This window comes from Mercenaria mercenaria, unplaced genomic scaffold (assembly GCF_021730395.1).
Source record: "Mercenaria mercenaria strain notata unplaced genomic scaffold, MADL_Memer_1 contig_171, whole genome shotgun sequence".
Taxonomy (NCBI): domain Eukaryota; kingdom Metazoa; phylum Mollusca; class Bivalvia; order Venerida; family Veneridae; genus Mercenaria; species Mercenaria mercenaria.
The window spans coordinates 1-67,120 of record NW_026459710.1 but is presented as its reverse complement, the minus strand read 5'-3'; the positions used below and the strand labels follow the sequence as shown (position 1 = coordinate 67,120).

Here is a 67,120-nt window from a genome sequence, read left to right as displayed (position 1 = left end):
ATCTCTTTCGTAGCGACATTTATTTCACCAATTTAGCCACGGTTATATTGCAAAGAAAGATTGCCAGTTAGGGGAGTAATTCTTGATCAATCACTTCGTAGTTCCTACATAGATTCTCTTGTTTAATCTGTTCAACCCCATGATTCTCCTCCTCGAAGGTGTCTAAAAAAAAAAAGAATTATGTCAGTATTATATGCCATATGTCACAGACACTACACATTTTTAAATAGACATGATTGCATTGTGCCCACTATTTCTATGAAATTATGTTCATGATTGAAACCAAAACCCTTCATTGTGTACTATAGTGATGTTGCTTTCAGGCAAAAAGAACTTTTCTATCAAATTTGTTTATAAACAAAATAAAATACTTATCAGTAAAACATACACTTATATAAATATTTGTAACAAAAAATACCTGAATATGTGTTCATTATTTACTTAGAATACAGAGTAATGCTTAACAAGTAACAAATTTTGACCTTTTATGTTTAAAATTACATCAAACCTTGACAATGGTTACAGTGCCTTTGTTACTGATAAATACTTAGTTTAATAATAAAATTACATTAATTCTGTCACAGAACAAGAGGGCCATGAAGGCCCTGTATTGCTCACCTGACCTATTGACCTAAAGATCATCAAGATTAACATTCTGACCAAGTTTCATTAAGATATGGTCATAAATGTGACCTCAAAAGTGGTAACTAGCTATTCCTTTGATTTGACCCCGTGACCTAGTTTTTGACCCGACATGACCCAGATTCGAACTTAACCTAAAGATCATCAAGTTTAACATTCTGACTAAGTCTCATGAAGATACAGTCATAAATATGGCCTCTGGTGTGTTAACAAGCTTTTCCTTTGATTTGACCTGGTGACCTAGTTTCTGAATCCACATGACCCAGATTTGAACTTGACCTGCAGATCATCAATATTATCATTCTGAGCAAGTTTCATGAAGATACATCATAAATGTGGCTTCTAGAGTGTTAAAAAGCTTTTCCTTTGATTTGACCTTATGACCTAGTTTTTAACCCTACATGACCTAGATTAAAACTGGACCTTAAGATCATCAATATTAACATTCTGACAAAGTTTCATGAAGATACAGTCATAAATGTGGCCTCTACAGTGTTAACAAGCTTTTCCTTTGATTTGACCTGGTGACCTAGTTTTTGACCCCAGATGACCCAATATCATATTTGTACAAGATTTTATTGAGGATAACACTCTGAACAAGTTTCATTAAGATTGGGCCAAAATTGTGACCTCTAGAGTGTTAACAATCTTTTCCTCTGATTTGACCTGGTGACCTAGTTTTTGACCCCAGATGATCCAATATCAAACTCGTCCAAGATTTTGTTGAGGGTAACATTCTGACCAAGTTTCATTAAGATTGGGTCAAAAATGTGACCTCTAGAGTGTTAACAAGCTTTTCCTTTGATTTGACCTGGTGACCTAGTTTTTGACCCCAGATGACCCAATATCGAATCGTCCAAGATTTTATTGAGGGTAACATTCTGATCAAGTTTCATTAAGATTGGGCCAAAATTGTGACCTCTAGAGTGTTAACAAGCTTTTCCTTTGATTTGACCTGGTGACCTAGTTTTTGACCCCAGATGACCAAATATCAAACTCGTCCAAGATTTTATTGAGGGTAACATTCTGACCAAGTTCCATTAAGACTGGGCCAAAAATGAGACCTCTAGAGTGTTAACAGTCAAATTGTTGACGACGGACGGACGATGACAGACGACGGACACAGGGCGATCACAAAAGCTCACCTTTGAGCTAAAAATATGTATTGTAATCAAAATGCAATGACAGAACTTTTCTATCAAATCTAGGACAGAATTTGAAAAATAATATTAATACAACATTACATCTCTGTCAACAACTCAAACTGGAAGGAACATTTTTTGTTGTTTTGTTTTTTTTTGTCAGACGTAGACTTAAGCTACCCTTGTAATGGAAATTTGTTATGTGATACTATAGTGTAACAGTTTAAAAATAAGTGTAGAACATTTTTTAATTTCCAAATTGATATACATTCTAGTACTGTCAAGGAGCTACTACAGGGTAAATCTTGTTAATGGATATCACAAAATTAATCCATTTCATGATATTTAGCTATTTTTTCAACAATATATTTAGTTTGTACGCAATAATTATGTAGAGTGCCATTTTATTCATTAAAATTTAAAATAATGCTTATCTTGAGTTTAAAATTTGAGTAACTTTATGCAAAATATACCAGTGGCCTTGTGACAGTGACAACTTGTGTAAGCCATCCTATATGGGACTTTTGTTTGGACCTTTTAGTTGAATCAATTGTAAGGTACATTTATTTTTCTCAGTATTATCAAGTGTAGAACTGATGTGACACTCTATCATATCAGTCTAATATACGAACATGACTGCTTAGGAAACATAGAAAGTGGCTTTTCACAAAATATGCCCTTCAGTCAAGCTAACAAGATCAAATCACAGAGTGTAAAGTAATTATATATTCAAAAGCAGTTACGCAGTTTTAAAGGCACTCGCTACAGTTTTTCCGGACGGGTCGATATTTACCCCAACACCGTACCAATTTGTAATCGATGTAGCTCACTGTAGTGTTGGTGCGGTCTTCTGTGCATGCCCCGAAGTGATTATCTAATGTCGCGTACAGCAAAAATTCGCAAATTATTGTATGTTCGCATGCATTTAATGTACAAAATGTATAATATACTGACTAAAGGTTATGGTAAGTATCATCATGGTTACAAAATGTATAGATTTAAAGTACTTTTAGTTCAAATTGCTTCAATCCGACATATACTGGAGTCTGTTATTTATACCAGCGCTCCAACTCTACATTGTCACAGCTGTTTCTAATCCCGTACTGTACCCGTACCGTACATTGGTAAACTATAGGTTTTGTTTAAAAAAAAAAGGCGGAAACTTTCATCGTTCTATGCCATCAAAATGCTTAAGAAACACCTTAAAATCCATCTATTAAGAAATCTGCAGTTTGATAATTATATATATATATTTCTAAGTCATTTGCTCAAACACTGAAAAGAGTATTTCGTACCAACCTGCGTTGTATAAATGCCCGCCACACCCCACCTCGTCGTAATTTGATTTAAGCGAAATCTAATATGGTGACCTATCAATTTTCTTTTTGTTTTAGATTAGGTAGATATAACCAAAGGTATGTGCAGAGTTTGATCAAATTCTATTATATGAAACTCGATAAAATAGCAGTAGTACCAACATAAAACTGACAAAAATATGCAAAAATAGCCCTTGGGTCTGCTGAACAAGTATTCCTTTCTTTACAAAATCATGTTCTTTTGATTTCTCTGAGCATGTTTCAAATAGATATATTGTTTTCCGTTATAAAAATGCTTAGACAATCAAATTTATGTTGATTATTGTACTTTACTGAAATATATTTTAGGATTACAGAAATTTTGAAAAATGTTTAAAATAGCACCATATCTAGGGGCAAATTAAATTGAAACAAAGCTGGTGACCTAGTATTTTTATTTCATTTTTAGCTCATCTGATTTTTTGAAAAAAAATGATGAGTTATTGTCATCACTTGAGCGGTTGTCGGCGTCGGCGTCGGCATTGCCTGGTTAAGTTTTATGTTTAGGTCAGCTTTTCTCATAAACTATCAAAGCTATTGCTTTGAAACTTGGAGTACTTGTTCACCATCATAAGCTGACCCTGTATAGCAAGAAACATAACTCCATCTTCCTTTTTGCAAGATTTATGGCCCCTTTTGTACTTAGAAAATATCAGATTTCTTGGTTAAGTTTTATGTTTAGGTCAACTTTTCTCCTAAACTATCAAAGCTATTGCTTTGAAACTTGGAATACTTGTTCACCATCATAAGCTGACCCTGTACATCAAAAAAACATAACTCCATCTTGCTTTTTGCAAGATTTATTGCCCCTTTTGGACTTAGAAAATCAGTTTTCTTGGTTAAGTTTTATGTTTAGGTCAGCTTTTATCCTAAACTCTCAAAGCTATTGCTTTAAAACTTGCAACACTTGTTCACCATCATAAGTTGACCCTGTACAGCAAGAAACATAACTCCGTCCTGCTTTTTGCAAGATTTATGGCCCCTTTTGGACTTAGAAAATATCAGATTTCTTGGTTAAGTTTTATGTTTAGGTCAACTTTTTCTCTTAAACTATCAAAGCTATTGCTTTGAAACTTGCAACACTTGTTCACCATCATAAGCTGACCCTGTACAGCAAGCAACATAACTCCATCCTGCTTTTTGCAATAATTATTGCCCCTTTTGGACTTAGAAAATCATTTTCTTGGTTGAGTATTATGTTTAAGTCAACTTTTCTCATTAACTATCAAAGCTATTGCTTTAAAACTTGCAACAGTTTTTCACCATCATAAGTGGACACTGTACATCAAGGAACATAACTCTATCCTGCATTTTGCAAGAATGATGGCCCTTTTTAGACTTAGAAAATCATGGGTAGGACAATATTTCTATTACACAAAAAAAAATCAGATGAGCGTCAGCACCCGCAAGGCGGTGCTCTTGTTCAATACATCATAACATGATCTTTTAATACAAAACATTTCATCAAAATCTATTATTGAGAAATAAAAATATGAAACTGTAGCGAGCGTCCTTAATGAAACAAATATAACAATATTTCAAACATTTGAGTCAGAAACAACTGTCAGTATGATTTTTTTAAAATAATGATCCCATATTATATATACAGTCAAACCTGTGTTAAAGACCACCTCTGAACAGCGACCGCCTGGCTCTAAAGACCACATTTTGTTTCCCATTTTAATGTTTACAGTGTATTTTAACCTGTGAATAAAGACCACCTCCCAGTAAAGACCACATTTTGGCTCTCCCAATGGTGGTCTTTATAGACAGGTTTGACTGTATATTATATATATACACACACACACACACACACGTATACCTTTGGTAATTTAAAGAAATTCACAACTGGTATATGATTTACAATTTGGTATAATGTCACAGCTGATAGAACCTGGGTTCGAGTCCTGGTCTGGTTTCACATTTTTTTCTCACAATGAAGTACTGACTTTATATACATGTATACTCAAGAGTAATGTCTTGCAATGTTGTTTCTCTTGCTGTATAATGGAATTCAAAGACAGAAAAATGGTTTGTTAAGATTCTAAAAGGCTGTTTCACAACTTATGTATGTATATTATTTATTTGCTTCAGTGACTTAGTCTGCCAAGCATAAGAATAGCATTCAGAGACTCCAGACACGAGTCAAAAGTCTTGAAAATGCGCGTATAACTGATAAATAATATTCCATTTGGATATTAAAAATCATTACTGTTCTTTTTTTCTTTTTAACAAAAAAAAAAAATGATATTAAAGACTGTCTTCTTTTAGAATTAAAATACCGTAGTAATAATAATAATGATAATAAATTTTTCTATAGGAAATCAATAAAAATTTAACATGTATAAATTTTATCAGACTGGCAAAAGTCTATAACACAGCCTCTTCTCTACACATGTTGTCTATTAGTCACGCATTTTCCACATATTTAAGCAGCTTTATGCATAGAAATAAAATTCTGGTTCCCTAGCCTATGCACATTACTAAATAGCTATAGAACCGGTTCCAGATGACTAAGTTCTCTGTCTAGGGAACTGATTCCGGTTCTCTAGCTACAGTGCTTTAGGGTATAGAGGATAGCTAACTAATTTTTCCAGCTTTCCAATTTGAACAAGAGCTGTCACAGGAGATGCTGGATATTGGAACTGGGCACATCTGAGAAAACTGGAACTGTCACTGGAGTGTTTATTAACTCCAATGGTGGGTGAAGATATTGCACAATAGCCGGAGTCTGTGTCAAAAATATTAAGTAATAAGAGAAGTACAGATAAAGTGTATCAAAACACTATACAAGTACAGCCTAAGCAAAAAGCCTTTAAGGGGGCATAATTAATTAAATATTGGTGCAAGAGTTATGCATCTTGTATCATATAATGTGGGTGATGAACTGATGATGTGGAACAACTACTTCAAGTTTGAATCAAATGCATTTCATAATAACTGAGATATAGTGAAAATGCATCAAAATTAACTTTTAATTCACATTTTATTTCACATTAAACTAATGTTGTTTTAGAAGGCAGTTCAGGGGTTTTTTTACGACTGGGGGAAGAGGCCCCAGCCTGTCATTGGGGGAAGAAAATAGCGCGCGACGAGCTGTTTTGGGGGATTTTTCACTCAGGGGGGAATTTACAATTATGCATAATAAACACTTTAAACTATGTTTTTATTACATATTCTTGCAACTTTTAGCAACTATACACACTGTCACTTAGCAATAGATGGACTTGCACTAATGTTCACTTATCATTGTAACAAGGTGGGTGGGGAGAGCTGAAATGCTCAAATCATTGAATATTTAAAGGTCACATGCTTTTATTCACAAAAAATGCTTTAAAATAAGAGTTGCTTTTGCAAGAGTCATCATATTATTATTAAATGCATACTTTTGTTGGCTTTTTATTTCAATTGTACTAGAAAATCTTGTAAGAAAGGATAAAAAAGTCCGAAAATCACGATCACGAAAACGTGTGACAAATATGAAAAAACGAAAGCAAACATTAAAAATTCTTGATAAAATACCCGTTTTAAATTTAATCTTTTCACCAGAACTATTCCATACTTATAATATCTGATTACTTAAAACATTTATATTTTATTTTGCTCTAGCAAAATACCTCGGCAAAGATAATAAATTTGCGTAACGGCCGACCGGCTTATTTAATCGAATCATGCACATAAAATAATTACTTTAAAGGCAAAGAAAATCTCCTATATAAGTGACCCCCCCCCCCAATACCAGACTTTTTAATCCCCAATATACAAGATCCTGTCTGGTCCAGTCTGATAAGGGTCCATAAAACCCCTGTAGACTTGACATGTAGCCTAATTATTGTCAGAGAATCATAAATTTTATTGCCTACAGGTAAATTGGTTATTTCCCGAGTTTTGCATTTTATTAATTGAAATGCTGTTGTATTTTTAGTCTTTTTTCAGCATGTACACAAAATTATTTTAATTGATAAGATACTAATTTTGATTGCTCAGTCATGTTGAGTAATGTCCTGGCCAATTAAATTATAACTCTTATAGCAAAGCATTTCTCACTATAAAATAATTATTCAAAACTTAATAAGAGAAATTACAAGTTTGTTATTCAATGATTATGATCTTTTTATCAAAAGTAACAAAATAAAAATGAAAAAAAAAGAAGATAATTGTTGGATTTTATTAGAAATTAAAGAAGCGTTCAGTTGCATTTTTAATAGATAAAGAAGGTATATAGACAGAAGGATGTTATATATTAACAAGAGCACCGCCTTGCGGGTGCTGACGCTCATCTGATTTTTTTTTGTGTAATAGAAATATTGTCCTACCCATGATTTTCTAAGTCTAAAAAGGGCCATCATTCTTGCAAAATGCAGGATAGAGTTATGTTTCTTGATGTACAGTGTCCACTTATGATGGTGAAAAACTGTTGCAAGTTTTAAAGCAATAGCTTTGATAGTTTATGAGAAAAGTTGACTTAAACATAATACTCAACCAAGAAAATGATTTTCTAAGTCCAAAAGGGGCAATAATTATTGCAAAAAGCACGATGGAGTTATGTTGCTTGCTGTACAGGGTCAGCTTATGATGGTGAACAAGTGTTGCAAGTTTCAAAGCAATAGCTTTGATAGTTTAAGAGAAAAAGTTGACCTAAACATAAAACTTAACCAAGAAATCTGATATTTTCTAAGTCCAAAAGGGGCCATAAATCTTGCAAAAAGCAGGACGGAGTTATGTTTCTTGCTGTACAGGGTCAACTTATGATGGTGAACAAGTGTTGCAAGTTTTAAAGCAATAGCTTTGAGAGTTTAGGATAAAAGCTGACCTAAACATAAAACTTAACCAAGAAAACTGATTTTCTAAGTCCAAAAGGGGCAATAAATCTTGCAAAAAGCAAGATGGAGTTATGTTTCTTGATGTACAGGGTCAGCTTATGATGGTGAACAAGTATTCCAAGTTTCAAAGCAATAGCTTTGATAGTTTAGGAGAAAAGTTGACCTAAACATAAAACTTAACCAAGAAATCTGATATTTTCTAAGTACAAAAGGGGCCATAAATCTTGCAAAAAGGAAGATGGAGTTATGTTTCTTGCTATACAGGGTCAGCTTATGATTGTGAACAAGTACTCCAAGTTTCAAAGCAATAGCTTTGATAGTTTAGGAGAAAAGCTGACCTAAACATAAAACTTAACCAGGCAACGCCGACGCAGACGCCGACGCCGACAACCGCTCAAGTGATGACAATAACTCATCATTTTTTTTCAAAAAATCAGATGAGCTAAAAATGCTTAATTTCTCTTGTGTTGTCTAAATAATGTTAACTTTCTTTTATGTATAATAAAATCCAGCAATAAAGATATATCATTGTCCAAAATACACAATAATTTATTACTTCTAAAAGCTATGTGCCTGAATGCATTTTTTATATTTTTGATAATAAAAAACAGCATTAATGAGATGTACTTGTTAAAAAACTTACTTTATTAAAAATATGATAAAACACTGTTGTATCTTATCACTTTGTTTATTTAGCCCTAATTCAATCAAGCTTTCTAAACTCGTTATAAAGGTGAGAACTGATTTGCTATAAAGGTGAGAAATATCACCTTCAATTTATTTACTGCACAGTAGCTATACAGTAGCTTATTATGATAAACAGAAGCAAGTCTACCAATGGTCCTGACTTGTGTATTGGCCCTTATCACCATTACGCAAACCTTATCATCTCCATAGGCCACATACCAGGCATACCAGAATCAGTGTCTTTAAATTAACAACACATATTACACAATACAGCATAAGCTGTTACCGCTAATTAACAAGAGGTACAAACACGATAATCTGACGCTGCATTGTTTATCAGTCATCTATATTACATACTGATGATAACTCGTGTCAGTCGGCGCGTGGCGTGATTGACATCTGTCAGTAGCTAATTAACGTACGACGCTCCGCCTACTGTCATACTTGCGCTGGTGTCGACAAACAGTATGAAGTTCACTGGGATTTTGATTGACAAGGGACAGAGCTTTCGAACTCGTTACGCATCAAAGAGTATTACCGCGAGACAAGCAGACGCCCACAGCATATTATGTGCGGGTCAGATACGAGTTTTTATCGATTTTCGCTGGTCAAAACCGGAACCTCGGGTCCACTGAACGCTCTTCTAACATTTTTCTACTATTTCTAAAGGTTTTCACACCCATTGAAAATTGTGAAAGACCGTCTGCAATTGTGAACGGGTCCGATATTCGCTCGGGAAAATCGCTGGGAATAATCTCCATTGCTTTGTATTCGATTTTGGAGGGGGAAATTTCGGACGTAGGGGAATTTCGACTGCGGTAGGGGAAATCCTTGGCTGTGGGGGAAATCCTCGGCTGGGGGATGAGGCCGATATTCGGCCTCTGCTATAGAATAAAAAAAAAACCCTGGGTTCAAGGTAACATGTAGTTTAAATGTAGTTTTAAAGGTACGAACTGTAACCAGACCTGGGGTCAATTACTTTAAAATGTAATTAATTAAATTACAATTACACTGAGAAATGTCCAATTAAATTACAATTACCATTACATGAAATTTAGCAATGTAATTAAATAAATTACAATTACATTGGAAATTGTAATTACCGTAATTACATTCAATTACAATACCAAATGTGGTGCTTCTTACATGAACACTGCAGCAAAGTTCTTTATTTTGTACTACACAAACATGATAATCCACATGTAAACTGATTTCAGTTATTTCAAAATTGAATTTAAGCTCAAAGTAAAATCTGTGTTTGCGGGAGAACATTACTCTGTCTTTAATTTTATTGCAAAAGGAGCTACAAGTCAGCCCTAATTAATAGTTAATACATCATCTAGCAGAATTCGGTTAGAGAAGATGCATGTAAAGTCAGATATTTCTCTGAGGTCTGAATTTCTCCGAAGTTTATAGGATCATGGTTCTGCAATATGTTTCAAATTTAACTAGTCTATTTCAGTATTTAATCATTTACATTTTAAACATATATTTTAAGTTTTTATCCTTGACACTACAAGTTATCCAAAGGACCACATTGAAAATAAGTTGTAAAACATTCATGAGTCATCCTAGAATAACTATGTCACTAAAACTGTAGAATACTCATAATGTCTACAATAATCATTAAATTTTTTATCTTGTTAGAACTGTGAAATGCTATGTTGTTTATATCATTTAATACAACAAATTTTATCACAGATAAAAAATGATTAAACTAAATGCTAAGCATTTCAATTCTTGCTCCAATAAAAATCTAAATAATAATTATGCAAATAATTTCAAATCCTAATTTGATCATTTTCTCCAAAAACATAGTGACAAACATCATCAAAGATTACCAGTTGGTTCTAATGAAACAAATATCAGAACAAAGGAGCTATGTCCAAGGGGTTAACACCTACCATAATATTCTATTGTTATTTTTCACAGCTATGAAATGCATATTAGCATGTTAAAGTGAAGTGTCACTGGTAATAAACATAAAATAATAATCCAGTTTGTTGAACAAATTATATACTATTTGTTCAACAAACTGGATTAGCATGTGCCATGTAATTGGAAAGTAATTGAAATGTAATTGTCAATTACACCCTAGAACTGTTCTGTAATTAATTAACTTACAATTACATCAGTCAGGGGTGTAACTGTTTTAAGTTATGTAACCTATTTCAGTTACTTTTTCAAGCATTTTATAACCTGTATTAGTTATAAAATATAGTTAACTCAGGTAAGTTATTTATAAAAAGTCTTTTTGCTGTTCTCACAAAGTGACCTTTAAAGTGAAATTAGTAGCAAACTGAGGTTAATCAAATTCTCTTTTAGTCTGAGCATGACCTGATAAGCATAATGGGATAATAATGAGATATTAAGAGTTTTATAGCTTTAAAGCTTTTGCGTAAAACTTTATCAGCCTTGCCTAAAAAATTTTACTGCATACCTGGAAAGATAAAAGGTCAAGGATTCAGGAAATAATTGCATTAGTCTCTTTCAAAATGAGGAATTGGCACAGGAGGGCTTTGTAATATTTTTGATAACTGAAACAAGTTATGGAAGTTTAACCAATAACTCAGATGGGTTATAAATTGCAATAACTTGAAACAGTTACACCCCTGACTGTACATGTAATTGATAAATGACCCAATTACAAATTACATTCAATTACTTGGGAAATGTAACTCCATGCTCACCCATGTTTGTTTTTACTAAGATAATGCCGATTCACGCTCTGACATGAGATCACACGAGATTACAGCCAGTTGTCATTATGTGTATTTTATACTTCTTTCTTTGGGGTGAGGTAGAATTGGTTTAAACTGTTCTTAAAATAGGGTCGCAGAAAAGCTCTATAGAGCCTTTGTTAATTGTTTCACAAAGCGACGGTAAATAAAACTTATCTTTATCCTAGAGTCATTAGTTTTGACGCCTTTAATAGTGTTGTTATAAACTATGGCATGTCTCCCTTTATTTTATTCCTGTTTTGTGAATTTTGTGGGCAAAAAGGTGTCAATATTTATATTATTGCTGACTGACCATCGAGGCATCCATATTTTTAAGGCTCATGAGAAATGACGCCTTTTGATTGGCTGGCTCTCTTAACCAAAACTTCACTTTTCTGGAGCCTATATATGGCCAAAATCATATTTGGCTGGTATAATTCTATGTGAATGCAGTCGAGACCTGAAACTTAAAAGGACAATAAACAAATTACCGGTAATATTAATCTTTTTAAGTGACTTTTTTACTATTTCTTTGTAAAATGTGATCTTTTTTATTCACTTTACATATTGTTAATAGCAGTCATTCATTATCAAAACAGTGAGGACACAAAAATATATAACCCTTTCTAACAGCTCTAACTTTGATACTTTCAGTGAAAACCTATTAAAAACATGACCTTCTTTATTTACAAGATTTGACAAAGCGCAGCAAAACCCTACTGGCACGCGAGTAGTCCCCGGACAGAAATCGCATATATTTCGTCCTCAAAAGCTTAACCGATATCAAGAATAAAAACGATTTACATACATACAAACCTTAGCTCTGGTATTACCAGTTTAGGGTTTTTTCTGTGAAATGACGTCACGTTCAGAGGAGATTAGCGAGGCCCGAAAAGGGGTCTGTAGAACGTCAAATTTTAACATGCTCGATAGTAATGCCCGGACACCAATTTTTCATGAATATATTTATGGGGAACTGCCCATATGATCTGGAATTATGAAAAAGACAAATGATATTTTATACCACTCTAAAAAGATCACAAGTTTGCGTCATATTTATTTGTCCCAGCCACACGTAAATTGCGACAACAGAAAACAGAATAATCATGCTTAAGTTACAGATATCTGGACAATGTAGTGTTATAACACCTCTTTAATATTTTGGCAAATTAGTATTGTTGTCACAAAGAAAATAACTTTTCTTGTTGAAAGTGTATGTATCATCTGCTAGTCGTGAAGTAAAGACATGTAGCCTTAATTTTAAAACCATCCAGAGGGGCCTCTCTTGCGCATGCGCATTAAAAACGGAAGCCCCGCCAGTGAAAATGTAAACAAATAACTTCTGGGTAGGATATCCACGATAATTATACTCAAATGATTACCTGTGAAAAAATGAACTTGATAAACATCTCCAAAATAAGCATCTATATGATTAGGCACATAAACATGTAAGACATATCGCGAAAATAGAGCATTGCAGGCGGGTGTCTGGGGACTACTCGCGTGCCAGTATTCAATTAAATTAGTTTAATGTTTTCAAATGATACAAGGTGTATAGCCTACAGGAGCGTGAAAAATCTAAAATTTATCCAAAATTTCAGTCAAAAACTGTCTTGTGACTTTGAAAAACAGCTGAGAGCAGGAAGGTCTAATACGGGGAGTAGACACTCCGTATAAATCAATACATTTATCTGTATATCAATACATTTATCTGTATTATGCTGTCGTGCATACCTGTAAATATCGACCAGTCGTTAGCGATCAATATTTTGTTTTCGCCACTATCGATTAGCGTATAATTAGCATATTACCTCATGTTGATCATGGAGCTATAACACTTTTTGTTCAAAGGGTTTACCAGTCACATGTTAAGTGGCGATAATTAGATGATCAGAGATTGATATAAAGGGATTCTGAAGGAAAAACAGCATGCGACTGCATGTGGTGACAGGGATCATCCTACAAGGCGATTTGAGCGATATTGTTGCTTTAAAGTCGGCCACTTCGCCTAATTATCGCCTCCAGGCGAAATCCAAATCGTCAAGTTTTTCAGCGAGTTATTATCTGTTTACTTAAAGTTGTAAAACGTGATGCATATTCTAGATTAAATTATCGATAAATCCATAGTCAACCCCGCCTACTCGCCTGTCAAACTTCAGCCAATTGTAGCGTTAATATCCCACAGTGTCAATCAATAATATTGTAAGCCGCCGCCATTTTGAAAATTTTCAATCGGCGTGTAAAAAGCCGATAAACTTAACGAGAGCATGATCTTATGCAACAATTGTATATTATTCTTTCATTTTATTAAATATTACTTCAAAAATTATTTCAATTACCATAATTACGGTCAATTTCTGTAAATGAACGGCTCGGGTACTGTGGATAAAAAATGATTTCGCGGACGTCAAAACTGCCGTACAAAATATTGTAAAAAGATCGCCATTATCTACGAGTTTGATATTATTTTCGAAAAAAAAAAAAAAAAATTAAATGTATAAATCTGAACAAGTTGATGCAAAAATCCGGCATTATAAAAGTACGAGAATCGAAACAGGAATGAAAATTTTCACGGCGTTTTGATCGTGCACCTGTTAAATTTACGAGTTTCGGACATGTAAATTTCGGATAAAAATTTAAAGGCGACTTTTTCATAGCTAAGTTTATACCTTATTTAGAAATTCATGAAAATGATAATGCAAGAATCAATTTCCTTAAATAATGACTGTTTATAAGTTACAGCTAGACCCACAGAAACTGGATATATTTAGGCAAGAAACTGAATGCTATGCCGATCCTTCTCCTTAAATTCCTCAACTTCTCCCTAAATTCTGTGGAGGGAGAAGTCACTTCTCCCTAAAATTTTGACCTAGGATGATCCCTGGGTGATATGCTTAATTATTATGAATTAACTCGAGCTCACTTGCCTAAGAAATATTTTACCACGCAACTTTAAACCTTTATCAAAGGACCGATTTTTTGTTGGATTTGAATAAATAAAAAAACAAAAACAGAAAGCTGACACTTTTCTTAATCTTGTTGAGTCATAATTATAATTATTGTTTACATTATTATTTTTTAAAAAAGGCCAACAATGAAGTTACATTTAGTATTCCGAAGTTTTAGATAAAACTTCAGAAAATCATCTAGGTTTAACACGCATTTAAATGGTGTGAAGAACAAAGCAATATCATAAACAAATATTTTCAGGCAACAGTTTACAGTTTCGACTTGCTATTTTCATTAAAATATGTCCTAATTTTATTGTTCTAAATACTCTGAATCAACAAGGCAAATATCATGTAAAAAACGACATCTTTCTCTCTGGGTAGGACAAGCCTAGATTTAGCCATTTTCACAGGGCGAAAAGTAACATTAATGTAGATATTTTCCATTTAAAAACAGGTGCAGGCAATAATTTCAGAACTTTTGTTTTCAACAAAATATTCAACAAATGCTTTCCCAGATTTTCATTGAAAGGACGAGTTAAACTGTGAGGCGTAAGTGTGTGAGTAATAGCAGAATAACTTATGGCATACGCTTCGACTGGACGACAGCATAAGATAAGATTAGTCTAAATAATGAGACCTCGGGCAGACCGATTTTACATTTTGATATTTTACGTTGTCTACCTCGGAGGCAGATATCGACAAGTCAAAATAATATAACGATATTCAACTCTCGAGTACAATTATTTGGACTAAAGATAAGATAAATGCCGCTTTCCAGTCCCCATATCAGTTGTTCCAGCTGAGAGAAATAGAAAACCAAGATCTGAATTCCTGACCAGTCGCTCCTGTAAGAATAAGGTTTTTAAAGGATTGGAAATTTTTGCATTATTAAAAAGACATAAAATACACCAAAGTATGAAAAAGTAATATAATCTTACTGTAAATCTGTTGAATGCATTATAATGTCTTATTTGAGCATGGTAAAATATTGCCTGCTTTGCAAACGTGTGTAATTTGACATCATAAAAGGTCACTTATACCTAACAGCAAAATAAATAAGGGCGTCAAAACTAATGAGCGTCAAAACAGATGATCGAAGGATACCTTTTTTTGGTTTTAAAACTTTTAAAAATGGCGGGCTGAAAGCTTCCGAAGTTCCGCCTATAATTTTGTGCGACTGAACAACGGCATAAAAAAGTGTTTCTGCGCAGTGGCCGGGTACTGTCGACGGTCGGCTAGACCCGAACCCGCTTTACAATCAAATTACTCTATATTATAGATAATAACTTGACACGTTTCAAAAATGTCCTACTTACAATCTCACATGGTCGCACTTCCGTCACAGACACGGTGTTGCAAATGGTGATTTCTTAACAAAGGGAGGTTAATGGGTGGGTCTTACAATATTCCGCTAAGAACCGCAAAGACCGTTAATGACCACTAATGACTACAAGGAAGGTCTAATACGTATCAGTTGTTCCAGTACTATTTAAAGAGTCGCTAAATATTATAAGTCTTAAAAAATCTTTGTTTCCGGTAACATGTTAAAAATAGGGTAGGCAGGTCGGAAAATGTTTTGTTTTTTTTTGGTTAAAAAAGATGCAAAACATTTAGGGTCGGGACAAACATTTAGGGTCGACTAGGTCGGGATACTGGAAACAAAACCATAGGCCTATTTTTACGCTTAAGGACAACTAAGGGGCACCAAAGAGCTATAAAAAATAATTTTTATACTTCTTTGGGGGCACTTATATAGTGTTTATAATCTCATAATAAGTATTGTAAAAGCAGTGCCAAAACATTGTTAATGTAACGTTTTAGTGCCACACAAATCTCGTCAGTGAAAAGCTAGCTCATCACCAAAGGTGATTTAATGTGCATATATACTGTCATCTTACTCCAATGACAATTGACAGGTTTACAAATTTGCATATCAATGGAATTATTTCCCTTTATGCATTCAGTAATCGTTACATTACTTTCCCCTCCGAGAAATCTCGTCCCGAGATTTGGCCTAGGAAATACAATACATGGGTAAGGCAACTCCAGTCCGGCAGTTGACTTCATCCCACCGCTGCCACCATTTGTAACGTTTTAGTGCCACACAAATCTCGTCAGTGAAAAGCTAGCTCATCACCAAAGGTGATTTAATGTGCATATATACTGTCATCTTACTCCAATGACAATTGACAGGTTTACAAATTTGCATATCAATGGAATTATTTCCCTTTATGCATTCAGTAATCGTTACATTAAAATAAGCTCATCCACTGCCATTTTAAAGACCACTACTGCAGTAAGGAGCCACACTTGAAGCCATGATGCCGCTAAGGACAGGTTTCACTTCGGATATATTAACTGTGTTACTTAATTCTATTTCATACATGTAATATTCAAAGAAGTAAAATATGTTAATTTTTATAACTCTTTGTAATATTTAAGTTGTTACCAGTCTACTAGCTATATGTGGGTTGCATGTTGACCAAAATTATTGACAGAATATTTGAGTTAAATTTGATAAATATACCAAGATAAAATGGATTTAAATTTAAAAATAATGACTGATTAAATAAGGAGCAGTAAGGCCATAGATAATTATCATTAATCTTTGATTTACTTTGCAAAATAGAAATCTGAAATAAGTTCTTGTAATAGACACATATTACCTGATATATTTATGTCTCATGAGTAAACATACATTTAAATTGTAATACATATTACAACACAACAGAAACGTTTAGATTCTAACTTAATTGTTATTGAAAATAAAACTTAACCATTTTTTAAATCCATTGTATCTAAATAAATTCTACAGAACAATAAAGTCACAATAACATTGCTGGTACTGTATAAACAAATGGAACGGTAAAAATATTGCATATGAATATAACTCATTTTAAGCTCGACTTTTCAAAGCCTACTCTAGCTTTTCTAGACTTCTAGTCTCCCGTAAGCATCGGCGCCGGCGTAAGTAAAAGGTTTGCGTGAATGTGACTATCACTTAAATGCATACAGTGTTGAAACTTATTTTTTCTTTTTCTATGTAAATTACCAACCTCTCTAGATTAAGCTCCATTGCTCTGACATGCATTTTGGCTAAATTATGCCCCCATTTGGACTTCAAAAATTCTGGTTCTGCATTCCGGTGTGTGTCTACCTGTAGCAGTGGGCACAGCTCTCAACTTAATAGTGCTGCCTCATGCCGTAGACTCTAGGCATGATATCACACCCAGTCACATTATACTGATACCGGGCTGACAAGTTTTAGTACTATCTTCTTAACGCTGAGCGCAAAGCGAGGAAGATACCAGTACTACATTTCGCGTCTTTGCTATGACGCGGCCAAGGGTCGAACCCACGACCTCCCACTCGCGAATCTTCAGGCCGGTCTTTTGCATGCAAGTACATATAGCTATTACTTACCAGAGTAACCACGGCTTCTAATGTAAATCAATTACATAAATGTATACTTTAATTACTTCAACATTCACACATATTAGGTAAACAATTTTGGTCTATTTGTGTTTTAACATGTTTCTCAACCTTCGTCCTTTTTATTCCGTGAAAGCCGGAATAACTTCAAAATAATAATCAAAATATTGAAACTCATATAATACTAACAACTATTGCTGGAAATAACACATTTTATGTTTCTCTTCGAGTTACTTGCAAAGCACAGCTGGCATGGAATAAAGCAAATCGGTCATGCGTGACTTGCAGAAAGTCATGAATTGTGCGTAAAATAATACCACCCAGCCTACACTGTGTAAGTTGGTTTCAAATAGTGCAATTTTGCCTCTTTATTCAGATGCTACCTGTTCTTTCTTTTCTTTGACAAAACTTGTTGCAGACCTTGTAGCTGTGTTCAATTATGAAAGATTTTCGAAAATATTACGAGGATAGGGTGTTTATTCCATGAAAGTCCTGAATTTCAGCTTTATTCTGCAAGATCAAGGTGAAAGTTCACACATCATTCACAAGGTCACTACGAATGGAAGTAAGAACCTCTTGAATTCTTAAGATATATTTAACAATTTAAATTTATGACAAAAAAAAAAAAAAATAACAATTGTTTTTCACTGCGTAAGGTTCTGCTAAATGAAAAAATTCAAACATCATCCTTAGAACATGGTAAGCCTTTTGTAGTATAAATTATAAATGTACTTTATTTATTTGTACATCTGTACTTGTGGCAAGATACTTTGTTGTAAAAGTTACTAAATACTTAGTATTTTTAATTTCTATCGTTAATGGCATTTCGAGAAATATTTCTATATGGTGCGGGTGGTTTATTTGTATTTGTTGGAGGATGTATGACGGAAAGCTTTACAAACACTTAAAAATACTTTTAAAAATACCATAAACTTGCAAATACCATTACAAAATTCCAATAGGAAAATCCATATTCAAAGAACGCTGTCGCCCATACTGTGACAATGCATTTCACAACACGACTTTACATACAAATGTTATTTATAAATTTTGTAAAATTCTGTCATGGCAAGTTACACATTTCACTTGGGGTTATGACTGTTTGTAGATACACGGCATGTTTGGTGTTCAGCTCCTCTGCATACGGACACTGCGACTTCTTGGCGTGTGCCTATATCGACACGTGACATGCTCCGTGAGAAGTCATTATCATTTAATACAGGTTCACAAAGTTCACTCAAGAGTCAGTGCTGTCTTGGAAGGCAATTGCGAAGCTGTAACGTGTGTTTGATGCAGAAAATAAAACATGGTGAAAAACATTTTTCGTTTTGTAGAACAAAAGGGTACTAAAAAAAATGCTTGTTTTCGGATAAATCATACACAACAGTGATATCGAACAACCAAATAATGGTAGAACCCGTACGTGACTCAATATATATATTTCGAAAACTGTGTATAAGTTTGTAATGCCAACTGAAGGGCCTTGCAAAACTATGTTAGGATAGTCACAGTGACTTTTATATTTCTACCGGAAGGTTTCTAATGTCAACATGTATTGGCAATGTGTCTCCAGTATGTATTTCCATTGCGTTAGTGGCCGTGTTTCTCTTGTTGCTCTTCATTTTAAAAAGCTATTCTGTACATATACACTGTTATTCATGTTTCGTATATACGCATTTTCTACAGTTTAAAACACCTTACCTTTTGTTCGCCGAGATAAACGTAAGAGGGGAAATCCATACATTGTCCTGTAACTCGAGGACATGTTAGGGATTTAGAGAGAGGTTGTTCTGGCAATGGCGTTCCAAGGCGATGCCAGACTGCGTGCTTTCAGAAATGTAAAGGTTCCACACAAAACAATAAAAACACACTTTTTTATGCCGCTTCTCGAAATCTTGTGTCTCCAACTCCTCCCACACTAATAGCCCGATTTGCTTAACCTTTACAGATGAACAAGCTTGATTTTTACTTTGATTAATTTTACTGCAGTTATGGCCCTTTGACAGCTTTTTATACATAGAAGAATGGCACAGTATGTGAGGACATAGTTTTGAAACGAGCTAGACGTGAGATAGAACTTATGTGCTTGAACGATTCTGTTGTATACCGCGTCAAGACAAGTCTCTGCTACGTGACGAGGAGAACTTTAATTAACCCTTACCCTGCTAAATCATCTCTGCTACGTGACGAGGAGAACTTTGATTAACCCTTACCTTGCTAAATCATCTCTGCTACGTTACGAGGAGAACTTTGATTAACCCTTACCCTGCTAAATCATCTCTGCTACGTGACGAGGAGAACTTTAATTAACCCTTACCCTGCTAAATCATTTTAATGAGCTTGTCAGTCTTTCAATTTCTATTAAACTAATATGAAATAAGGCAATGCCTCAATCAGGAATCGTTACAGTTCACCAGCTTGTCCAGAAATATGCATTTGTATCCATGTAAGGGTAGATTTTCGGAATAACAAGAGCTGTCGGAGGACAGCAACGCTCGACTATTCAACAGCCTTGTCAATTGAATGAATACAAAAGTCGAAAAAGGTGCATAGTTTAGTAAAAAAGCAAAACAGGGCTATGGAACCTGCATAGTGCTTATCAGCTCATGACAGTGAACAGGTGTGTAAAGTTCAATCCATTCCCATTAGTGGGTACCGAGATAACAACTTACATATAGGAATTTAACCAAAAACTCCTAAGTTGAAAAAGGGGCATAATTTTGTAAAATGCGAAGTAGAGTTATTGACCCTTTGCACTACATGTCATATCATGACAGTGAACAAGTGTGACGCTAATAACGCAGAAGTAAACACGTATTCTTCCAAACGGCCGAAGTCAGACGCTCTGTGCACGTGCCGGAAGACTGCATTTTTAATTCCTTAATATATTTCATTCGGTATATATCGCACGATACCGTAGGAAATCAGTAGGATCGATTCCCTATTAAGTGGGGGTGTTTACCAATTTGAAAAAGGTACTGTCTGAATGGCAAACAGTGCAGGTCACGCTCAGAATGCACGGATGGACAGAATGATCATGATCTACATTGGTCGCAAAGGCAGAATCAATCGGGTCCAGTATGATAAAGGTTAAAATAGATACAGGTTTCCCTCTAAGGTGACGATATGCATTATTGTCAAATGTTGTCAATCTGTTTCACTTTTTCTACATTTGCATTGTGCTTATAATTCCTTAGCTATATTACCATACTTACATTTTTTTAGCTCACCTGTCACATAGTGACAAGGTGAGCTTTTGTGATCACCCTTCGTCCGTCGTCAGTCCGTGCGTCCGTCCGTGCATCCGTGCGTCAACAATTTCTTGTCTGCACGATAGTGGTTTCATTTATGATTTTATTTTAACCAAACTTGCACACAACTTGTATCACCATAAGATCACGGTTCCTTTCTTGAACTGGCAAGATCCCATTATGGGTTCCAGAGTTATGGCCCCTGAAAGGGCCAAAATTAGTTATTTTGACCTTGTCTGCACAATTGCAGCTTTATTTATGATTTTATTTTAACCAAACTTGCACACAACTTGTGTCACCATAAGATCTTGGTTCCTTTCTTGAACTGGCGAGATTCCATTATGGGTTCCAGAGTGATGGCCCCTGAAAGGGCCAGAATTAGCTATTTTGACCTTGTCTGCACAATAGCAGCTTCATTTATGATTTGAATTTAATCAGACTTGCACAAAACTTGTGTCACCATAAGATCTCGGTTCCTTTCTTGAACCGGCCAGATCCCATAATGGGTTCCAGAGTTATGGCCCCTGAAAGGGCCAAAATTAGCTATTTTGACCTTGTCTGCATAATAACAGCTTCATTTATGATTTGATTTTAACCAAACTTGCACACAACTTGTATCACCACAAGATCTTGCTTCCTTTCTTCAACTGGCCAGATTCCTTCATGGGTTCCAGAGTTATGGCCCCTTTAAATGTCCAAAATTTGCTATTTTGGCTTTTGCAGCCATATAGAGACTTCATTTATGGTTTTATTTGATACAAACTTCCAAAGTATCTTCAACAACAATAAATCTTGGATTCCATGACAAATCAGATCCAATCGTAGGTTCCAGAGTTATTTTATATAGAGTGATTACCTCCCTTGATTGTAATCAAAATGGATTTATATCAGTAAGTACTTATAGGACTTATTTGAAATTACATTATTGTTATTAGTTGGACTGAGACAATCAGGGTAGATAACTATGGACTGATTTTATGTCAAATTACCTCCCTTCATTTCAAATTAAAATGGGTATATCTCCATAACTAGTGAAGATACTGATCTGAAATTTCATTTTTGTCAACGGATTTATTTGGCAGATCCTTCTTTTGTTCACTTACAATATTTTTTTTAATTACTTCCCTTTTACGTTACTATAAATAGCTTATTTTAGTAACTTTTTTATTATTGGCCTTAGGAAAAAACTGAGACCACTTTTTTGTGGTACAACATGGATGATACCTCCAATTTTTAGGTGTATTTTGACATATCTATACCTTGTAAGATTTTTTTTTCTTTTTGGTTAAATTTCTTGCCTTTGTTTTTCCTGTCCTTTGGACTTAGATATTTTTTCTGAGGACCTTCTTGTCCTCAAGTGCAATGATAACAGGTGAGCGATATAGGGCCATGATGGCCCTCTTGTTTAATATAGCAACGAAAAACTGGAAGAATTTTGTTTATTTATTTATTTATTTTGTTGGGTTTAACGTCGCACCGACACAATTTTAGGTCATATGGCGACTTTCCAGCTATAATGGTGGAGGAAGACCTCAGGTGCCCCTCCGTGCACAATTTCATCACGAGCGGGCACCTGGGTAGAACCACCGACCTTCCGTAAGCCAGCTGGATGGCTTCCTCACATGAAGAATTCTACGCCCCAAATGAGGTTTCGAACCCACATCGATGAGGGGCAAATGGTTTGAAGTCAACGACTCTTAACCACTCGGCCACGGAGGCCCCTGTATTTTGTTTAATAATACGCATTCAACCCTGGACTTCGGACGCTAGACAACTGGTAGGTACACCGGGAATAACCGGCCATGTGCATTGAAACACCCTGCGAAACGGACAAAACATCAACTCATTCTCGGGATTTGAAAACTAAACACACTGGATCCGTTTTTAAGTTGAACAAAAGCGACCGGTCGCTCACCTGACCTTGACCATGTATGTTCAATTTTCAACTCCGAAATCATCATGACCGTATCCCAATCCAAGACTCCAGTTACCTCCCCTGACGACCCGCCCACAGTTACGCCAAAAGTGCGACTACGACATTACCCTTTAATCTCCTGTTCAGTGTGTGGACTATAGGCCGAGAAGTTCCTTTATTACTGAGCTGAAATTGCTCGGAGTATTTAACCATTACTCTTACCTAATAATTTCAAAATAAATAGGTAATCTACAGACCAAAGACAATTCCTCTATGAAGTTTAAAGGTTGAAGGCCAAACATTTTCTGTCTTGATGTCAGTGTCCTTGACTTTTGACCTTCTATCTCCCAAAATAACAGGGGCCATTATATTGGCACAGGCATTGTCTCATAAGATCGACGATCGTTTCGGGCACAGTGTCTCACCTTGGTATCAAATAGCACAATTCTTACAGACAGGAATAAAATACAAATGCAGTCGGAAGGTAGTTAGCACAACTAGTTTCAATGCTGGATAGTGAAGAGTGTATCTAATAAAACTAGAGATATCACCGACTTGCAAAAGAACAAAACAGTTCATGTCTGAATTAGACAAGCAGAGTATGATTGCCCTCTTTATCTTCATTCATTACAAGATTTATTTATTTGGGTTTTACGGCACACCAACACAGTATAGGTTATATGGCGCCAAACTGGACTACAAGTTTTGGTTTCACATCTCATTTACATTGAAATAAAAACGAGGTATGGAATCAAAATTTGCATACCTGCTGGAATCACAGAGTTACAGCAAAACTAACACCCTATCAGTCGCCTCTTACAATCATGCAAGGGTAAGGCAGTGGTTCCATTTCTTACACAGATCATCCCAGAACCACATGGGGGCTCATTGGAAGATAAAAAGCCACACACTCAAATCATTACTTCACTGACACTGTCAAATATGCATAAAAACATAACCAGATATTCCAGGTAAAAATGGGATTTAATTCATGAAATTTTGTCAAAGATTAAATGGACATTGTGACATAGAGATTCAAAAATAACCTAACGCGAAATGTGAGACTTTGCTGTTTTGGCAACGTTTGTTTGTGTTGGGTTTAACAACAGTATTTCAGTCCTGTAACGGCGGTCAGTTAACCTAACCAGTGTTCCTGGATTCTGTACCAGTACAAACCCGTTCTCCGAAAGTAACTGCCAACTTTTCCACATGACTCATCAGAGGTGGAGGAAATTGTGTTTTATCAAGATTAAAATCTCAACAAATATACAACAAGCTTTGTGCAAGTTATTACCTCTATGTCATATCATCATACAATGTACATATTTTAAAGGGAAACAATCAAGATGATACACAACATAAGAAGCAAGATATATTATTTTTATTTCCAAAAAGCAATCATGATAATTAACAATGACATTTTACAATTCTAATACAAAACGTGAGCACCCTGATGTAAAGTAATCTGTACTGAAATATATCTGTCAATACAAAAGAAAACATTAATACCTGTAAAATGCGGCAGTGAAACAAAATGTTTTCTCAAGTTATTTTTGAATGTCATCTATTTAATGCAATACAATTTGCTGCTCTATATTAATGCTTTTAATTTAGCTAGTGGATGCATATCAAATTTCACAGAATTATTAACAATTATTACCAATTCAAGAAGTAATTAATTTATCAGACTATTAATTTTCTTTTTACACAATAAACACTGAATAAATTATTCATTCCCTTTCTATCATTATTGTAAGCATTTAATGCACATGTCAATAGATATTCAATATCTCACAACTTCTTCCTGTCTCACATAACCTTATTTCTTTACAGTAGATATCTTTGAACTGGAGTATAAATTTTCAGTCAAACTCGTTAAAAATGGAAAATTACACATAAACGATCTTTGAGCTCTTACGAAATCAATAATCAATTTACTTATTTGATATTTTCCTTAAAATATATGAACACATATGTTAATCACTTTTCTGACTTTTTCTGTCCGACAGGTCCAAACCTATGGCTTGTCCTTGTTCTACGTCCTACACCTGGCAAACTTTGCAGCAGAAGTTTTGTGCCGTCTTTCTTAGTTTGAACTTTCTTTGATGCTGCACGTGTTGAACGGGTCATGATGCCCCGCCCCTCCTCGCCAGAATCACTTTCCCCCTGCATAGGGCTTATCAACAAAATTTCCTCTCTCTCCTTGTATAACCTTTTTGTTCTGAAATTGGGAAATAGAATTTAACAGTGCAATGATCTGTAAGATTATTCAAACACCAAACAGTATTCAATTACTAATAGTTACAAAGGAACCCTAGCTTGAATAAAAAGAAACTCCTTGAAAAATAATCTATAATATCTTAATGCTTATCATGCTTGACACGTTTGATTCTGTCTTTGCGACCAGTTAATATCATGATCAGTCTGCACATCCTTGCAGTCTGATCATGATCTACACTGTTAACCATTCAGTCAGTATCTTTCTGATAAGCATAGGTCATATGGCGGCTTTCCAGCTTTGATGGTGGAGGAAGACCACAGGTGCCCCTCTGTGCATCATTTTAATATGAGCGGGCACCTGGGTAGAACAACAGACCCTTTGTAAGCCAGCTGAATGGTTTGTCCAAATTGAAAGATATAGAAATGTAGCAGACTTAGGGTTAATATGAACACACATGCTCTGTATTTATTGTAGGAATAGTTCTAGCACCATACATAGACCAATCTTAAAGACAGTTCCCTAGTCAACTGCTGCCTGGGCTTTCACAATTATGAATGCTAGCGCTGAAGTAAAAATTATGGGTGGGCTAAATACATAAACAATCGGTCAGGTGTATACAACCGTTATATAAATCCCATCCACTACTAACATTCTTAAAATCAAGCAAGTCCATGAACATGATTAAAACTTGCATGCCAGAGAGGCCAAAAGAATCAGTTAAACAAGGAATCACAAGAGACAGCGCGCTTGACTACTTCGATGCTGGATTGTGAAAATGGGCACATCTGAGGAAGCTGGAGCAATCACTGTGTTTAATGACTCCAATGCGGATGAAGGTATTGGACAATTATGGACAATTATGTTTGTGTCAAAAGAATTAAATAATAAGAGAGATAAAGATGAAGTTAACAAAAATTAAGTAAGTATAATTCTATGCAAAAAGGTAGCATAATTCATGAAATATTGGTGCAAGATAGATGCACCTTGTGTCATATTAATTTGGTGATGATGTGCAACAACTGCTTTAAGTTCAAGTCAAATCCATTCAGTAAAACTGAGACAGAGTGCACTAAAACTAAAACCTGAAATTCTAAGTAAAAAGGGGAGATAATTCATGAAATACTGGTGCTTGAGTTATGGTCCTTGTGTTATATGACGTGAATGATGATGCTGAACAACTATTTTAAGTTTGAATCAAATCCTTAAATTCTAAGTAAAAGGGGCATTATTCATGAAAAATTTTAAGTTTGAGTCATATGCATTTAGTAACAACTGAGATAAGATTGTAACTGCACCAAAACTTTAATGTGAAATTCTAAGTAAAAACGGGGAAATTCATGAAACACTGGTGCAAGAGTTATGGCTCTTGTGACATGTGAGTGATGATGTGGAACAACTATTTTAAGTTTGAATAAAATCCATCTAGTAATAACAGAGATAGAGTGAAAATGCACTAAAACTTGAACCTGAAATTCTAAGTAGAAAGGTACATTACTCATGGAAAATTGGTTCCAGAGTTATGGACCTTATGTCACATGATGTGTGTGATGATGAGAAACAACCATTTTAAATTTGATACAATTCCAATTAGTGATAACTGAGATAGAGTGGAAGTGCACCAAAACTTTTACCTGAAGTTCTAAGTCAATAGTGGGGATAATTCATGAAATATTGGTGTGTGAGTTATGGCTCTTGTGCCATTCGATGTGGGTGATGATGAGGAATAACTATTTTAAGTTTGAAACAAATCCATCAGTACAGAGATAAAAAGAACTTTTACCAAGTGCGGACGCGAAAGGACGCCAATGCTAGGTTGAGTAGGACAGCTTTCCATACTTGGTGTATTCGAGCTAAAAAAAAAACATTTTGTGTAAAACCAGCCTTACTTTCTTTTGGTCTTTTTCTCTGGTTTAGTATCTTGATCCTCTGTAACTTGTTTAACAGCTGGTCCTGGGGGCAGGAGTATGCCTTTCTCTGTTTCCTCCTTGATTACAGAACGCGTATGACTGATGGGTGGTGAGAAAATAAACGACTTCATCGGTGTAAATGGCTTTGGCGCTTCTGAATCTAAAATGGTGAAATATCAGAAGCTAATATCAGGGTTTAACTTGATACACATGAAAATCTAGCTAAATACGATACGAAAATGCTAGTATGTACAAAGCCTGTTATGTATATAACCTGCAAGTAAGAAGTCCACAATAGACAACAAATGCAAAACTCTGATCAGAGTGCAATCACAATAGCTCAATTAAATAAGAAGTTAAATTCTATGTATCATATTCTATAGCAGAAAAGAGGGTGTAGCTCTATATTTTAGAGTATGGTTTGTAGATCCTGCTAGAAGGAAATAACACTAATTTTCCATATAATAAAGTACAGAATTCACTGTATTCACAAGTAATTCATGACCTTCACTGATTTTCATGTTGTTTTTTTTTCTGTTTTTCACAGAATCCAAATTTATTACCAATGAAAACTGCTAGCTGTACTTTTGTCTGTGTATATCTTTTTTTTCTTGAGTAACTGAACATTTTACTATCATTTAAAATAAAATGAGCAACAGCTTTTTCAATTTCTACTTTATTCCATTCCTGGTGCCCATCACATTTGTAAGCATTACTGTAACAGCAAAAATTTTCAGAGTCCCTAACCAAACGAAAATATTTTCCATTAGTATATACTATGTCATCACTTATTCAAGTGGGTCAAACACCATTTAAAGGTAACGCTTTACCATGAGTAACTTTTATCAAACCAAACTTATTAAAAAGCCCAAATAAGCAGATTTACATTTTTTACAATTTCGCGAATATAAAACCTCGTGGACAGATAGTTTAATTTCCCGAAATTTAATATGTGCTTTTACAGTAATCTATCTAATTGACCTAAGAAATTTCATGCCCACAAAACTAATTACAGTATACCAATGACAGGAACATTTTCTTTACACACCTGGTGTATCCACTAGCATAGGATTAGAGAACTGGAAACTGCTACTTTGTATATCATACACATCTGTAAAATAACAGCAAGAGAATCATTAAATGTCTTCACACATTTGATCAAAAAATGTATAACTGACAATCAGAAATAATAAAAGTGATATTATGTAATAATCTAAAGATTTCATAAGGACAAACAATCTACTGGTGATATATTTAATCAATCAAGTTTTTTCTAATGATTTGACCTAGTGACCCAAGTTTTTCACCTAACTGACCATGTTACAAATTTATCCTAGATTTTAAAACAAGCAGGCATTATAATTATCACAAAAATCAGGCAGAAAATTTGGCTCTCCTAGTGTTACCTAAATTTTTTTCTTTAATCTAATGGCCTACTTTTTGACCAGGATAATCTAGTTTCAATGCTGATATAGATTTTATAGAAACAAACATTCTGACAAAGTTTTATGAAGATAAATTATAAATTGTGCACGATAACAAGGTTTTTCTATGATTCAACCTTATGACCTACTTTTTGACCTCCGGAAACCCAATTTTCAACTAGAGACTTAGAAGAGAATGTTGATACAGATATATGAAGACCATGCAGAAAATGCGACCTCTAGAGTGTAAATAAGGTTGTACTACCATTTGATCTAGTGACCTAGTTTAATAACTGAAATAACTCGTTTTTGAACAAGAGATAGATTCATAGAAACAAACTTTCTGACAAAATTTTATGAAGATCAAGTATGGGATTTCTATAATTTGACCTAGTGACCTAGTTTAGGACTTCAGGTGACCCAGTATTGAACTTCATATGTTTTATGGAGACAAACATTCTGACATTTTTTTTTTAAAAAGATAAAATGGAATATGTTGCCTCTGGATTGTTAACAAGCTTTTCTATGATTTGACCTAGTGGCCTAGTTTCTGAGCTTGACCTCATCGTTTTTCCTCACATAATCCAACATATACTTCATTGAGACAAATATTCTGACAAAAAATTATGATATTCAAGTAGAAAATAAGGCCTCAAAGAGTTTTAACAATGTTTTTCTACCATTTGACCTACACACCTAGTTTAAGACCTCGGCTGAAATAGACCTAGATTTCATAGAGACACATATTCTAATAAAATTTTATGAAGATCAGGTAGAAGAAACCAGATGACCAATCAAGTGAGTGAGTGAGTTGAGTTTTACAGCGAATCGACACAAAATGGTCATTTATCGCTGAGGACCAATCAAAGATTGCATCTGTCACTTTATGCTGGGTAACATTCTGACCAAGCTTCATCAGTAAGACAGGGCCAAAATTGTGATTCAAGAGTGTAATCTGAAAAATGTATTTTTAAAACCTAGATGTTGATTTTTTGTTACAAAATATTACCAGTAAATTACAGGATCTATGTCAATGTCAAAACCTGAGAGTAGTGGACGGTTTTACAGTAAACAAAATAATGACTTATTTTTTTCTTGTGTTTAAGGCACATTCAACACACTTGAGTAAGGAAACTTTCCAGTTTAATGTGAGAGGGAGACCCAAGTGCTCCTCTAAAAATTTAAATTTCAGGCACAGACAGACATCGATAGAACCACCAACCTTCAAGAAATCAGCTGGATGCTTCCTCACATGACGATTCAAGCTGAGCCAGAACCCACAGAGGTGTGCAGCAAGTGATTCAAAGTAAGTGACCTTAACCATGCGGGTACGGAATCCCCAATAAAATTTATGAATTATATACCTGTAGCTGTAGAAAGATCTCCACTTTTCTTATCTGTATCATGACTTCTTGTATGAGCTGCTGGGAGATCCACTGTCTTCTTTTTTTCTTCTCTTATTTTTTAGATTCTTCCTTTTTCGTATCTGCAAGTTTTTTTTCCCGATTCCGACTGCACTTTTTTCCCCCGTCCCTTCGAGTGGTTTTCACCTTAGCGTCATTCTCTGTTTCATTCACAGATTCTTCATTTTTTCTTTTGGCGACCTCTTCTGATGGTGTCTGCTTTTCAGTTTCCTCTGATTTTTTTCCCTTTGAGCATCTTCTTCTGACATTTTTTTCATCTTTTAATCTATCATACGACCTAAACTTGTTACGTGTTGGAGTTTTCACACTGACAAATTTTCTTCATTTAACTTACTATCACGACCTAAACTTTGTCGACGTGTAGTTACTTTTTCACTTTTGAATTCTTCACTGATATTAAAATCGCGACCTAAGCTCCGTCGACGTGGTGGAGTTTTTGTACTTATTTCACTACTGTATATTCACGTCCAAACTTCGGCGACGTGTAGGAGTTTTTGCAATTCATTGTCTATTACACTTTTTTACTTTGATCGCGATAATGTTTCCCTTCTGGAAGGTGTATTTTCTGCATTTTCTATATCTTCAAATTCTACTGGAATTTCGGATCTACCAAAACTATCTCTTCTGGATTCAGCAGTATGTTCTTCTTGCCCCTTTGACTTCCTTGGTGGTGTTTTTGGTTCAACAGTGGATATGACTTCTACGATGGATTCCTCTTGTTTACGCCGTCCCCTAGTTGGAGTTCTTTTAATATAGCACTTTGAACAATTTCTTTTTCCTCCCCCTGATGGGGAAAACTGATTTATTGTCTTTTTTTATTTTTAGCTGGAGAGTTTAATTCTGCATCCTCTTTTTTCTTTTGACCTCTTTTTAGGGGTAGCAGCTTTTTTTAGATTTCTTTGCAGGTGAAACACCTTTAGTTGTCGGGCTCCTGTCTGATCTACCAGGTGTCACAGGAGCATTTTCATCATTGTCTGTGTCTTCGCTCCTACTTCCTAACCTTGTAGACATTCTGGTTGGAGTAAGCACTTCTTTATCACCTCTTCTTGATCGTGTTGGTGTTCTGGCTGGCGAAGTTGCAGCTTTATCTTTTAATTGGTCATCTTGCCAGGTGGTGATGCCATTCTTTCCTTCAACTCTTCTGATATCTGTATAAGAGACTCCTGCACTGCTTCTCTGGCCTTTGGACTGAATGGTTTTGGTGACTTTGCTGAACTTTTTACCAATTTTTCCTCAGCTTTGCTTCGTTTTCAGGTTTTTTTTTTTAGATGACCTGCTAGGTGTCACAATTTCCTCTGTATGTTTTCCCTCACGATTTGTTGTCTCAGCTTCCTTTTTTGACGGTGACGTAATGACCTTGTCGGAGTCCGCTTCTTGTTGCCGTGATGGCGAAGCCTCTCCCTCTTTCTTCTGTCTACCTCTTGTAGAGCGACTTGGTGTCAATGCTTCTTCTTCATCACTCCCTAACTTTTGGCCCTCGTTGAGGACCTAGTGGGGGTTACTGAGCTTCAAAAATGAACGGGAAACTCTGCCTCTTTCATGCCTGTTCCAATGGACGGGGGTTTGTTGGCTCCTGCTCCATCTTTACTGGGGACAAACAAATTTCCGTCTTGTTTAGTGGTCTTTCTATGTTCTGTACTTTCATCCTCAGATTCCAACTTAGCTTTGTTTTTAAAGATCAGTCTCTTCATTAAATTGGCGATTCCCCAAATTTATCATTTATTTCAGTAATAATGTTATCTTAAATGCTGGGGAAGATTTTTTCAAGAGATCACTCTCAATGAGTTGACTGTACACCATAGTCAGAGTCGGCGGTTTGAGTTTTTTCATTTTGAAAACAGGACTCTTCTTTTGTGCTGGTGGACTCAGACTCTTTACTGAAAAAGGAGAACCCTGAAACATACAGGAACAAATATATATAGCAATTCATGTTTTTTTTCTATTTCTAGCCATGGCAACCCTTAAGGGTTGAAGCGAAAGAAACTGATAAACAAGAGGACCAAAATGGTCCTAGGTCGCTCACCTGAGAACAGCTTGATCAAATTTAATGAATATCCTGCTTAAAATGTAACCCATTTTGAAATAGGCAAGGTTTTTTTTTTATTTGACCACGTGACCTTGTATATAACCGTACATGACACATTTTAAAACTCGACCTAGTTTTCATCAAGACCCCTTTTGATCAATTTCATGAAGATCAACTGAAAAATGCAGCCCCTACTGCATACACAAAGTTTTCTTGATTTGACCTATTGACCTAGTTTTTGCCCCAAGATGACCCCTTTCGAACTTGACCTAGATTTCATCAAGGCAAACATTCTTACCAAATTATATAAAGATCACTGAAAATACAGCCTCTATCACATACACAACCTAAATGTTGACAGACAACAGTCATCGAGCAATCACAATAACTCACATGAGCATTGCTGAGGTGAGCTAAAAAGGAATAAGGGATGTCCATAAAACAGCGCCTAAAAGATCAGTTTTGGCAAAGACACATTAAGCCTATTATGAGAACAAAACTGTTAAAAAGATTTTTTTTTTTAGTACTAGTGACCCCTAAAATGGGTTGAGCTAAACATTTGAACAAACTTGCGAGTAGACCACACAGGGATGTACAGACCAAGTGGTTCTTAAGAAGCAGTTGTTTCAAGGTTCTTGTATTTTTATCCCTGGTAGCCCTTAAAATAGGTGAAGCTGAACCATTTGAATACTTACTACCCCTGACTATTATCTATTCAGAGAGGACCTTAAAGGATGCTACAAAACCGAGTTTGGTGAAATTTCACAAATGGTTCAGGGGAAAGGGTTCTTCTCAATTTGTAGCTCTGTTGTTCCCCAAAAGGGTCAAGCTGAACCATTTGAAACACATGACAGAGTACTTTTAAGGATGTTACATCCCAAATTTTTTGGGAAGATACTTCCATTAAGATTTTTCTATTTTCAGCTCTAGTGTAAAGGGCAGGGCTAAACCTTTGAATAAAACCTCAGAGAAGACAGTACATGGATGCTACAGAATACGTTTTGTGATAATACATCAAGCACATGGTTACAGGGATATTTATGAAAACATTTTTTTCAAATTTCAGCTTAGAAACCCCCTGAATGTGGTCAAAATGAACCTATTTATTTAGATAAAGTTAAAGGAGACCTTACACGGACATGACAGACTAAAGTTTGTGAAAATCCATCTAGCAATTTAACAGAAATTGTTTCAATATTTTTTCAATTTTTATCTCTAGCAACCCTAAAAGGAGGTAAGGTGGAATCATCTGAATGAAACCGAGAGAGGACTTTCTCGGGATGAAACATATCAAATGTTATATGAAATTAGTAGTTTCAGAGATGTTAAGGGAAATTACAGGACAGACCATCCACCTATACTATATGGAGTCATCTAAATCAATGGTTCATGCTGCTTAAAAGCACCGGTAAGTAATGTAAAATGCTTCTGATGGTACTTTGATAAAAAACAAAACCTGTGAAAGTAAATATGACTTGAAAAACATAAAATCCCTGCCAGAAATGATCGTTTTAAACTTAGTGTCTTACCAATCAATTTCATAAAAAGAATTTGATACATGTTGTATTGAGGGTGTTGCCGTCTCTATTACTACTCATGAACATGATTCAATCAAACCCAGTTTGCTATTATCTCGCTTGGTTGAATTCTGCACTAATAAATTATATTTTAAGATTTATGTATTTTTAAAAAAAGTGAACAACGCAAGGAATATTAATGTATTATCTAACTACCTGATCTTCACTGCCACCAACAGGTGGTGCTGGTGGCTCTAAGTGTCGGACTGGTTCAGGTGGAGCTGTGAAAGGCTCATCTGCAACTTCCTGTTTTACAGACTGGTTTAAAGGTGCTTTATCACCCCTTGATGACACAGTCTCCATTTCTTCTATTTCAGCTGGAGGATTTATCTCCTCATACTCTTCAATATTTCTGTAGTGTTTTTAACATCAATTTGTTCTATATCTTTTTCTGACTGTTCAACTTCCATTTCATCTTCTGCTGTTAATCAATATGAACATCCTGTGACCCGGGTTGACCCATCAACTTTTTTCGGGCAAAGAACCATCTGAGCATGCTCAGTTGATGTAATTTCTGCTGAGCATGCTCAGTAGAAAAAAGGTGAACACAGATACGGTGATTTTGAAACTTTGACTGTTGGTGAGGATGGATGTTTTTTTGGGGGATTTTTGAGGATGAGAGCAAAGGAAGAATCTGGCTGATCGATCTGCTCCCTGACTGTAGTTTACGGAGGATATGGAAACATCTCCTGACACAGACGAGGCAATGCCAGATGTGTAATTTCCTTCCATCTCTTCAATTTTCCTCTGCAAAAGAATCAAAACTGTATACAATATTCCTATCACAAGGACTTTTACTGACCTAAAAATTTCAGGAATTGCAACATCTGTAAAGTACTTTATTAGAAACCAACATTAATTTGTATTAAGGAGGAGTTAATCTAATAATTATTTTTGTTTAGGTTTAATGCATTTTCAATAGCTTTTCATTTTCGAAGGTAATGTCATTCAATTAACCTATCTGGTGTTGAGAATTTGTATCGGACTGCCAGTTCTGATTGTTCTCAGAAAAATTGACGTTTTTCATCACAATTCTCATTATGCCTTTCTCTGAAATGTTTGTTTTAAATTAAAGCCTTTTTCAACTTTATTTGAACCCATAAAAGAAGTTTGGTAATAAACCTGAGTTTCTAAAATACTGGCCAATACAGACTTTTTTCCGCAAATAACTGAAAACTCCTTCATACAAGTCAGAGGTACCGGATGAATGACTTCAGACAAGTCCGTCAAATAACCAAAACTTAAATGCTAAAATTACCATCATGATATTTCATCACTTTGCTCTAAACGTGTACAAGATCATCTTCTGTTTCAGTTGGTGGATTTTCTCTTCAGCGGGTGCATCTACTGGCTGATCTTTAGGTGGAGTGTGGAGGGGACGTCTCTGTACTGATCGAGGTTGTCAGCGAACTTGGGAGACTTTTCACTGCTACAAGAAACAATAACACTTTTCAAGTAGATAAAAAATTTAACAATTCTTTTAACTCATTCTTGGATAAAATGCAGTTCACAGTATTGTTACATGGGGCATCAGATTCACACAAAATGTTTTCATACAGTATGATTACTAAATTACTATAAACTAAACTTGGGGGTCTATAAGTTGACAACTTCACCACATGAAACTCTCATTTAATCCTTATCATGCTGGAAAATTTGGGGACCAGTGTAGATCATGACCAGCCTGCATATCCGTGCAGTTGATCCATGATCTGCACTGTTCCCAATTTAGCAGTCTGTTCATGATCTGCACTATCCCCATTTAGTCAGTATCTTTTTGGTAGGCACCCCTTTTGACAGCTAACGTACTGCCAAATTGAAAGATGGACAAGTTAATTACAGAAATTCAGCATGGTAAGGGGTTTAAATTTAAGCTGGAAAAAATTAAAACAAACATCAAACTTCACTGACAATATCTACTCTGCTTAGGAAACAAAAGTCATACCTCTCAGGTGTTGGACTTCTATCTCTGACGGATCTTGGGCTTTCTTGGTCGGAGACTTGGGCAAGGCTTGCTTGAGGATCCCTGAAGCCTTGATATCTCTAACTGTGAAAAACCGAAGCTGTTTAGGAGTAGACAGGGGCTGTAGTTTGGAAGCTGACTGCATAGATTTATCCAAAAATGAGACAAATTTGGGGTGGTTGCTGTGAAACCGCGGCTCTGTCTTGGGGGGATTACTGCTGGGCCTCTGGCGAGGAAGGTTCAAGGAAAGATACAGACCTGAAAAAAATTCATTAGGTTATTCAAATGATTTGTGTTACAATTTAACAATTTTCAATGTTTAAGGGATCAATGAATTATTAAAGTGAAAATCAGTGTCTTTTCAAAGATTAGAAAGCTGCAACACAGTGGGCAAGAACTGCATCATCAAAACACAGCTGTTAACAATTTATTACAATGATATCCTACAAAATCTCAGTTTTTGACCAGAACTTTTAGTATCTTTGTCTATCAGAAGTATTTCAGTTATATATGTAGCATCCATAAGTTAACAAAAACCAGTGTTCCTGGATTCTGTACCATACAAACTTGTTCTCTTCGAATTATTGCCACTTTCCCCAATAGTTATAAAAGTATTCATCATATGATAAGCTTCTCTTGAGATTATACATGTGACCCCTTTCACTCAAATGAGCTAACCAGGTAGCTTTTTCTTGTAACAAACTTTCTACATATTGAAATAATTCAAGGATAGCTTTCATTTAAGTTAGTTTCTTACATATTTTTTTAGTTTAAATACTGTGTCATATACCAACATTAGTTTCAAGGTAAAGATATATAGAACTCCTTTAAAAGACTTTTAACCAAAGGAAAATTTGTAACTTGAAAAGGGTGCACTTAACCTGTTAAATAATGTCTTATTTTTTCTTAAAAAAGATAAACATGTTTTGTTTTAGAAATATATCATATGGGAAACATTTAATTAAATATGTAAACTAACTTTGGTGATGAAGCCTGTGATCCTGGCTGCTTCTCTCCCCTGCCAAATGACGAGGTATACTTGACAGTGGTGTGGTGCCTGCACCATATCCTAGTTTCCTTGGCAATTCTTACTACTGCCTTTTCCCGTTCTAAAAAAAAAGATTACATAAATTGACTTTTAACACATCAGTAATTTTTTAACACCCCATGTAAAGATATATAATAAAGACTTAACAGAGACACTAACTTTCCCACTAGCTTTCATGAAGAAATTTTTAATTTTCGTATACCATCAATATTTGCCAGCTCCAAACGAACAATTTTTTTTATAATTTTAACAATAAGAGTTATGAATAGTTTGCTTAAAATTTATAAATTCACAACAGCAACTAACAGTAATTCACTTCAATTTTCTACAGAGACGCAAATTTAAAAAAAGTCCCTTTATAGATCTTTTTTTACTGTCAAGGGCCATAGCTTGGTCCCTCAAAGTGAAAAACTCAAACAAAACCCCAGGTGTACAACCTCATATGCTGAATAAACAATCATATGATGTTTAATAAAATTATGTAAAATGCTTTTCCAGTTAAGTACAATACATTTTTTTCTTTTCATTTTTTTTTTGAGTGTTGAGGGGTGGGGGTGGGGTGGGGGTGGGGGGGGGGGGGGGGGAAAAAAGGGGGACAACTCATTTTACTGTTATAGGGAAAACAATCAAGTGAGCATTTACATTACTTCTATACCTTGTGAGTTTGGGGGTGCTGGCACTGTGTGGACTGGGAGATGTGTTGCTATCATTTTTACGCACTTTCAATATAGACTGTGGAGTGATGGCATTGGTTTAGGACATTTATTCTTCTTGGGTGTAACTCTCTTCACTGATGGTGTTTGTAACATTGACAAAAAAACTCGCAGAGAAAAATCGACTTGTCCTGAAAAAAACAAAACAATTCCACTGCTATTCAAAGGCAAAATAATATATATAAAATAATGGAAAGATCTTTGGAAGCAGCAAAATAATAGCAGACTCGGTCTGAACGATACTGTTCACGACAGTAAATGGAAAATGTTAATTAGCATTGGCTTAAAAAGCAATATTTTACCATTCTTCTCTGGTTAACTATACTTTAAAATCATTGCACAGTATTTCTAAGAAATGATTCACCATCTTACTATCACCTGCCTTAGTTGGGGGGTCCCGTGTTGTAAACATGGTCAATGACTTGTTTAGTGTAAGACCGCGCTTGTACTGATATTACTGGCAGATTCTGGATTACACTGTTGCTGTGTGTCCTGCAAAATACATGTAGTAGGATAATGTCAAAAACAATACAGATCTGTTCAAGGCTTTTCAATGCACCCAAAACTAATCCCCCTTTCCCAAAATAAGTAAACTTGAGTTTGGAGCCCAGTCTCTAGACTACAGCGGTCTGATTAGTTGTTTTTTAGCACAAACTTTAAACTGACCAATAGCAAGGGTGATACTTTCGACTGGTTTCCAACCCAAATTTTATAACACTGACCATGGCATTTTCCTTCAAGGCAATTTTTGTTTACACAACATCCCGAATTCTTTTGCTTATCAAATAAAAAAACTGACTTCACTGATCAAAGTCAAGACACGACAATATCAATTTTTCAGAAAAAAAATTAAACAAAGAAATGACAACCCTATTAGCAGACACACTTGTCTTCTGTATGTTATTGTGACAGCTTCAACCTTAACTTACAGTGTAATTCCATGAACACCAGCAAAAGCCATGTTTTCCATATGTAGCTCTTACGTCAATCTTGACAATTTGTCTACTGTATAAATACATGAAATAATCTCATGTGTATCATTTAACTGTAAACAAGAGGACCATGATGGTCCTGAATCGGGTCACCTTTCCCACATGATCCAGTTTTGAGTTTTGACGTCGTTTTTTTCTATTATTTGACATAGTGACCTAGTTTTTGAGCTCATGTGACCCAGTTTTTGAACTTGACCTAGATATTATCAAGATAAAAAAATTTTGACCAATTTTCAAGAAGATCCATTGAAAAAAATGGTCTCTAGAGAGGTCACAAGGGTTTTTCTATTATTTGACCTACTGACCTGTTTTTGAAGGGCACGTGACCCACTTTCGAACTTGGACCTAGATATCATCAAAATGACCATTCTGACCCAAATTTTTTTGGGGATCCATTACAAGTATTTCCTCTAGAGAGGTCACAAGGTTTTTCTAATTTTTAGACCTACTGACCCAGTTTTTGACCGCACATGACCCTGTTTCGAAATTGACCTAGATTACGTCAAGATGAACATTCAGACCAAATTTCATGAAGATCCACTGAAAAATATGGCCTTTAGAGAGGTCACAAGGTTTTTCTGTTATTTGACCTACTGACCTAGTTTTTGACGGCACGTGACCACTTTCAAAATTGACCCAGATATCATCAAGATGAACATTCAGACCAACTTTCATACAGATCCATGGAAAATATGGACTCTAGAGGTCACAATGTTTTTCTATTATTTTACCTACTGACCTAGTTTTTTATGGCACGTGACCCACTTTCGAACTTTACTTAGATATCATCAAGGTGAACATTCTGACCAATTTTCATGAAGATTTATGAAATATATGGGGCCCCTAGAGAGGTCACAAGGTTTTTCTATTTTTAGACCTACTGACCTAGTTTTTGACCGCACGTGACCCCGTTTTTTAACTTGACCTAGATATCACAAGATGAACAATTCAGACCAACTTTAAAACAGATCCCATGAAAATATGGCCTTTAAGAGGCACAAGGTTTTTATTATTTTGACCTACTGACCTAGTTTTAGACGGCATGTGAAACCCCCTTTCGAACTTGACCTAGATATCATCAAGGGAACGTTCTGACCAACTTTCTGAAGATCTTGTGAAATATATGGCCTCTAGAGAGGTCACAAGGTTTTTCTATTTAGACCTACTGACCTAGTTTTTGAAGGCACGTGACCAGTTTCGAACTTGACCTAGATATCATCAAGGTGAACATTCTGACCAATTTTCATGAAGATCCATTGAAAATTATGGCCTCTAGAGAGGTCACAAGGTTTTTCTATTTTAGACCTACGACCCTAGTTTTTGACGGCACGTGACCATTTTCGAACTTGACCTAGATTTACCAAGATGAACATCTGACCCATTTTCATAAAGATCCCATGAAAAATGTGACCTCTAGAGATGTCAAAAAGGAAAAGTTTACGCACGCACGGACGGAACGCACGCACGCACGGACGACGGGACACTGCGGCGATCAAAAAGCTCACCTTGTCACTTTGGACAGGTGAGCTAAAAAAAGCCCTATTGTTGATATGAAACATATTTACAAAACAATGCAAAAAGTACTTCCATAAAGTAAGTTAAAAAAAATCTCATAAATCCTACCTCTGTGACCTTCTGGCAGGTGTAACTGGAGTACAGATGAAACGGTCCTACAGATCATCAAACACCCTTTAGTCCTATACACGATAATGGTGGATTATCAACAAAATAGATTTAATGCATACAGTCAGACAAAGTACATTTAATGGGGGCAGTATACAAAGACGAAATACACAATTTCTTGGTTTGAATAAGTATTCTGATACTATCAAAATTGCAGGACTCCAATAATTACAGTTGAATCTACCCCTAGTGGCTACCAGACTGTCTTCAGCAGTAAAGTCAACTAACTTCCTAAATGGATACATTTTGTATTTTTTCTAAGATAAACAAGTCTTTAGCAGCCAGACTGTGCTGTCCCTAAGCTTGCTACTTAACCTTAACCCAGTTAAATTCTAAAAAGGACGATCCATTATTCCCAAATTTTGGCAATACAACTTAACTTGAAAGGGTGTTCAATGAAATTTTATTGACTGAATACCAAACAGTGCAGACCATGAACAGCCTGCATGGACGTGCAGGCTGTTCTCTGTCTGTCTGCACTGGTCGCAAAGCAGAATCACTTACCGGCGCAGGCTACAGGTTAATACATGTTTGGCAGGGTTACATTGATCAAATGTTTTATGGACAATTACCCTTTTTTTTTTTTCGTTTTTCTATACTAGATCTACTATTTACTGGTAGGCAGTACAAACCCTTACCTAATCTTAGCAGCAGTTTGGCTGTCTACTAGTATAATACAATATGACCAAAGTGGTATCCAGTATGACAGCTTATTTTATCTTTGATACAGTAAAAAGAAACAAGAGGGCCAAGATGGCCCTAGGTCGCTCACCTAAGAAACACTCCATAACAGTGTAAAACATGTTTGACCTAGTGATTTTTTATGGGAACAATATTTTGACCAATTTTCATTAAGATTGGACCCAAAAAATTGGTCTCTTGCGATAAAACAAGCATTTTCTTAGATATGACCTAGTTTTTTTACCCTAGATGACCCATGTTTTAAACTCGACCTAGATTTTATCAAGGCAATCATTCTGACCAAAATTCATGAAGATCAACTGAAAAATACAGCCTCTATCACATACAGAAGTTTTTTCTTTGATTTGACCAAGTGACCTAGTTTTTGACCTCAGATGACCCATATTCAAATTCGACCTAGATTTCATTAAGGCAATCAACCTGACCAAATTTCATAAATATCAACTGAGAAAAACAGTCTCTATCGCATACACAAGATTTTTCTTTAATTTGACCTAGTGACCTAGCTTTTGACCTCAGATAATCCATATTCAAAACCGACCTAGTTTTCATCAAGGCAATCACTCTGACCAAATTTCATGAAGATCAATTGAAAAATACATCCTCTATTGCATACACAATGTTTTTCTTCGATTTGACCTAGTGACCTAGTTTTTGACCCCAGATGACCCATTTTCGAAATCAGCCTAGATTTTATCAAGGTAATCATTCTGGCTAAATTTCATGAAGATCAGTTGAAAAATACAGCCTCTATTGCATACACAAGGTTTTTCTTCGATTTGACCTAGTGACCTAGTTTTTGAACCCAGATGACCCATTTTCGAACTTGGTCTAAATTTCATCAAGGCAATCATTCTGACCAAAATTCATGAAGATCAATTGAAAAATACAGCCTCTATCGCATACACAAGGTTTTTACGTGATATGACCTAGTGACCTAGTTTTTGACCCCAGATGACCCAATTTCGAACTCGGCCTAAATTTCATCAAGGCAATCATTCTGACCAAAATTCATGAAGATCAATTGAAAAATACCGCCTCTATCGCATACACAAGGTTTTTCTTTGATTTGACCTAGTGACCTAGTTTTTGACCCGAGATGACCCATTTTCGAACTCGGCCTAGATTTCATCAAGGCAATCATTCTGACCAAAATTCATGAAGATCAATTGAAAAATACAGCCTCTATCGCATACACAAGGTTTTTCTTTGATTTGACCTAGTGACCTAGTTTTTGACCCGAGATGACCCATTTTCGAACTCGGCCTAGATTTCATCAAGGTTATCATTCTGACCAATATTCATGAAGAAGAATTGAAAAATACAGCCTCTATTGCATACACAAGGTTTTTCTTTGATTTGACCTAGTGACCTAGTTTTTGACCCGAGTTGACCCATTTTCGAGCTCGGTTTAGATTTCATCAAGGTTATCATTCTGACCAATATTCATGAAGATTAATTGAAAAATACCACCTCTATCGCATACACAAGGTTTTTCTTTGATTTGACCTAGTGACCTAGTTTTTGACCCGAGATGACCCATTTTCGAACTTGGCCTAGATTTCATCAAAGTTATCATTCTGACCAATATTCATGAAGAAGAATTGAAAAATACAGCCTCTATTGCATACACAAGGTTTTTCTTTGATTTGACCTAGTGACCTAGTTTTTGACCCGAGATGACCCATTTTCGAACTCGGCCTAGATTTCATCAAGGTTATCATTCTTACCAATATTCATGAAGATTAATTGAAAAATACCACCTCTATCGCATACACACGGTTTTTCTTTGATTTGACCTAGTGACCTAGTTTTTGACCCGAGATGACCCATTTTCGAACTCGGCCTAGATTTCATCAAAGTTATCATTCTGACCAATATTCATGAAGATTAAATGAAAAATACAGCCTCTATCGCATACACAAGGTTTTTCTTTGATTTGACCTAGTGACCTAGTTTTTGACCCGAGATGACCCATTTTCGAACTCGGCCTAGATTTTATCAAGGTTATCATTCTGACCAATATTCATGAAGATTAATTGAAAAATACAGCCTCTATCGCATACACAAGCTAAATGTTGACAGACGACGGACGACAGACGACAGACGACGGATGACGGACGCCGGACATCGAGCGATCAGAAAAACTCACCTGAGCATTGCTCAGGTGAGCTAAAAACTGAATGATTTCTGTACTTGACATCTAGATATATATTCTGGTAATGATCCCACTTACTGTGGTTGTTCAGTTTCTATTTCGTCCAGTTTCTCCATGATTGCCATAATAAATGCTGACTGTGACATCGCTTTAGCCTTGTTCTTTGTAACCTTTGTTGACAGTGGTGTTGGTCGACGTACTGAAATGAAAACCAACTGGCTTAAACTAAATTCTCTTTAGGTCAACTTACAATATCTTTCATGTCATCCTCTTTGGTAAAGCACGTCTCTTAATTACATGTTCATGAACATAGTGAAATTAACAATTAAAACTAGGTCTAATGTCAGTAACTTAAATAACTAAGCAAGAGAGGCCGCTAAAAGGAGTTCTGCAAAATGGATATACATGAAAATCATTTAAAGCAAATTCCACTAAAGTAGTAATACTATTTCTTATCTACATGCACTTCTACATCAACTGAGAAAATAAAGAACAATTTGTCCTTTAGCTGTAAGAATCAAGTTTGATGTTAACATAGTTACCACCTGGATATAAATCCTGTTTAAGAGTATTTAAAGTGAATGGAGGCCAAAGGCCATAACTTGTATTTCAAACTGTATATCCAGAAACTAACTGTATAACCAAAATCCAGTCCTTATATTTAGATTTCCAGATTTTTCATTCTTTCACATTGACTACCTTGATACAATGTTGACTACTTTTAAAGAAATAGATCTCTGAAATAGCACAATCAACTAACTATAGCTGTTCAAATTGTAAACATTCTATCATAGCATCACAAAACACACTTTCCGCAGGCAGCTCTGGAGACAATGCACATTTTTCACATGATTATTTCACAAATTGCAAATACTTATGTATACCTTCCCGTCTCCACTGTATATTTTTCTTGGGTACATGTATTTGCTCAAACATTAGTCTTCGTTGAACATGAGGAAGAATACCAGCGTAACTGTCAACTATAGCATTACGAGCAGCAGCCCTCTCCCGAGCCTTCGAGCTTGCCTCAGTCTGTAATAACATGTAACTTTTTCATGTCAAAACATGTATTTACAAACAGTAATTAACCATACATCTCCTTTACAAAACAATAAAACTTTGAAAAAATATTGTAATTACAACAGCAGTATGATGTTTGATGATGAAAATTGAATACATGTACCGGTATGTACCACAATTTGGGTCTAAAATCTTTATCTTTTATCACTTATGAAAAGCAAACGGTTAAAACAAATCTTTTGATATAACTTTACTACTGGTAGGTTATCACCTGGAAAAAAACATAACCTTTCTAAAACATGTATGATACTAGAAAGATCAATATAAACACGATATTAACAATACTTCAACAGTTTATTGGCATTTTGGCACTATGACTATTTTTGTAAAGATATATGTACCAAAACCGAATGTTTCAATTTCTCATTCAGCTGTATCGCCTCTACAAATCTTGCCCTCTGTAGATAATGCATGACCAGTAACTCCTGCGAGTGAGGTTCCGAGCTATCCAGCAGATAGTCTACAAGAGTTGTCTCCTCCTCATTGGTTAATGGTAACTGTAACAATCTGCCAACTGTCTTAGCTGAAACCAATTTTTAAAAGTATGTACAGGTATACAATATAGGTTAAAATTTTTAGGAAGAGAAAATTTCATAAAATAGAATAATTCTGAAATTTCTTTATGAAGTAAAGCATTTTGCATTATGGTAATGCACCGTATAATGACACTCTGCAATTTCCATGTGATAACATATTTTCAGCATGCAATTCGGCACTCTTTGGACATACAATAGCTTAAAGCACACGTAACTGTCTGTGAAAACAGGAAAATGCTGAAATCACATAATTATGGAAAGTACGGAAATTGCCAAATGCCATTACAGGTCCAACATGTTAAAACATTACTTCTGATGCTAGGAATTTTTGCAGTCACTGTTTTATAATATGTTGCTATGTGTTATTTAAACCATTTCTGAAAATTGTCCTCCAGCAAGTCAAAGATGAAGCTTAGTACTAAAATGCATAAATCTTCAACTGGCTCTTCAGGAACGGCTGATTATAAATTGTAATTAATCTTGTTGACCTAATACTTTGTGGTTAAAGCCAAAATACCTTTTAATGAAATATGAATTTATGGAGTACAAATCTGTACGGTCACCTTATAATTTTAGAGCATTTAAATTTAACAATCCATGGCATAGAGTATATAATTAACTACCCAAATTTGGCTACTTACATTATAATTTTCCCCCATTAGTTTTACTACTTACTTTGTTGGCAGCCGAGGAAGAGATGAGAGAGTAGATCATTCATGTTGTTCTTGTCTCGACACATCCTCTGATACTCCAATGCTTCTGCTGTCAACCTAAATCATTATAAATACACACTCTGTAAGCCGTCAGGTTAAGTCATTCCCTTGACTAGCTGCTTAGTTCAGGTTTGACCATATTTTCAAGTAAACATTTTCAGTTTGTTCAATGTCTATTTCTTAAAAAGTGAACTATACTGATATAACACTAATAAATACTGATGCTAGTATTACCTCAAATATTATTTGCAATATTTTACAAACTTTATCATTAAACGATTTCTTTAAACAAAAGGGCCAAGATGGCCCTGGGTCGCTCACCTGAGAAACACACCATAACACACCATAACAGTGTAAGTATGTTTGACCTAGTGATTTCATGGAAAAAAATATTCTGACAAATTATCATTAAAATTGGAGCAAAAATCTTGAGTATAAATAAGTATTATCTTTGATTCGACCTGTGACCTAATTTTTGACCCCAGAATACGAGACCCATATTCGAACTTGACCTAGATTTCATCAAGACTATCATTCTGACCAAATTTCATGAAGATCAATTGAAAAATACAGCCTCTATCGCATACACAAGGTTTTTCTATGATTTGACCTAGTGACCTACTTTTTGACCCAAGATGACCCATTTTCAAACTCTGCCTAGATTTCAATAAGGTTATCATTTTGGACTTAATTTCAGGAAGATCAATTGAAAAATACAGCCTCTATCGCATATACAAGCTTTTCCTTTGAATTGACCTAGTGACCTACTTTTGACCCCAGAGGACCCATATTCGAACTTGACCTAGATTTCATAAAGGCAATTATTCTGACCAAAATTCATGAAGATTAATTGAAAAATACAGCCTCTATCGCATACACAAGGTTTTTCTTTGATTTGACTTGGTGACCTAGTTTTTGACCCAAGATGACCCATTTTCAAACTCTGCCTAGATTTCAATAAGGTTATCATTTTGGACTTAATTTCAGGAAGATCAATTGAAAAATACAGCCTCTATCGCATATACAAGCTTTTCCTTTGAATTGACCTAGTGACCTACTTTTGACCCCAGAGGACCCATATTCGAACTTGACCTAGATTTCATCAAGGAAATCATTCTGACCAAAATTCATGAAGATTAATTGAAAAATACAGCCTCTATTGCATACACAAGGTTTATCTTTGATTTGACCTAGTGACGTAGCTTTTGACCCCAGATGACCCATTTTCGAACTCGACCTAGATTTCATCAAGATTATCATTCTGACCAAAATTCATGAAGATTAACTAAAAAATACAGCCTCTATCGCATACACAAGGTTTTTCTTTGATTTGACCTAGTGACCTAGTTTTTAACCCCAGATGACCCATTTTCGAACTCGGCCTAGATTTCATCAAGGTTTTCATTCTGACCAAAATTCATGAAGATTAATTGAAAAATACAGCCTCTATCGCATACACAAGGTTTTTCTTTGATTTGACCTAGTGACCTAGTTTTTCACCCCAGATGACCCATTTTCGAACTCGGCCTAGATTTCATCAAGGTAATCATTCTGACCAATTTTCATGAAGATCAGTTGAAAAATACAGTCTCTATCGCATACACAAGCTAAATGTTGACAGACAGACGACAGACAGACGCCGGACGCCAGACATCGAGCGATCAGAAAAACTCCTAAAAATAAATAGGGATTAAATTTCAACTGAAATACATGTATATTATGATTTTCAAACTTACACTCTTATCCTATTCATTTTGAAGTTAGCGAATTTGAACAAGCAATGCATATACAGTAGTAACATTTCACAATTTAGTTACATTCACAAAGCTTTGTGGTAGGACATGCAGGTCATCAAGAAAACAATGCAATCTAACCTCCATTGTTAAAGACTCTCAACAAAGCCAATATTTCAGTGTTATGTTTGAAATTTTCTTCCTTCAAAAAAAAACAAAAAAAAACAACACCTTTAAAGCTAAACCCTCTGTGCAGTAAACACGTTTCATGACCAGTATTCATCAACATTTGAAGCTGGAACTTTAGACTTAAGACTTTAAAATAATATACTTTTATTATGCTGTGTCATTTACAAGTAAGCAGATTGTAATAAAACTTTGTATAAATATTCTTTCAACAGCTAAAAAGCTCTGCAAAATTTCATTGGTATACATCTGCTATAAACAAAGTTATGACAATTCATTCTCAAGTCAAGTTTCAAACTCTGAACATTGATGACTACCTAGTCTTCCCTGCTGTGTTACCCTACACAGACTGCAATGTATACAACAATACGTTATACTTGTTTTGAGTAATTGTTTATTCCAGAATATTAATGAGCCGTGCCATGAGAAAACCAACATAGTGAGTTTGCGACCAGCATGGATCCAGACCAGCCTGCGCATCCGCGCAGTCTGGTCAGGATCCATGCTGTTCGTTTTCAAAGCCCATTGGAATTAGCAAAACTGTTAGCAAACAGCATGGATCCTGACCAGACTGCGCGGATGCGCAGGCTGGTCTGGATCCATGCTGGTCGCAAACCCACCATGTTGGTTTTCTCATGGCATGGCTCATTTCTGTTTCCACTTACTCATTAGCCAGCAGAACTGTTAGTTTCAGTTTCACCTCCTCTGGTGTTGTCAGGGCAGGCTGTATGCTGGTGATATATCTGAGGGCCATCTTGGCATCACCTTGGTACAGCAATGCCTTGATAATCCTCTTGTGCTGCCACCTGCTGAACTCTGCCCTCACCATCGGGTCCAACATCAAACTTAACGCTTCCTGTAGATACAAAAGAACAGGTAATTAAATGAACATACAGATCTACATGATTCGAATATCTTGTCAAACAATTTGAATCATGTCATGGCTCTGTGAACGACCAAGGCATACATATGATGTAAAATTATTTAGTCTAATGAAATTTGCAATATTAACAATACTTTTATAACCTAGTTCAAAGAAATTATCCATTCCATGTGAACAAAAACATGAATATATTTTAGCCTGTGTCCAAATTTTGTTTCCTTAGAAACATTTGTAGTCACATTGATACAATTTAAGTCATATCGCAAATTTCCAGCATTTGGTGGTTGACAGCCTAATGTTTTTGTTTTTTTTTGTTGGGTTTAACGTAGCACCGACACAATTACAGGTCATATGGCAACTTTCCCGCTTTGGTGGTGGAAGAAGACCCCAGGTGCCCCTAAGTGCATTATTTCATCATGGGCGGGCACCTGGATAGAACCACTGTCCTTTCATAAGCCAGCTAACATGAAGAATGCAATGCCCCAAGTAAGGCTTGATCCCACATCGTTTAAGTCAGTGACCTTAAAAATTTGGCCATGGAGGCAACCTCCTAGGAACAAAAGATTAATGAAAAGGAGCCATAATAGAGCATCATCACGATCAGGCAAAGGTAAAACTAAAACAAGGCAGTCTGAAAGACAGCTAAATCCCCCGCCACTGCTATAGATAGTGAAAGGGTAAACCTTTGATTTTAGCTGTGACCTTGAACTGACATGGCTGACTCATGAATTCTGCACAACATCTTGATGAGGTGATCATTTGACCAAAGTTTCATGAAAATCCTTCAAGGGGTTTATGAGATACAGGGCTGAAACCTTTGACCTTCAGTTGTGACCTTGACCTTGAGTTGACATGGCTGACTCATGAGTTCTTGATGAGGTGATCATTTGACCCAAGTTTGATGAAAATCCTTCAAGGGGTTAAGGAGATACAGAGTGGACACCAAATGGAAGGCTCAAACCTTCGACCCTTAGTTGTGACCTTGACCTTGAGCTGGCATAGTTGACTCGTAATTTCTGCACATCGTTCTAAAGAGGTAATCATTTGACCCAAGTTTTATAAAATTCCTTCAAGGGGTTTAGGAGATATAGAGCGGACATGAAGTGGAAGGCTCAAACCTTTGACCTTCAGTTGTGACCTTGACCTTGAGCCGACATGGCTGACTCATAAGTTCTGCACATCGCCTTGATGAGGTTATCGTTTGACCCAAGTTTGATGAAAATCCTTCAAGGGGTTAAGGAGATACAGAGTGGACACCAAATGGAAGGCTCAAACCTTCGACCCTTAGTTGTGACCTTGACCTTGAGCTGGCATAGTTGACTCGTAATTTCTGCACATTGTCTTGATGAGGTGATCATTTGACCCAAGTTTTATAAAATTCCTTCAAGGTGTTTAAGAGATACTGAGCGGACACAAAATGGAAGGCTCAAACCTTTGACCTTGAGTTGTGACCTTGACCTTGAGCCGGCATGGCTGACTCATGGGTTCTGCACATCGTCTTGATGAGGTGATCATTTGACCCAAGTTTTATAAAATTCCTTCAAGAGGTTTAGGAGATATAGAGCGGACACAAAATGGCAGGCTCAAACCTCTGACCTTGAGTTGTGACCTTGACCTTGAACCGACAAGGCTGACTCATGGGTTCAGCGCATCGTCTTGATGAGGTGATCATTTGACCCAAGTTTCATGAAAATCCTTCAAGGGGTTTAGGAGATATGGACCGGACACGATTTTGTTACGGACGGAAGGAAGGACGGACGCAGACCATTCCTATAATCCCTCCGCCACGGCGGGGGATTAATAACAGATCTGGATATTACCTCAAAATCTCTGTGGTCAAGCAACCAGAACGCCTGCATTAACTTCACTAGTGTCTGTGGTAGGTTGAATCTACGAGCAAATCCACTCACTTTCTCTGAAAACTGTAAATAGTTCATAGGTATATAGACTAGTAAAGGTAACTAAAATTATCATTTGTTCATAGTTCTGGAAGGAAGATTACACTCTGAAAGGTTTAAAAACAGAAAACTAACATGTAGAGACTTCAGAAATTGATATTACCTTTTTAGAAAACAAAACCAGATCAGAGCAAGCATGGTCTATGTGTACACAATAAAGAAGCAACAGTTCTGCTCACACACATTAATATTTTATTCTGCAAAAAACAAAGACTGTTGCTGAAGGACAGGGAAAACAGTTCCTAATATCAATTAACCCTCACATTTTTAACATGTTCCCAGACCCTAGCTAAATTTCTTTTTCCCCAAAACCTAAACATCAACTTCTAAAATATTTTCAAATGGATTTTAACTGAACAGTCAAAAATATCACACTTACAGAAAGTTCTGTATGACCCTGTGCTTATCTTTCCATATATAGTAACCAGAATGTAAAAATTTTTCCTTCAAAGGAAATGACTTACTGTTTCATTTTCATCAGAGCTGTCAACAGACACCAAGTCTAGGAGTAGATAGAGAACCAGGCAGTGTTTAGACAGCATATCACAGTTCTCAAGCAGGTATGATGATAACAATGCCTGTAAATGATATATATCATATCTATATGAAAACATGCACTGACTTTAAGGTCTTTATTTAGAATTTCAGACATTTTAGCATACAATGATAAACAAGTATTTCGCAAAGTCAAGTTTTTTCTTTGTTTAGATATTAAACATTTTTTCAATACCATTTCAGATATGCCGCAACAACTGTGCCTATGGACCCAAGTTCATCAGATAAACCTTGAGCCTGCTGTTGGCAAATGATTTTGCCTTTGCAACCAGTGCAGACCAAGATCAGCCTGCATGTCCTGATCATGGTCTGCACCGTTTGCTATTCAGTCAGTAAATTTTTAGTGAACACCCTTCCAATAATAAATGGAATAGCCCAAATTGAATGACGGACCAGTCTATTTTAGAAATTGAGCAGGCAAAATGTTTAAGTCTGAAACTTAAGTCTTAAGAACAGAAAATATTCAATTTGCCATACCTTTTTAAAGTAATGTATACTGGTGAAATTTAACAGAGCTGAACCTAGTTATAGAATACACAATTAAACCAAGATATATTATGATATGTGATAAGTCAACAATGATAGAACTTAAAGAACAGTTAGCAATATAAAGTGTAAGGTTAAATTTCAGACATAAAATTTAGATGAATATGGATTTTGTATTCTGTACTGGTACCAAAGTCGGCGTCACATGTATAAGCGGTGCAGGATGAATGATTTCACTTACAGTTTTCTGTAAACATTTACTATGCCCAAGAGTCAAAACTCAATTGCAGTACAAATTAAAAAGTATAACATTTCCTTTTGTATTGTAGTAGTCAAGTTGATAAAACTGTACAATTCAAAGGAATTACTCATTTGTTTTCAACCTTAGGAAGATTTCATTTATAAAAGAGTTTAGCTGTAGCTATATCTCTAAATGTCATTTTACCTTTCACCTTGCCACTAGAACTACACAATCAGAATACCTACATGTAAGCTTGGTGGAGGATACAGCCCAGTGCCTCCTTCTCTCTCCCACAAATCCTGTACACCCATTGTCTCCACCAGCCCATCTATCATCAACATGTTTGTCTCATCTACTTCACTATACAAACACAATAAGTTATACTGTTTGTTAGTTACATATGTAGTTTCTTCATATAAAATAATTATATTCAATTGTACTTTTTTTCTGGATTTCTGACATAGTTCAGTCAGGATCATTTTTTTTCTTCATAAATTTACATAACAAAAGTTGCAACTTCAAACAATTTCATAAACATATAATAACTTTGAAGGAACGTTTCTGAAAAAAGTATTTCCTTATTCCTTAAGACGGATTTTACTTTTTACATATAAGCCAGCAAATAGCATTAAAGGACTTTACTGAAATGATTCATATCATGATAAATATCTACAAATCATTTCTAGTATAGCTGCATTTAAGACAAGTGAAAGCAGACTTCTGGTACTTCTACTGAAATTTTTAATCAGTTCAGCTCCTAATTAGTTACAGTGAGCCATTTTATAGTGATAACTTGCCAAAGTAAAACTCTCAACTTGGAAATTGTATATTTTGGACATTTCAATATCTGAATTTAAATAGTACGAACTTAATCTATGTATACCTACCTATGTATATTCTGCAGCTCGATTCTCCTGTTTTTGTAAGCTGTCATCAGACTGGTTGCCGGGTAACAGTAAAGTCCACCAAGAGTTACCTCGGTGTCTGAAATATAATAGCAACTTGACCATAGCTTTGTATATCTTACTTTAGTGCGTTGTTTTATTGTTTTCATTTTTGTAAATAAAAGAGTGAATGACAACGGGCATTTACCTGAGGTAAAGTGATATAATGTGTTTATTTTTACATTTATCAAACAAGTATGTGTTGTGTCTTTACATAAAAAGACACAGGCTAAGTTCTACATTTAAACAGGTCTGAAAGGGCCCAGGTACTCTTCAAGCATGAACTATCAAAATTTAAAAAGCCAAATGGTTGACTCCTTCAGTCTGAAAACTCACTATAAAGAAGGGTAAGTGATTCAAAGTCAGCCACATTAACCCCTTAATCAGTTGGCCATTAACCCTTAATTTGCTGAATTTCTATAATGAACTTGTCCATCTTTCAGTTTGGACAGTACCAGAACTGTTAAAAGGGGTGCATACCAAAAACATACTGACTGAACGGCGAACAGTGCAGATCATGATCAGACTGCACAAACAGGCAGGCTGATCATGATCTGCACTGGTCGCAAAGGCAGAATCTATCATGTCCGGTATGGTAATGGTTAAATTAGAATTTTTCACAAAGTTAATAACACAATTTTAACTTCATCCTGAAATTTAAGATACATAAATAGAAAGAAAGCAATCATTTACCATCATCCTCAGGTAGAAGACCTGCTCCTACAAACCAGAGAACTACACTGAGGTGTTGTGACAGCAGACTGGTCACTAGTATCTTACTCTGTAACTCTGCCTCTCCTGAAAACATATATACAATGTCTCCTCAATTAATCACCTCCAAAATGTAAACCCCTCCCTTCACTGTCAGTTATTTTCCAATTCATATTTCAGTTCTCAGTAATTACCTTACTTTAGTCTTTGCTCCAGCAAGGTTGCACAATATAAATATTTCCACAAGAGGCAAAACATAAAAAAAATTATAATTAATACTACCTAAAATTATTTAAGATTAATTTTGTAGAAAAAAATGTCATAACTTGTCAATGATGCATGATAAAGACAAAAATAACTTCAAATCAATCATAAAGCAAAATAACTCAAACTGGTTTTGTATTTTGCAGGAATACATTTGTGTCATGTTGTAAACACTTTAAACAAGTTGGAAGCTGACTCGAGACAAATTCATCAATTATGCTTATCTAATAACTTCCATGGCGACCAAGCATGGACGACAATTGTTTTCTGTGTCATCAAATGTCAACAATTGATAACCAAACCTTTAGAACAATGAAGTAGTGGTGGCATTACTGTTGTTTTTGTGTCATCTTACGTTAACAATTTTAAACTTACTAAGCCTTAAATCAATGATTTTATCATCAAAACGACCTTACCTTGCTCTGTGATAGGCCCTGTCTGTGTAAGGAATGTCTTGAAGAGAGACACAAGGTGTGCAAGTCGTTGATTACATAACACCAGTGTCTGCAGAGAACGCTGATCTAGATTCAACCCAGAGTAGTTATACAGTGTTACACCTACAATATTATATGATTAAGTTTACATGCAATTTAAACAATATAACAGTTAACCTCTGCCAAACTTAAAAAATAAATAGATGTCCAACAATAAAAATTGTTTTCTAAAAGTAAATGAAAGCATACATACATGAGCTATCAGTGACAGATATATATATATATATAATTCTGGATGCAATATCATGCTTCATAAAGTTTACAAGTTGTGGTATCTATGTAAGAAACTAGCTGTATTGGGTTATAACTCAAGATAACACAACCTTCCACTAGCAGTGAAACTTTATTATCTTGGGTTTGTAAATTAAACCATTTCATAACATTTATAGTAATTCAGTGGGTATAATGTTCTTATCATTTCTGAAGCGTTTTCATTTGGACAGCACTCGAGTTGGTCCATCACCCTTCTATTTCTTCTACAAGCCAGCTACAGCAATTTTGCTTTTGAAACAAGGGCTCAATCTCACAATTGCCAGGGAGATCCAAATCCCAGTAAGTGACCTTAATCATCCTGCCAAGGAGTTTCAAAATCCAAATCAAATGTAAAAACAGCTACACAATACGACACTTGAGTCTTGTACTAATGAATTTAATATCAAAACAAAAACTAACAAGTAAATTCGATGAATTGGTATCCCCCGCCGAAAGGGTTTGTGGTGAGGAATGGCATAAAAATATATCCGGCAAAAAGTTAAGATGTTAATAAGAAGCAAATAATTTCATTAGTCAAAATCAATTTAACAGAAAACAAATGTTTAATAAAAGAGTACATAATAAATGTATGATACTTTGATCCTGACTAAAGAATTTATTTTGAATGGGATATGCTTACTGTAGTAAGCTTAGCTTTTAAAATTAAATGCAGTTAATTGAAATGTGAGCTTGAAGTTTTTAAAACTGGAACGTAATATTGTCTTTGAGTGGTTTGGCACCAGGTGTTGCTGTTTAACAAGTACATTTGAACTTAAAAGAACAGATGTTCTTAAGAGAACACAGGTAAGATATCTTGAACATGGCTGAGGACAAGGTTTGTGCAGTCACAACTTAATATATTTATTTTTTTAGGGGGTGGGGGTGTGGGGGAATGGGAGAGGAAACAAAATTTCACATTTTGATTATAAATATTGATGGAAAATTAAAAATGAAAAAAAAAAGGGTAAAAGGGTGAAGTTGGGGGCAGAGGATGCATGATCAGTGGTGGGCATGACTGGGTGGAGGAGTGAGGTGGGGGAATGGTACAACTTGCATGTTGATAAATAATCATGGAAGGTTTGAAAAAAATCTAAAATAAGAAATGAAAAAACAAATTTTTTTTTTGAGGGGGGAGGGAGGGGGGGGGGGGGGGGGTGAGGGGAGGCGGAGGGTGTGTGACCAAGGCAAGTGGGAGACCAGGTGTGGGTGCGCAACTTCACATTTTTATAATAAATGTTCACAGAAAAGAATGAAAGAAATTTAATGAAATTCTGCCAAATGGTAAATTTGTTATACACGTACAATTAAAGTTTCTTAGTTCAAGGTCAAATATATCTAAAGTTATGATGCAGAAATTTCCATATCTATAGATCTATAGTACCCTATATAGTTAACACTGGAAACTTCTAAGGGCCATAACTCTGGCGTTACTTGGGCAATCTGTCTGAAACTTGATGGGCCCCATAACCTCATAGTGGTGAACATGTATATGAAGTTTGTTTAAAAAAATTTAAATAAGGAATTTTTTTTTTTTGGAGGGGTGGGTGGGGGGGGGGATTGGGGGGATAGGGAGGGGTGTGATCATGGTAAGGGGGTGACCAGGTGTGGGTACACAATTTCACATGTTTACAATAAATTTTCATGGAAAAGAATGAAAGAAATTTAATGAAATTCTACCAAATGGTAAGTTTGTTATGTACAAATATGTGGATTTTTATACAATTAAAGGGCAATAACTCTTAATTTATAAATAAATCCGAACGAAATTGTGTGTACACAACCACATTATGGTGATCTAAATTCTGTTTAAGTTTCATAGTTCTAGGTCAAATATATCAAAAATTATGATGCAGAAATTGCCATATTTATAGTACCCTATATAGTTAACACTAGAAATTTCTAAGGGTCATAACTCTGGTGTTACTTGGACAATCTGACTGAAACTTGACGGGCCGCAAGAACTCATAGTGGTAAACAAGTATATGAAGTTTTAAATAAATATTCCTAACCATTTCCTAGATATGGCTCCGGATGGACGGACGGACGGAAGGACAACGCCAAAACTATATCCCTCCGACTTTTGTCGGGGGATAACAAGAGCTGTCAGTGGACAGCGAGCTCGACTATTCTCAGTGCTTGATAGTATAATATAAGCAATGAGTAAAACTTAAACATTACAATAAGTATATTCTAAGTCGAAAAGGGGCCATAATTCAGCCAAAATGCTTGATAAGAGTTGCCTCCTCCTTTTTACAGACTTGGGTCATGATGGTAAACAAGTATGCAAAATATGAAAGCAATATCTCAATGGACTTTGAAGATATTTGGGGTGGTACGCAAACATTTGTGTGAAGCTCACGCCGACGCTGGGGCGAATAGGATAGCTCCCTTATTCTTCGAATAGTCGAGCATAAAAGCCATAAAATATATCCAAGGAAATGAAGAGATATCTTACAGATTGAGTCAATCTTGTGTTTTGTACTGGAGACCATTTCCCATGCCCAGTCCAACAGAAACTTCAATGTACAGCCTTGATTCTCGTATTCTAAAAATACAAATATGACATAAAAAGTTCAACAGCATGCAAGTTTTCCCCTATTCAAAAATTTGCAAAACCAAACATTGTTTATTAGCATGTTAAACATACGGTATAATTATCACACATTCTTAATTTTAAACATTTATTGATTCAGTATTGAAGTACAAATTGGCATAACAAAGGCTAGACACAAATTTCAAGCTTGTATAGTGGAAATGGAGAAATATTGCCCCTTAACCAGTCTGTTCATGATCTGCACTGTTCGCTTTTCAGTCAGTATCTTTTTTTGGTAAGCACCCCTTTTAAAAGTTAATGGTACTGTCCAAATTAAGGATGGACAAGTTCATTATAGAAATTTAGCATGGTAAGGGTTAAGGCATTATCTAAAGCACAAGTCACACATCTGCAGATGAAGAACAGCTTATAATCTGTATAGCATAAATCTAATTACACTTCTATGCCCTCTGGACTGAGTGTAAACAAGTGCAATCAATTATCACCGAGCCATAGGGACCCTCAAGAGATTTTTTATTTGCTTTAATCTTACACAATCATGGAAGTAATGCTGTTCAATGTTTTTAGGTGTCTCATAAACCAACTTGGCTGGCTATTTCAGTAGGGGAAGAACCTTAATTTACTTTACTTACAGGTCAATTAACAACTTTAAAGCTTAATATGGTGCAGGTGGAGTAAAGACACAAGGTGCCCCTCCTGCCATTATTTAAGGCAGGCAGAGGCACCTGGGTGGAATAATTATTATGTAAACCAGTTGAATGGCTTACTCACATGAAAGAATTTTACACCCCAAGTGAGGTTTTAAACACATAGATGAGAGGGGCAAGTAATTCAAAGTCTGCAACATTACTCGGCCAGGGAAATCAACTGGACCTCAACAGAAGTTGATGTACCAGTGAGCATGTATTACCTCCTGCTGCCCAGGTTGTGACACAAGTCTTCAGGAAACTGATCATGTTATACTCGAGTGCCAGACCTAGCAGTAATTCTCTCTTAGCAACCTGAAATAATATAGCTCAATACATAAAACATTTATTTGATAATTCTCACATTTAACCAAAACCTCTAGCTTTGATATCCGGCTAAGTTTCTCTAAGGTGCAGATTTTGTATCAGTGACTTGGCCAAAAACATCAGCAACTTAAGTCTGAATTCAAATTCAATTTTCCAGTTGTGTGTTTCATGAAACTTTACTTAAAGATAATTTCTCAGTAACATGTCAGTTTGCAATAAGACATTATGCAATCAACTGGATGTGAATACTGTCCAGTTAGCAGATATCCTGTAAAAAAAGCCACTTTCTTTGCACAGATTACTTTTAACTTCTGCCACACATACTAGTATTAAGTGTTACTGCCCTGTCAGCAGGTGAGCATGTACTAGTAAAAAAGCTTCCAGATCAAAAGTTCTAATAACAAGCTTAGTAAATCTGAGAACATTTTTTTTTAATTGTATAAATATTGAAGCAAACTTCATCTCTCTTTAAAGCTACAGTAAGAAATTTCCAGCTTACTTCATGACTTTGTCAATCTTAGACATAAACACTGTACTCCAACATAAACCTTAATCTGATTTCATTTTGTTGGATTTAATGTACCACCGACTCTATTACCGGTCACATTACAACTTTCCGGCTTTGATGGTGGAGGAAGACCCCAGGTGCCCATCTGTATTGGGCACCTGGGTTGAACCACCGACCTTCCATAAGCCAGCTGGATGGCTTCCTCACATTAAGAATTCAATGCCCTGAGTGAGGCTCAAACCCACATTAAGGAGGGGCAAGTGATATGAAGTCAGCCACCTCAACCACTTGACCATGGAGGCCCCGATAAACCTTTAAATTTCAACATCAAACATTGTACTTTTTAACATACACACGGTAGTGATGGGACATCGGTTGGAAAACTCCAACCGATTATCGGTTGGAATCGGTTAGCAAACCGATGCGATGTATCGGAAAAATAATCGGTTGAATGTTATTTATTTTCATACTTGTTTATTCAGATAGTCATGTCTTTAAAATCACTGTTTTACTTAAAATTCATGTGCTCTTTTGAAAAATAAAGAACTACCATTAATCAGATGTTTTAAAGCTGGTTCCTGGTAAACAGAAACTTGTTTAGTAATGACTAATTAGTTGCAGACAGGGAAAAAACAATAAATTGCAATCTGCTGTACATGCATCATAGACTCATAGCTGTCATTTGTGACAGTTGACTGGTATACCTGTACCTGTAACATATCTAGCATACAGCAAGGAAGTACAGACATTTCAGTCTTTCTCTGGCTGACAAAAATAGTGATTGTAGAAAATCATTAAATGAATTCAGTTATTTTTCGGTAATATAAATATTTTCATACAATGGTTACCATAGCCTGACACTACTGAGTAGCACCATGTTCCAACTGCTTGTTGCTATGGCATATAACAATGTCATGAAGCTTGGTAAAAAATGATCAGATAAAAATCAGAGTTTAATCTGTTTCTATATGTACACTGGTCAGCGGTACTGGGTAAATGGAATTTCGGCAGAATAAAATCATGACAACTCGATGACAACTGCAACTGCATAAAAACACCAAAGTTCTTTCCATTGAAATTACATTATGGACATGGAAATTTGACGGCATTAGTGTCCAGTTTCAACAGATAAATTCCCTTGGGCATACCGTTGTAAAATACGAAAATTTATCAAAGTTTCTCTAATTTATTTTGCCCCACTTTTATTGACGCTATGGACGTCGCCATGTTGACAGCTGTGCCTAACTGTAAGATGTTAAATCCATTTTCATTGGATAACTGAAACGAAATACTAACGTTTGATTGTCGGCATACTTCTGTTTTATCCGTTATGTATGCAGGTAGTCCATATTTCGGATATTTCTAGGTAAACATAAATTCTCACGCACCGTATTTCCCTTCGGAAACCTTCGTTCATACCCGTGTAGATTCGTACCCGCTATCGACTCTGAGAAAACATAATCGATTATCGGAATCGGTTGGACTTTTCTAGCCGTCAATCGATTATATCCGCTAATCAGCCCATCACTAACACACGGTACTATAAGTAGTAAAGATAATATAAACACTGTACTTAAATTGTAATTTTACCATATTTGGATTGCTTGATACAATATCTACAGGTCTAGGTAGCAAGCCCACATGTACACACAGGTTATAGAGGTCTAGTGGTTGTATAAGAGTGCTGGGTCCCTTTGTCTCCATACTTGCCAATACCTGACGCTGGGAACCAAGAAACTGGGCTTCAACTATTCCAGTCTCAAATATTAAAGAAACATCTGAAAAAAAAAAAAAAGAGTAAAATTTTCTTTACTTTCCAGAAGCATGGCTCACCTTTTCATCATTAGTATCATACTAGCAACATCTCAACACTGGTTTGCTTCCCACAGTAAATGACAGCAAATGAGAGACTTTGTGTGTATGTGGGACAGGGATGGAGTTTGTTGGGTTGTATACCATATACCATGATGCATTACATGCTTTTAGTAGCTGTGGGAGACTATGTGCCTGTTTGTGAATGATTTCAGGCATGGGAGAGCACTTGGGTAGAACGACATGCCTTCCATAAACAAGCTTGTCACATGATTACCTCCCTTGTGGGGTTTCAGACCAACAGTGATTAAGCAACAAGGGATCAAATGAGTGAGACAAGAATAAATAAACTACTTTCACCTTAATCAAAAATATCATCCATACATATTTCCAGCTATGATAGCAATAGCTTTTAGTCTATAATCTGTAACAACATGAAATCATAACTATTCTTGAGGGATTTATTTTGGTAGATATTAAACTTGTGCCCATCCGCAAATCAAATACACCAAGACAATTAACATTTTCACTTACTTCATCTTCAAGATCCAGGAATTCATGTGCAACAAAAGGATTACTTTGGAAGAATTGAAAAGCTTGATTTCAACAAAATTACATTCCATAGTGATTTATCTATTATATAAAGTGAAATTTTGTGCCTTAACTCCTAGTTAGGTTGTCTTAGTTGAAACTCAGTGTATCAAATTCCAAAGGACCAAGTGCTTTACTTCGAAATATCTAAAATTCCTGCATGTGTTTTTCTCGACAGGAATTGAAAATGTCTCCGAGATAGCTGCAATTTTGACAGGAGCGAGTCTGAGATATTGAATATCAAGTGTGTTTAACCTGAAAATGTATCTTTCAAAAAAGAAGATGAAAATAGACCATATAAACTTACTGAAAGCTAGAGAAGCAGGGTAGAAGTATTGATCTGGTGGAACAGGAGAGTTGTTGCTGAATTTCCTCAGTCTGTCTGCACTCACATGTACCATCTGTAACAATTACATAACATTGTTAAAAGTACTTGCTACAAAAGATATTTAGCATGAAGCCATGTCAAATGATACAAAACACTGCTGTCAAGTATAAATGAGTTTCTGTTTAACTTTTTTTCTCAGAAGTTTCAAATTCAACATAAAGATAAGATTAACAAAATTCATAGTAAAAAGCAGTGTAAACTTTTCTTATCCAACCATAATTCTCTTTACCTGCTGTCAGACAATTTCTCCTATGCAAAACAAGTATTATGGCTGAATACCTTTGAATGCACTCTTCAGTAAAATTGTTGAAACATCCTGTCCCTTAAAACCCACAGACAGGTAAAACCATACAATCTACTTACAAGTCTGTTTAATATTTACAAAATCCAACTTCTTTTTTCCAATAGATTTCTGATAGCTAGTAAAAAATATTATTGCCAGTATGCCATTCATAATTACAGTCTGAGCTGCAACTATTCAGCCATTAAATTCCCTAGTTTTCTGATAAGCAATTATAGTTCCACACCTGCAGAGCAACATCACAAGTAAGTTGTAAATAAGTTTCTAGTATTGGATTACTGCTGTAGGGAGATAAATTCAGGTATAAACTGTTCTAGTGGGAAAGAATATTTTGTCTTTAAAAGGAGGTATTTGCTCTAAATAGGTATCGTGGTATCAGAGGTAAGACAATATTACCAGCAAGCTGTCATTGCCAGCTCTCTCAGCAGCCTCGTCTAGTCGACACGAACAAAAGTATGCACATGTGTCTGTAGATCCACTTGCATATCTGTAACACATATAACATCATTTAATTAGCTTCTACAATGCTTTAAAAAATACTGGAAATTCACATGTTAAATACAAATCCCCTAAAACTGATGAAAGGGGCCTCCGTGGCCGAGTGGTTAAGGTTACTGACTTCAAATCACTTGCCCCTCATCGATGTGGGTTCAAGCCTCACTCGGGGCGTTGAATTCTTCATGTGAGGAAGCCATCCAGCTGGCTTACGGAAGGTCGGTGGTTCTACCCAGGTGCCAGCTCGTGATGAAATAATGCACGGAGGGGCACCTGGGGTCCTCCTCCACCATAAAAGCTGGAAAGTCGCCATATGACCTATCATGTGTCAGTGCGTCGTTAAATCCAACAAAAAAAAAAAAACCTGATGAAAAGAAAAAACACATGTATGTAATTAATCTATTATATTTATATTTCATTATATCTTGATACATATTCATGCACAATCTCAATCGATGTATCCCCCCCAAAAAAACATGTTCTTTTAATAGTATTTATTGTTGAAATGAGACAATACCTGATAGATGAAGGCATCTGAGCATGATACCATCTGTTGATGTCAAATATAGCAAGATGACGTCCAACTTTAGAGGAGAGGTTTCCTTCTGTCGCCTCCCATACAAATACACACAGACTTAGGTCCGGACCTGGGCTACCTAGATAGTGAGAGCATCAAATATAATGCATCTCATGGAGATCATTTTTAACTATGGAGCTTTCTTCTGAAAATAGTCTTTTATTTCATTTAGGTGGTATTGTAAGTCAGGAAGTAGCACTCTTTTTTTTTTTAAATTTGTTTTCTTCTGCCTGTCATGGCATTTTTCTTGAAAGCAGACAGGACTCCATGCATAAAATTAATATCTTGCAGGAATTACCCTGGCTCCAAAGATTTATTGACTTCACTGCTTCAACTGTTTTGTATGTCCTGATCTCAGAACTTGCTTCTCACATGGCCAAGATTATTATGAAAATCAGACCAGCTTTCACTGAGTTTTAATGAAAGCAATGTGCATGCATCTTCAATCATAAAATAGCAAGAAACAAGGCACTGCATTCAATAAACACTTGATGCCCCCAAAACGAGGTCAAGGTCAAGGTTAAACTGAGGCCAGGTGATGTTTGAAGATGAGGAATGGTCACAGGTTACATCTGCATTAGTATCAAGTCATTCTAGTAATGGGTATTGATGCTAGACGAAACGGTCCCATTTGGTTAACCTCGTACGGACGGACGAATGAATGAACGTACAGGACAATCACTGTATGCCTCCAGCATCAGTAGATGCCGGGGGCATAAAAATACCAATAGTTTAAAAGAACCCTTTAAATAGCAATATAACTTACTCTCTTCAAATGATTCATTTTCATCCAATTTAGCAGGTGCTTGATAATGTGGATCCATAAGCGTGTAGCACGAGACCACACGACTTCCACCGTCATAGTTTGTACCAAACTGTACAAGTTTGGAGGTGAGTTCATGATCCAACCGAAGACAAACAGATGTCAGTTCTTCATAGTATACACCATAGTTACTGTAATAAGTCTTGTGATTAAAGGCCAGCTGATACATGGATATACCGCTTACAGACTCCAACCCCTGACTGAAAATAAAGCGCACAATATAAGGTCAAAATCCAAAATCTGGGAAACAAAACCTGAAAATAAAACCACAGTCTCTGTGGTATGGAATTGCATCAGCTGTAATACAGCTGCAGAAATAACCTGAATATTAATGAAAGTAGTCCAGGCACAGGTCAAATATGAAAGCAGATTTCAACCTGGCCTTACACAGACTATGATTTCTGTCAATATGTATTTATTTGTGAAATACAAGTCATACTCTGATATATCCAAAGATACAGGCATATGATACAGAATAGACCAGTCTGCTTTAATGCCAAGCACAGCAATACAGTTAGTTTAGAATCAAAGCCCAGTAGTTTATGCCTGTTAGTTAATTTTAGTTTTACTCAGCATTACAATCTTTGATTCATTTTTTACCATTACATTCAGTTTATGGACACGGTAAGAGAATCTCAGATAATAAATCAAGAAGGTTGCGGGCTTACTCTTCATTTTCCTTCTGTCCCCTGGCAATCCAGATATAGCAGAAATTTTTTGGATCATTTTCTGGTTCCTGGTATGTTACATGCGTAACTGGCATGGGTTCCGGCTCAAGCCTACTACTGTACCTATCAATTAGAAAATATAATCTCAAAATGACATGTGTTTACTTGGACTGGAGGCTTAATATTGCTGATTTGTTTTTTCTTAGAATGAGGCAAACTCAGTCAACTGGAAATAGATTTTTTCAAACTTTACCATCATGATCAACAGCTTTTTTGAACAATTCCTACTCCAAACATCTTTTTCACTGCAAGGAAATTCCTTCTAAACAAGTGAAGAACTACATGTAAATTAAAAGGACCATGATGTTCAGTTTTGCTTTATTGTAGTTGCTTGTCCAGAAATTACTACTCTACTACTGGCTAAAGAGTATTTCACCTCTGCATAAAAAGTTGACTCATTACAAAAGGGTCAGTTCTGTTCGAATTCATGTGCTCTCTTTTTTTCTTTACATGTAATATATACATACTTCTTATATTTAAACATAGTTTGCAAGTATTGAAAGAAATACATACTCTAAAACTGGAATGTTTAGTTTCCACAGCTGGTAGCAACCAAAGCTAAAACCTACAACCAGTAGACCAGTCTGAGGAATGTACTTGAGACAAGAAACTGTGACACTGTCTGTACGGAATGTTTTCATAACCAGTCCATCTGGCTTTTGGTACTCAAATCCATTTCTATTTATCATACTTTCTGAAAAAGATTTTTGTAAAATTCAGACATAAGACTTAATGAACAAGAGGACCATGATGGTCCTGAATCGCTCACCTCTTCCCACATGATCCAGTTTTGAGTATGACGTCGTTTTTTCTATTATTTGACATAGTGACCTAGTTTTTGAGCTCATGTGACCCAGTTTTGAACTTGACCTAGTTCTTGACCTAGATATCATCAAGGTGAACATTCTGACCAATTTTCATGAAGATCCATTCAAGGGTATGGCCTCTAGAGACTCAGAGGTCACAAGGTTTTTCTATTTCAAGACCTACTGACCTAGTTTTTGATCGCAGTTGACCCAGTTTCAAACTTGACCTAGATATCATCAAGATAAACATTCAGACCAACTTTCATACAGATCCCATGAAAAATATGGCCTCTAGAGAGGTCACAACGTTTTTTCATTATTTGACCTACTGACCTACTTTTTGATGGCATGTGACCCATTTTCGAACTTGACCTAGATATCATCAAGATGAACATGCTGACCAATTTTTATGGAGATCCATTCACAAGTATGGCCTCTAGAGAGGTCACAAGGTTTTTCTATTTTTAGACCTATTGACCTAGTTTTTGACCGCACATGACCCTGTTTCGAATTTGACCTAGATATCATCAAGATGAACATTCAGACCAACTTTCATGAAGATCCATTGAAAAATATGGCCTTTAGAGAGGTCACAAGGTTTTTCTATTATTTGACCTACTGACCTAGTTTTTGATGGCACGTGACCCAGTTTCGAACTTGACCTAGATATCATCAAGATGAACGTTCTGACCAATTTTCATGAAGATCTTTGAAACATATGGCCTCTAGAGAGGTCACAAGGTTTTTCTATTTTTAGACCTACTGACCTAGTTATTGGCTGCACGTGACCCAGTTTCGAACTTGACCTAGAAATCATCAAGGTGAACATTCTGACCAATTTTCATGAAGATCCATTGAAAATTATGGCCTCTAGAGAGGTCACAGGTTTTTCTATTTTTAGACCTACTGACCTAGTTTTTGATGGCACGTGACCCAGTTTCGAACTTGACCTAGATATCATCAAGATGAACATTCTGACTAATTTTCATAAAGATCCCATGAAAAATGTGACCTCTAGAGTGGTCACAAGCAAAAGTTTACGCACGGACGGACGGACGGACGACGGACGCTGCGCGATCACAAAAGCTCACCTTGTCACTTCGTGACAGGTGAGCTAAAAAAAAAACCACCTTGAAATCTACATTCTGAAGTCTGAAATCTCTTATTTAAATAGTTATCTACGAAAATTCTGGCAATCAAAGGCCAGAATCCAGGACAAGTCCGAAAAATTTCAGGCCTATGTCATAGTCATACATATAGTGGAGGCAACTTGGAAACAAAGTCCCTTAAAATGCACAACTACTTTGAAAGGCATAAAGCGTTCAGATTGTTTCATAGTTACTCACACTTTCTTTGTATTCAGAATCAACAGATTTCAAAATTTTAAGCTGATCTGAAGGCTTATTTGAATGTTTTACACTATAGAGCCTGTAAGTGGCCAATAAGCTGCATGCCATTGGATACCGATGAGTCCATAACATATCACCTGATTACTGAAGAGTGTCATAGTAAAATGAAAACCTTGAGATATGCAGCGAAATCTCTGCTTCCCTTTCACAGTTCAAATTTAGCAAGATTTTCCACATGTATATTTTCTCTGAAACATGGAGATAATCTTGCAATGGGGTTTTATTGCAAGAAGCAGACCTCGAGACAGCGAAACTGTCGGTTCTCTATATCTCTGAGGATTTGTGTTGACATGAAGACTAGGAGACATCAAGCAGAACTGTCAGTTCTCTATATCTTTCATACATGGATGCACAAACCTACCATTGAGTGTCATAGCCAGATGTAGGCCTTGAGACATACAATGAAACCTTTGGTTCTCTATATCTCTGATACGTGGAGAGATAAAATGTAGTTTGCTTGGAACTTCTTCATCTGAGAAAAATTCACTATCATCTGTACACATGTCTGAAAAAGAAAACAATTTGTAAATGGTAAACTACATGTAATTGATTACCTTCTCATTAGCTATGATTTCACTTTTTATTTAGATTGTTGAAATCAAAGTTCATGAATAACATTACAAGGTGGCTAAAATCATAATTATGCCTTCTGCACAGCCTGTTTTCAAACATGTTGTAATAATTTTGACTGCAGTTGATTGTAACTCACTTACTAGCACATGTACATGAAATAAGTACTGTTTAAACCAAGCACAGCATAGAATGACTGCAAACATTTTCTCTATATTAGAATTTAGTGAAGGAAAAGAAACAAAACAAGACAAAGCATGATCAAACATCAGACATAAAATGAACAGAACTTTGGTTCCAGAGTTGAGCACAATGTCTGAAATAGCTGAATATCAGTAAGTAGATGAATAAATTGGGACCATTTGATACTGACACAGGACCTACATTCTACCTTACCAACAAGATAGACTTTTCCAGTGTTAGTTCCAACAGCCACGAGTCCACAGAAATAACGAAGATGTTCGCTGAGAGCCCATCTTGGCACGTGGCTTGCCGTGTATGTAGACACTACTTCAACCTCTGTAACCTGGTAATACAGAAAAGAATTTTTTCATCAATTAGATTTTGTTAAACTTTCTTATAAATGTCCTGTCAAACAGTTTTATAACAATTTTGGTGAAGTAACAAAGGCATATTCCTATACATAGTTCCAGATATGACAAAAAGCAACAAAAAATTCAGTTAACAGTTTAGAATATCTTTTTTTAACATTAGAAAAGTTTTCCTTTAACAGATAGCCCTGCCTATAAGAAT

The 67,120-nt window shown here is 35.7% G+C and overlaps 1 protein-coding gene across 1 annotated transcript; it reads right to left on the bottom strand.

Annotated features, from left to right (window-relative positions):
• Window positions 1-42,814: 42,814 nt before the first annotated feature.
• Window positions 42,815-66,893, bottom strand: LOC128551797 (protein ELYS-like; the record flags this gene model as incomplete). Its single annotated transcript, XM_053532710.1, has 22 exons — window positions 42,815-42,955; window positions 43,641-43,788; window positions 44,178-44,359; window positions 45,048-45,142; window positions 47,670-47,860; window positions 49,708-49,809; window positions 50,310-50,423; window positions 51,373-51,487; window positions 52,015-52,111; window positions 52,765-52,869; window positions 53,463-53,603; window positions 56,248-56,337; window positions 57,257-57,347; window positions 59,458-59,645; window positions 60,578-60,671; window positions 61,356-61,446; window positions 61,972-62,110; window positions 62,798-63,054; window positions 63,523-63,645; window positions 64,096-64,276; window positions 66,159-66,302; window positions 66,764-66,893. Coding segments are annotated over 22 exons (2,943 nt in total), but the record flags the coding sequence as incomplete, so codon positions are not given.
• Window positions 66,894-67,120: the final 227 nt, after the last annotated feature.